Source organism: Ictidomys tridecemlineatus, chromosome 4, assembly GCF_052094955.1.
Source record: "Ictidomys tridecemlineatus isolate mIctTri1 chromosome 4, mIctTri1.hap1, whole genome shotgun sequence".
NCBI classification, from domain to species: Eukaryota; Metazoa; Chordata; class Mammalia; order Rodentia; family Sciuridae; genus Ictidomys; species Ictidomys tridecemlineatus.
In genome coordinates, this window is record NC_135480.1 from 174,925,078 (window position 1) to 174,976,622 (window position 51,545).

General features: G+C 43.1%; 2 protein-coding genes across 2 annotated transcripts; both read left to right on the forward strand.

Annotated features, from left to right (window-relative positions):
• The first annotated feature begins 3,645 nt into the window (after positions 1–3,645).
• Positions 3,646–24,578, forward strand: Glipr2 (GLI pathogenesis related 2). The gene is made up of 5 exons (XM_005326270.5): positions 3,646–3,964; positions 13,808–13,916; positions 14,268–14,371; positions 16,197–16,274; positions 23,072–24,578. Exons 1-5 carry the CDS (start codon positions 3,952–3,954, stop codon positions 23,230–23,232), a joined length of 465 nt encoding a protein of 154 aa, XP_005326327.1. The 5' UTR covers positions 3,646–3,951; the 3' UTR covers positions 23,233–24,578.
• Positions 24,579–26,541: 1,963 nt separating this feature from the next.
• On the forward strand, positions 26,542–29,871 carry Ccin (calicin). The gene has a single exon (XM_005326271.3). The coding sequence runs from the start codon at positions 28,043–28,045 to the stop codon at positions 29,807–29,809; it is 1,767 nt and encodes a 588-aa protein (XP_005326328.1). The 5' UTR covers positions 26,542–28,042; the 3' UTR covers positions 29,810–29,871.
• Positions 29,872–51,545: the final 21,674 nt, after the last annotated feature.

Here is a 51,545-nt window from a genome sequence, read left to right on the forward strand (position 1 = left end):
AATAAAACATCTTTTTAAAGACTTAAATAAAACAACTCCAGGGAGAAAAAAAAAGAAAGAGGATTTATACTACCTTATTTCAAAATTTGGTGTAGGGGCTGGAGTTGTAGCTCTGTGGAAGAGCGCTTACCTAGCATGTGTGAGGCACTGGGCTCGATTCTCAGCACCACATATAAATAAATAAATTAAAGGTCCATCGACAACTAAAAAAATTTTTTTTTAAATTTGTTATAAAGCTATTGTAATCTAGACAGTGTGGTACTGGTATAAGAATACACATGTAGATTAAGGAACAGAATAGAGAGCCTACAGATAGATAGCCACCTGGAAAAGAAAAATCTTTTGAAGAAATGATACTAGAATAGTCAATGCCAAATAGAAAAGAAAAAAAGAAGAAAGGAAAGAGAACCACAACCAGCTTCACACTATGCCACAATAAAATAAGAATAAAAGAGCTTGAATTAAATGTAAAAACTAAAAGTCAAACTTCCTGAAGAAAACAGGAAATTTTTCATGATTTTTTTCCGGGGCAGGGGGGCGGCGGTGCTGGTGATGGAACCCAAGACCTTTAACATGCTAGGCAAGTTCTGTACTGCTGAGCTACATCCCTAGCTCAATTTTCATGATTTTGGAATAGGAAAGGAGTTCTGTTTTTGTTTTTGTTTTTGTTGCTAGGAAATGAACTCAGGGGTTTCCCCAGGCTCAGCATATGCTGTACCCCTGAGCTATATCAGCCCAGAAGTTATTTTCTCTTATTCTGTTTTCTTTTGTAGTCAGTGTTTCTACTGGGGATTGAACCCAGGGGTGCTCTACCACTGAACTACATCCCCAGACTTGTTAATGTTTTAAAAATTTGACATAGGATCTCATTAAGTTGCCCAGGATGGCCTCAAACTTGACAATCCTCCTGCCTCAGCCTCCTGAGTAGCTGGGATTATGGGAGAGTGCCACCATGCTGGGCCAGGCATTCTTAAATAAGACATGAACACAACAAAAATTCATAAATTGGGTGACTCGCTCTTCTTTGTGTCTGACCTTATTGTTTGTTGCTTATCTCTGTCTGCTCACTGGGGCAGTACCTCCCCTCTAACCAGCCCCTGGCTCTTGGTAGGGGCCAGCTAGGCCATGCCCTCACTTCATTCAGCACTGTGCCTGCTGCTAAGGTCAGCTCAAAGAGCCCACAGCATCCCACCCCACAGACTCCAGAGATACCACTGAGTTAAGAATTTGATCCTGTCTTCTCACCTCCATGACTCACCTCTGAACAGTGAGTGAGTAAGTGACTGAGGCCTGGTGGTCCCAGATGGGCTACCCCTCTGCGTGTAGTAAGTGGCTCCTCTAGTCTCAGCGGTCTCTACTCTTGACCTTGAAGTTTGGGGAATACCTAAACGGCTTTCTAGAGATTCTGGAGGCCATTTTGACACAGGTGAGTTCTCAGGGAGAGAGAAAAAGAGACTCAGTAGATGGAGACCCTTAGATAAACGAAACCTGCAGCTGTGCTTGTAACACATCAACAAGGACAAAAACATAATCAATTTAATGTCACCAGATTCAAAGACTTACTCAATGTGCCCACAAATGATTTGTGGCTAGACTGCTTAACCAAAAAGAAACACCCCGAGCCCCAAATATCAAAAGATTATTGTTATGCTTTAGATCTGCAGTGTCCCCCAAAAGCTCTTGTGTGAGAGAATGCCAGAAAGTTTAGAGCAGAAATGATCGGGTATAGAGGTCTAACCAAATCAGCGTATTAATCCCCTGATAAGGATTAACAGTGGTGACTGTAGGCGTGTTGGGTATGGCTGAAGGAAGTGGGTCATTAGGGGTGTGCCTTTTATATTTTGTGAACTCAGCTTAATTTCTTTCTGCTTCCTGTTCCATGTCTTGAGCTGCTTTCCTCCACCACACTCTTCCACCTTACCCTGAGCCCTGAGGAATAAAGCTGTCTTATACAGACTGAGACCTCTGAAATTGTGAGCCCCCAAGTAAACTTTTCCTCCTTTAGTTTTTCTAGTCAGGTCTTTTGGTCACAGCAGTGAAAAAGCTAACTAAAACAGTTATCATGGGATTTGATTTTCAAAAAAGCTTGCCTTGGAAGGTGCATGTTTCTTCCTGTGAAAATCATGTATGTAATCAATGAGTTCAACACTGTGTGTCACTTGCCTTCTCTAAGCCAGGGATGCCCACATTCTGCTTTTGGGATGTGTATACCTTGCTCTCCTTAAATAAATCTTGGCTTGTATCTTGCTATTGATCTATCCTGGAATTCTTTTCAACAAGAAAAGTCAAGAACCTGCCCAGGCTGAGTTGAGGTCCCATTCTCTTTGGAGGGACCTCATTGGACCCCTGACCAATGACCTTCTGATGATTTCAATGGGGATTTGTTGGCAAATGGAAGAGGGAATTAAACATATCAAATGATTATTGTTATGCTTTAGATCTGCAGTGTCCCCCAAAAGCTCATGTGTCAGAGAATGCAAGAAAGTTTAGAGCAGAAATGATTGGGTATAGAGGTCTAACCAAATTAGTGTATTAATCCCCTGATACGGATTAACAGTGGTGACTGTAGGCATGTCCACCTAGCACCAGAAGTCTCTTTTAACTCAGTGGGCACTAGTTAGACCCACACTAACATGAAAGTACAAAAGGGCATTTGCCTGGCATAGAATAGAGGGGGCAGTACCAACCCTATTATCCTACTGGACATTTGTTAGCCCTTGGTATTACAAATTCTGCCCTTATAATCAGCAGGTCTGTTCATGTCAATACCCATTTACTCGGGGGGGGGGGGGGGGGGGTGGGGGGGGGGTCGGGGAGGTCTTGAAGTTAGTATCCTACAGGAGAGTTTCCAGAGCCCCTTCCCATGAAGGAGTCACTGCGGGAGTCTGGCTCAGGTGACTCAGGATACACCTTCAGAATGCCCCCCAAGCTCTTCTCACATAAGGGTGGGGCCTCAACAGTGACCAACTCTCCCCAATACCGGTGTGTACTATGGCTAAGACCAGGAAAGGTGAAAGCCTCTGTAACTGAAAAGACTGGCAGACCTTGAGGAGTGGGTTGAACTGCAGTGGGTAGAGACAGGCAGCAGCCCTTCTCTACCCATTGCAGTTGCAGGGAGGAAACAGCCTGAGGAAACGGCAAAGATGTGGGAAATGCAAGCTTATGTTTTGGAAGTATCACGAAATCAAGTTTGAAGGGAGCGTGGTACAAAGCTAGAGAAGTAAAGAGGCAAGTCTGAATGAAGCCAGACTTCAGAGGTGGGGAATTTGGCTGGATCTGACAGGCAGGGAGGGTCAAATGAGTAGGTTAGACCGGTCTGCAGGAGCCTCCCTGGGGCAGCTCATGCAGGAGGGTCTGGGAGTGCCAAATTCCTACCTGGACTTACGAGGTAAGTATGTCCTGGATACGAGGTAAGTATGTCCTGGAGAGAGGAGCTCTGGAGCCCAGAGTCCCTGGGGAAGGGAAGGAGCACACTGGGGGCCTGTCGGGGACAGATTGAGGTGGGGAGGGTACCGACCCCTGGTGGCGCTGGCCCGAACCGTCCCCGGAACCTTGCTAGAGAGCACCGCGGTCCTCGCAGCGTGTCAGACTCGGAGGAGTTCCCCGGAACCACGTGGCAGGCGCGCGCGGCCCTCTTCCATCCCCAGAGATGGAACCGCTAGGGACCGCGACCCAGGAGGCCCGAGGTCTGGTCCGCACCCGGAGAGCCCCGTGCAGTGGCGGAATTCCCTTCGCTAGAGGAGTTCTCGGGGAGTCCCGCGGGTGGCCCCAGGCGCCTCCGCCTGCAGCTGTCATTACCTTATAAGGCGGAGGCCGGGCGGCTCCGGGGGAGGGACTGCGGCCGCTCGGCCCACTCCTGGCTGGTGGAGCTGCTGGGGCCCGCCACTAAGTGCCGCCAGCGCAGCCGCAGCCGCAGCCGCAGCGGGAGCGGAGGAGCTCGCAGAGCCGACCATGGGCAAGTCAGGTAAGCCGCGGTGCTGGCTGGACTCCGGAGTCCCAGACTCCTGGACCCTCGCCCTGGTCTCCGCCACCCTGGTCTCGGGGAGCGGAACCGCTGCCTCTGCTCCAGAGATGCAGCTCTGGCTGCGATGCGGGACCCCTGGGTGCGGGATGCAGGGCGCACGGGGCAAAACGTCCAGCGGCGCAGCCGGGACAGTTTCCGGGGCAACCAGAAAGCCAAAGTGACGGTGAGACCACCGGGAGAGAGGGAAGGAAGGCGAGACCGAGGGAGGGTCCCCCTGGCTGCAGGCCAGACATTGCGTCAGGGAGGTTTTCTAGGCGCTGATGGGATTTGCGCTCTGCGTCCGGCCAAGGCGTGGCTTTTGCTTTGTTTCAGGAGAAGGACCAAGTTACAGTTGGAAAAAGCCACTAACTGAAAGCATCTCTCGCTGCAAATCACCCTGTTCTGTTCAATCCTCCTAAGGACAACTCTGAGCATCCTTTTCATTCTTTCGGGGCTCCTCCTCTTCTGAGTGCCTCTCTATGCCAGGCCAGGTGCCAGGCACAGTCTGACTCCTTTTTTATCTCCAACCTGTTGCTGCCTGTCCTCACCACTGATTTTCATGGTGACCTTTCTGAAATGCAAGTCTCCCTCTGTCCTCCCAAACACTGTCTGTCCCATCCGTCATCTGCAGATTAAAAGAGCACTTTCTTCAGCCCTGCCTCAGGCCCTCTGGGCCTTGGTCACCATCCCTTGCCTACACCCTGCACTGCAGCGGAGGCTGGCACACTGGTGCCTTTCCCTGGAACTCTGAATGACCCTGGCCCAACCTGATCCCCAGCCTGACAGTCCTCCTCATCCTTCTAAGCTCAACTCCCGGGGTGGAAGCCCATCCCTGATCCCCCACGGAGGGAAGACTAACTCTGTGTGGGCCTGGGAGGAATGTTTAGCCATAGACCAACTCCCCACTGACTCCTCACTTCTGGTGGCTAGGAATAGTTTGTGTTTATCTATCTCACCATAGTTTCCACCCAACAGGAAGTTCTTTTTTTTTTTTTTTTTTGGTACCAGGGATTGAACCCAGATCACTTAACCACTGAGCCACAACCTCAACCCTTTTTATGTTTTATTCTGAGAGAGGGTCTCAATAAATTTCTTAGGGCCTCTTGTGATCCTCCTACCTCTGCCTCCTAGCTGCTGAGATTACAGGCGTGCCCCACCTCACACAGCCCCTCAAGAACAGCTAATGGATAGAGTTCAGAAGTCCTGCTTCACTGAGGTTGTCAGCCTCAGATAAGTAATGTTTTGTACTTTCGTGGGTCTGTCCTCATGAGATGCCAGCATGGGGAGTAAGTGACTTTTTCTGGCTTTGGTCCTAACCCACTTTACCTCCAGCTCTCCTGGCAGGTCTGACTTCAGTTCTGGCCTGAAAATCACTTGCTCGGGGAGCTGGGATTGTAGCTTAGCGCCAGCATACTTGCCTGGCATGTGTGAGGCACTGGGTTCGATTCTCAGCACCACATATAAATAAATAAAGGTCTATCAACAACTAAAAAAATAATAATAACTTGCTCTGTGATATTGAGCAAAGCTCTTCACCTCTCTGTGTTTCAGTTTCCCCATCTGTACAATATGATCCCCAAGGTGCTTCCTATATGGGAAGGTGAAGAGGTTGTCATGTAGTTAAAAGAACAGGATGATAGGTAATGATGGGGCAAACTATGGCAGATGCTAGAGAGCATTCTGATCTCTACTTGGGAAATCAATTTATTTCTCTATAGATTTAGGAGAAAATCCACAAATTCTCTAAAGCCATATTTTAACCAGCTATATTTTATCCAAAACAGCTTTCCAGAACAACTGATAACCAGCTGTGTTCCCATTCTTCTTTTTTAATCTCTTCCTCTCGCACTTCTCTTCTCACCATCTGTGAGCTCTGTACCAATTTGTAAACCCAGTGCTGTCTATCAATGGGCCATCCTCAGGAGTGTTCATTTGGATTGTGAAATGAACCAGTAGATCTGGTTGAAGGAAAGGCAGGCACCACAGTGCTCCAGGAAAAAGTGGGAAGTGATCCAAGCCGCAGGACATGCAAGTGAAGAGCCGTGAAAGTTCAGGAGAGGGGGATATCTCGACATGGGGCTCATTGAAGGCTTTTAGAAGAGGTGAATCAATCCTACAGGGTCTCGGGAATTGGGCTTTATCTTATGGGACCTGGAGTGCCATTAAATGTCCCTGGACTAGAGCTTGCCAGGGCAGAGGGCAGATCAGAAGGGGAGAAGAGAGGTGGGGGGTGGGAGGACTGCTATAGTTACAGACAGGAATGACACAGGCCTCTAGGGCAGAGGTGTGGATTGGAAAGGAGAAGGGACCTGAGTCAGAGTCATGAGTTTTGGTGCAAGATGGCAGTGGTGCCATCTGGACTGAAGAAGGGCAGGCAGGTTTCAAAGGAAGATGACTTCACACTCAGGAGGGGGCCAGGGGAAGGAGGCAGGTTACAGCTGAGTCAGGTGCCATCCCTCCCCTGCCATATACCCAGGAATCCTAGTCTTTCCAGAATCCTAACCCAGCCCTGCTCTCATAGCCCAATGGATTTTATTTGTCCCTCTGCATAATACTGTGGACCCCTCTTCTAATGGACTCTAGGAGGAAGTGACTTTTCTAGGTGACCAATTCCAACAAACCTTCATCATAAGCTCACCTTGAAGTTCTCGGCCACTAGCTGGGACTACTGTCTGCTTCCTCAGAGCAGGAACATGTGTCCATATAGGAACATACATGGCTCCAAAAAAACCACTTAAGAAATCAGTCTCTCCCTTTTCTGGGCCTCAGTTTCCTCATCACTGCATGTGAGCTAGGCTCTTTTTCATCCTTAACCTCAGATGAGCCCAGAACTGCTTGGGGTAATGGCCAACCCTGTGAAGTTATCACAACTGACAAAGCTCCAAGCCTGGAAACTGCAGGGCTCACTGTTGGAAGACCCCCGCTCCTACTCCCAGGCCTGGTCTCCCTGCTAGGCCTTGGTATATAGCAAGTGTTGGGAACAGAGGAAGGCAGTGGCCTTGGGCTCAGTGGAAGCCTCTTGTCCCTAGCAATAGCAATTACCAATCATTAAGCTCCAACTGCATGCCAGACTGGGAGCTAGGTATTTTATATGTTGTCAACCTTTACAATAGCACTGTTACCATCAGCTCATTTTACAGACTTACAGAGCTTGAGTACCTTGCCCAAACTCATGCCTTGACCACTAAGCAAGAGAGCAAACTGGGATTTGAAAGCAGAGCTCTGACTTCTCAGCTGTGCACTTTCTTTTATGCCGCACTGACCACATGCTCCAACCCCAACTCCTCCTCAGCTGGACTGGCTGTTAGTGACTTCCACACACACTTCAAGAATTTCAGTGTCTGTGGACACACATCAGAGCAGAGGGCCCTTAGGGACCTAGTCCAGGAATTTTCTACTGAGGCCCTTAGGTCTTTGCAGGGAGAGGTTATGTGGGCCACTAAGCCCTAGTAGTTTCACTTCTTTTGTTAATTTTCTTGATGGTTTCATTCAAAGAAAGGGTTTTCTTGCTCTGAAGGCATTTTTGAAAGCCACAGCTGTCATCCTTCTTTTGCACACAGTAGTGGAGCTGGGGCCCAGGGGACAGGGGCTTGCCTCTAGGCAAGCCTGGCGGGTGTAGAAAGGGTTACAGCTTGAGCAGCCTGAGCAAGTGCTGTCCCCTACTTTGGTTCCTTCTGTCCTTAAACAACTGTGTCTCCTGGTAATCTATTGGAGAGAGGCAGTCTAGAGGGGGTTAATGCTGCAGAAAATGTATTTCCTATTCCCAGAAGCAACTGAGCAACTGTTCATTACTTATTCCTGCATTAGGAAAAGAGGCAGCCAACCATAAACCGGATTTTTACATTTGTAAATAAGGAAAGAAATCCTGTCCTAGTACCTTCACTGTGCTGGTGTGAGAACCTCACTCATTTGTTTACTCACTCATTTATTCAAAAAATACCTGGGCTTGAAGGTATGGAAATATGCCTGCAAGGATTTTGTTTTTTGTTTTGTTTTGGTACCAGGGATAAAACCAGGGGCACTTAACCACTGAGCCACATCCCCAGTCTTTTAACTTTTTTTATTTTGAGACAGGGCCTCTCTGAGTTGCTTAGGGCCTCACTAAGTTGCTGAGGCTGGCTTTGAAATCACCATCCTCCTGCCTCAGTCCTCCCAGTCACTGAAATTTCGGGCATGCACCTCTGCACCTGGTGTTTTGTTTCATCTTTTGAGATAGGGTCTCACTATGTTGTCCAGGCTGGTCTCAAATTAGGCTCTAGCAACCTAACCTCAGCCTCCTGGTAGCTAAGACCACAAGCACCACAAGGAGCCACCATCCTGTCCACTTACAAGTCAACTGAACTACTAGTAGCCCTCTCCCTTTAAAATAGGAAAGGAATCAGATGAGGCAGGTTCTCCCAAAGCCCAAGGTTAAAGGGTTTCACCTAATAGTAACAAGTCTTATTGACATTTAATAACTGTTCATTATGTTCCAGAACCATTCTAGCGCATCTCATAGATTAATGCACTTAACTTTCACAACAACCCTGTGAGGCAACTACTGGTATCCCCATTTTATGTATGGGGAATGCTACATAGAAGGATCAGCAGCATGGGCCAGATCACACAGCTAGGTAAAGGCTGAGCCTGGATTGGCCTCTTGAACTGCCGGGTACCCAGGCTTCCAAAGCAGGAACTACCTTTTTTTTTTTTTTAATCTACTTTTTACTTTCTTCCTGGTAGACAGGCAAAACCTGCTTTGCCCCAAAGGTGGAATCAGGTTGTTTTCCAGCCTCTTGCTAAGGGGACAGAAGGGGCCTGTTCACAGTTCCTGCCCTGGCCCCTCATTATCATGACCTCCTTCAAGAAGAGTCTGGAGAGGCAGAGGAAAGAGCCGTAGTGGACTCAGGGAGGCTTCAGGGAGAAGAGGGATGAAAGCTTTCAGCTGGGTGGTTGAGGCACAGACAGCCTTGCGGCCTCACAGGGCCCACAGCAGCCCCATCTAGGACGCCTATACCCTGCGCCCCAGCAAAAGATGGGCCCTACCCTTTCCTTGGCCCCAGGGAGCCACTGCAGCTTCCAGCAGTCCTAGTCATTTCTCCACAGCCCCTGACTTGCTGGGGCCCCTTGGGCCTTGACACAGAGGTGGTTCTTGAGAAATCGTAGCTCTTTTCCTTCCTCTTCTCTCCCTTCGTGGATCTGAAGGCAGCTGCCAACCTGAAGTCTCTTTTCTTTCTACTGCTCTCAGCTGTCCCCACTGAGCCTGGTCCGTCTCCTAGGTGACCCCTCAGTCATTCCCTTTGTCTGGTGATTCTTAGGCTGTGGGGTGGGAGGTCAGGATGGCACTTGCATGAGATACTGTTTCCTTCCTGGTGGACCTCTTCCTACCCCCGGGCTTGTGGAATTGGGGCAGATTATGTCCCTTCTCAAGCCTCGGTTCCTAGTCATAAAAATGAGTAAGATAAAGGAAGCTCCCACAAAGGGGGTAAGAAGTTTAAGAGGGTCACACACAGGCCCACCCCCAGAAAACAGCAGGCCAGCAAGCAGGAGAAAGCCAGGTACAGCGCAGATGGGCCACCCAGGGATGGGTAGGGTGTTTTTTTGTTTGTTTGTTTTAACTTTTTGCCTCAGAGTCCAGCCCAGGAAGGAGAGGCTGGGGACTTTGGGGGAATCAACCCATCTTCCAGGAACCCATGGTTTCTGGCCACCACACCACCTTATTTGGCTTTTTTGTAGCCCATGGTCAACAAGACCCCCCCCACCTGCTTCCCATGAGTTACTCTGGCTCCTGCCATTTCCCCATGAGGTGGTCTTTGGAAACCTCTGTGATCCTTCCCCCTATATGGCAGGTGAACATGCTAAACCTGAGCCATATAACACACAATGTACCATCCTGGCCATTTTTAGATTTACAATCAGTAGTGTTAAGGTGTGAAGCAGCTCCAAAGCTGTGTGAGCTTTCTGAGCCTCAGTTTACCTTCCTACAAAATGAAGACAGAACCTTTGCCCTTCCCCCATCATGGGATGATTGGGGGCTCTCCCTGCCTAACCCAGTGATGGGTGGGTTTTTCTTTGACTTTTTCCCTTATGTTTATCTTTGTTGTTGGGTTCTTCTGCAAACGTGGGGTGTGTCTCTTGCTGGGTGTGGTCGACACTGATAACTTTCCTCCTTGGAACCACGCCCTGCCCAGAGGAGCCACCTGGGCTAGGACTGGCTGTGAACTGGCTGTGGTCTGAGGGGACTTCTGGGTGGTATGGGGGAGGTATGCTCCCAGCCAGGGGAGGAGAGAGAGGGCTTCCCTGCGGACTGCAGGAAAGACCTGACCTCTTGCAGAGAACCCTGGCCCAGGGATCTGGGGACCTGTGCCAGGCATGGCTTCTAGGCACTGAGCTTGAGTTGGGCACAGGAACTTCACTTTTGTTTATTTAACTTCCCTCATTCTAGCAGGGCAGTGACTTAGTTTTCAGCAGTCTTGCATATCCCTCTTCCCCAAGGAGCCTGTGGAGCCTACAGCACTATGGGGTCCTGTGCAAACTGACCCCAGCACTCGGGCTGCTTTAAACTGGCTTCCCCTGAGCCATCCACCCACCTCCCCCATCTCTCCCTCTTCCCTAGAGCTATAGGATATGCCTGGGTCCCTTCCACTCTGCCCCTCTGTGTCCTTGGCCTTCTCATCTCATGATTCCTGATCTAGAATACCTCCTCCAAGGAGCCTTCCCTGATGCATCTGTGGTCACCACTGCACATTCCACTGAGCCTTGGGCATCTCTCATGGTGCCCACTAGACCCCCTGCGGCCTTCCTGGAACATGGAAACTGGCGAGGGCTTTAGGGTGCGTCAGCCTGTCACTCAGATGGGAACCCTTCATCACCTTGACTATGTGCACCCAGGCATGCTCTTGCCTGTACATATATACTTGTTTTGATCTGTTTCCTTAGAGATGCTCAGGAACTCCTAGAAGTCTCGCCTCCCCTTACCATTGAGTCTCCACTCAGGGCCTGAATCCCTCTTGCAACAGGTGGGAACTGGACTAGCGAGAAACAGCCCATCTCCCAGGAACCCATGGTTTCTGGCCACCACACCACCCTACTGGCTTTTTCTTAGCTTATGGTCAATAAGACCTCCACTGGGTTTCCATGAGTTGCTCTGGCTCCTGCCATTTTCCCATGAGATGGTCTTTGGAAACCTCGTGACTCCTTATCCCAAATACCTCATGAATATGCCAAACCTGAAACAGGTACAGTATACCATCTTGACCGTTTTTAGACATAGTCTATAGTGAAACAGTTTCAAACCTTTTTCTTTCTTTTTGGTAACAGGGATTGAACCCAGGGGCACTTAACCACTGAGCCACATCCCCAGCCCCTTTTATGTTTTATTTAGAGAGCAGGTCTCACTATTTCTGCTTAGGGCCTCACTATGTCGCTGAGACTGGCGTGGAACTTGTGATCCTCCTGTCTCAGCCTCCCAAGCTACTGGGATTACAGGCAGGAGCTACCATGCCTGGCTTCCAAGACTTTATCTTGTAGAGCCAAAACTCTAATACTCCTTAACACCACCTCCCTTTTTCCTCATAAGACCTGAAATCTTAGCTTATCCTATCAACAAAGGTGTGGTCTGCCCCTTGGCCACAGAGACCTGAGGCCACAGGTAGCACTGCCTGCTCCTCACCCCATGCTTCCCAGGTCTCGCCATCTCTGCCTGTCAACCAAAACCTGGCAGATCTGGGCTTCAAAGCCCTTTCCCATAACTCCTGCCCCACCCTGTGTGGCTGGGCATCCCAAGGAGTCTCAGAGTTCTCAAGGTGGGTCCACTTCCTCTTTAATTGATCAGGAAACCTTTGGACACCACCAGGCCAGCTAGCCAAAGTTCCCTGAAGCAAACCCTGGGGCCCTTTCCCCTCTGGTCCCCTTGGAGACTCATGGGATTTGCCTTCGAGGCCAGAAAACAGGGGATCTGCTGTGGTAAGAGGAGGAGAGCTGCTCTCAGGCCACCTTCTCAGCCTTGAGTGAAAAAGCAGCATTGAGAAAGGTGACCTGAAGGAGTGTGGCACTTCCTTCACACTCTGGTTTACACCCTTCCTGCCACCACCCGCAGCCAGCCCTCAAAGAACACAGCGGTTCCTGGCCAGAAGAGACTAGCCCAGGGTAAGGGCCCTCTGAGGCCCTCACTCATAACCCACCCCACTCACCCCCATTTCCACAGAGGGAGCCCCTAGGTTCTAAGGCCAGTGCTCAGTGGCTTCCTGATCTTACCCTGGCTACCTCCTGCCAGACTTCCTGGGGGCCTCAAATCAGAAGTCACCTCCTTCCTGATTCCCCAGACCCTTTCAAGTTGCTCTTCTCCAAATTCCTCTCACACCTGTGGTCACTTGCCTTGTGGCATTTACCATACTGCTATTACACAGCAGTCTTCCTTCTGCGCATGAGCTTTTTGAGGATAGGACAGGGCTGACTTGCTGGCCCCCTAGCACACGATGAGGGACTGGGCACATAGGTGCTCAGAGCAAATAAACAGATAAGTGGATTAGGGTTGAATGGATGGTGGATGATGATGCTGGCTGGCTAGAGGATGGATGGGTGTTAATAGAGGATGTGTGGGAAGGAGGGATTGATGATCTGGGTAGGTGGTAGTTGGTAGACAGAAGATGTTGGATGGATGATGGTTTCCATTTCAGATCCAGATTTGTTTAGCTTCTTTCAATCATTGAGCTTGCTTGCGTTTGGCTTCACCAACTTAATTCCCCCCCTTACTTCAACCCCTCTTCTGAGTTTACGACCTAGTTGGGCATAAGCACCACCTCTTCCCTCACTGCAATCTTGGCCCCCTCTGGTCACATCCTCCCCACCATCACCACTACTTTCTTTCCTTTTTTAAATGAAATCTTACTTATTTAGCAATTAGTGTGTGTGTGTGTGTGTGTGGTGCTGGGGATTGAACCCAGAGCCTTGTGCATGTGAGACAAGCACTCTACCGGCTGAGCTATATCCCCAGTCCAACCACTACTTTCTTTACTATACTCTCCCCTTACTCCACTTCTGCAATGCTGTCTTCCTTCATCCTCTTCTCTTTAACCCTCTGTTTTATTTTTATCAGCCTAGTGTGGGCCAGACCACTTCTTTTTGGGAGGAGGAGGCAGTACTGGGGATTGAACTCAGGGACACTCAACCTCTGAGCCACATCCCCAACCGTATTTTGTATTTTACGGAGAGACAGGGTCTCACTGACCTGCTTAGCATCTCGCTAAATTTCTGAGGCTGGCTTTAAACTCACAGTCTTCCTGCCTCAGCCTCCAGAGCTGCTGGGATTACAGGTGTGCCCACTGTACCTGGCCAGCCAGACCACTTCTGTCTGGGCTCCAAATTCTAGCCCTCTCCAGACCCCACCACTCACTGTAGGTCCAGTATGAGGGATCCAATCTCTTTCAGACATTTTCTTCCAGAAGTCCTGTGGTTGTCTGTCCAGCACCCCCAACATCTGCTCAGATCTCTTGTCCACCCCACTCAGGGTCTTTCAGAAACACAAATCAAATCATTCTGAGACTTCCTGTTCCTTGATAAAGACCAAAATCCAAACATGGTCTGCAGGCCCCACGAAATCCATGGGGTTTTCACATGCAGAGGTGTGGAAGGTGGTATCAGGGATGGAAGCAGGATAAGCAGCAATGTAGAACAGAGTTGTGTGGCTGGGGTGCCAGGTAGAGGAAGGGGACAACATTCTGTCCATGAGGCCTTAAGTTTGAGTTGGGCATTGCTCTGAAGTATACCTTATACTTTTGGTGGTCTTTGCTATGCATTGAGCCTTTCATTGTGCCATAATTTCAGCTTCCAAACAGTTTAATAATGAGGTCCTGAAGGCCCACAATGAGTACCGACAGAAGCATGGCGTCCCCCCACTGAAGCTCTGCAAGAAGCTCAACCAAGAGGCTCAACAGTGAGTCCCCAGCACCCCAGGGGCTTTGGTCCTTCATGGGGCTGCTGCAGTTACAGAGGAACCCTGGGTGGTTGGAGGGACGTGGGTTTGGGGATCAAATACAACCAAGCTTGAATACCTCTCTGCCACTAACTAGGCAGATCCCTTTGCTCTGCTGAGCCTTGGTTTGCTCCTCTGTAAAATGGGACCACTGGGAGGCCAGAAGCAATGCAGGTGTGATGCTCCCAGTTTCCTCCCAGAGCCTGGGCAGGGAAGGAAGCTCAGCCACACCAACCTGGGGCTCAGATGCTAGGGCTTCCCTGGGTGGCACCCACTCTGAGGAAGCACTGTGGACTCCGTGGACTCCGGCAGGTATTCTGAGGCCCTGGCCAGCACGAGGATCCTCAAGCACAGCCCAGAATCCAGTCGAGGCCAGTGTGGGGAGAACCTTGCTTGGGCATCCTACGATCAGACAGGTGGGTGGTTTTCTCCGCTCCCCTCTCCTCTGCCCCAGCTGGGACTGGACTGGGTGGGTCCAACTGGCCCCAGTGCCCTCAGTCCCTGAAAGAGAAAGGAAATCCAGAGCTCCCTGAATCACAGCTTCCAGCTGACTTCAGTTCACCACAAGGTCTCTGATGGCCGGCTCAGGGCCAGGCCAGTGCTGGGTGCCAGGGACACAGAGATGAGTCAGACTGATGGCCCTCCCTTTGGAAGTTCCCAGGCTGAGGAGCAGGAATGGGGGAGGCAGAGGCTTCTGGACAAAGTCTCTGTCTGATTTTATGAGCACCAGCTACCGAAAAATTTTACTTTCTTCACATTTTTCTAAATGTTGTTATTGTTGTTGCTTTTTTAATATGCTGGTATATTTCTTTTATAATCAGAGGAAAGTAATAGATCTTTTTCCACTTTGGAAACAAACATAATGGAAAAGACAATTTCTTTATCCATTTGGGCCTGGAATGATTCTACCACACTGACCAAACATTCTTGAACTTTCTGGCTCCTATAGCCCTGAAATGGGGTTTTAGGGAAAATATCACAGCGATTTCACTCCCTGAAGCTTTCTCCAGCAGGAGAATTCTTCCCCGGCCTCACATTCCTGGAGTTCCCAGGGGGAGCACCCTGAGTCCTCTTGGTTTTCCCCAGACAGCCTGAGCCAGCGCCCCCTCTGGCAGAGCTATGTGCATGATGAAGGCAGCGCCCCTCTGAGATCTCACCCTCAGCTTGCAGGCTCCTCTAGGCACAGGCTGTGGCCTTGATGAGTCAGGAAGGAGGATGTAGGATGGAAAGAGCCTCCTACAGCAGTCAGGAGATGTGGTTCATCCAAGGCCTTGTGCTGAACCCCTGGGACATCTTGACCAAATCACTACCCTCTCTGGCCCCAGTTTTCCCCATGGCTCTAGAGAGGTGGTTGGGTAGGTGATCTCTAAGACAATGAATGGCTCTCCACCCTGGCTGCACATTGGAATCTTTTGCAGAGTTTTTAAAAATACCAGTGCCTGGATCTCTCCAGAGGCTGATACAACCTGTCTGAAGAAAGACCCAGGCCTTGTTTGTTCTTTTAAATTTTTTTGATTCCCAGGTGACGCTAATGCCTAGTCCTGGAAATCGGCAGCAGCAGCTGCAGGTTGCTTGTTAAAAATGCAGACTCATAGGCCCTCCTTGCTCTACTGAAACCAGAGTCTTCATTTTACAAGATCCCCAGGTGATTCACCCCCACCTTAAAGCTTGAGACTTACTACCCTGAGGTCAAAGCTTCTAGCTCTAGCCCTGAGATCATCAGCTCTCAGGGAAACACTTCCTCCTCTCGCCACCTGTAGGGCCAGGGAACGCTCCAGGAGAGGGTCCTCCTGACCACAGTGGAGATTCCTGGCCTACTAGCCCAGATGCCTTTCTTCTGTGGTTATTTTAGAAGCCAGACACAGGGTGGGGTGAGGAAAGTCTCCCAGAAACTCAGAGCATCACTAGAAGGCCCTTGGTGTGCACTGTGTTCAACTTTCTTATTGTAGAGGCCCAGAGAGGGGACAGCCTCACCCAGAATTACACAACTAGTCCCTGGCAGGGCAGCAACACCAGTGCAGGCCCCCCGGGCCCATCCTTAGTCCCAGAGCAGGGCTCTTCCCGCTCCACACGCAAGAGCCCTTGGGAGTCTTCCAGGAGCATCCCAGATGTTTCCCCTCACTGTTGCTTTATGAGAAATTTTATTATGGGATGGAGGTTTAGTGTTTATGAAAGAAGATGGAGGGAATAAAAACGGGTGGATTTTGTTGGTGAATTTACAACAGTGCCTTCTGCACACAGGAAAGGAGGTGGCTGATAGATGGTACAGTGAAATCAAGAGCTACAACTTCCAACAGCCTGGCTTCACCTCGGGAACTGGTAAGTGGCACCAGCGGCCTGGGCAGGTTGCAGGGTATCTGTCTGTGAAGAGGAACTAACCTTCGGAAGATCAATTCTTTTCCTCTGTGTTACCTTCATGTTTTTCTGGTTTGACCTTGTCCAGAAGTCAAAGTTCTCCTTTCTGAGAGCACCCAGCTGCTGACTCCTGCTTCCAGCTCAAAGTTCTCCACATTCCTGCCGAGTGTCACAATGAGCTAGGATTTCAAAAGCTGCTGAGAGCCCCATTCCTGATTTGGTACCTCAACTCTTGTACTGGTCACCTTGCTTCCAGTCCTGCTCCCTCCAATCCATCCTGTTCTTCAGCAGCCAAATTTCTAAAGTTAGCTTGAGACTTACTACCTTAAAGCTTGAGACTTTGAGATCTGGCTCGCAGCCAGATTTCAAAAGTGCTCTCTTCATCAAACTGCAGTGGCTCTCAGGAAGAAGGCCAGGCTGGTCTTAATTCCTCCTCCCTTCACACCCCACCTCCCTCCTGCATGTTATCTAAGCCTGGTGTCCCCCCTGGCCTTTCCTTCACCTCACCGCCACTCTACTGAGCTCAGGTGAACTTGGGATGCAGGAAAGCTCCTTCTAGTCTTAGCTCTGGTACTATTTGTTGCATGAACTTAGGTCAGTTCTTTTTCTTCCCTGTCTAAGGGCAAAGGACACCATGGTAGCTCAAGGGACACAGAGCTGGTGATTCAGATGCAGGGGGAGCCTTCCGTGGGGACATCCCTTTTCTCATAGACTTCCTCCAGGGCGAGCGGTAAACATTTATCTTATTGAACTCCTAGACAGTTGCTCTTGCTCTGGGGTTCCTCTCACCCCTTTGTTGGCCTCACCAGACTTCTTGTCTTTCTCCAAAACTGGCTTGGACTCCACTGGGGCCCAGGATGAGGTAGGATCCTCTGGGTAGAAGGCATCAGGGAAACTGAAAAGGGGACCCTCTACCTGCCCCTCCCCCACCCAGTCCCACTCAAGAGCCGAGCCACTTTTGACCTCTCCCCACTCTGGAAGGTTTCTTCAGAAGCAGGAAGTGACATGTTTCAGAGCCAGTCACCATTTCCTGTGGCTTACTGCTTACTCTCTTTTGGGCAGGCGTTCTTGCAACTGTGTGGGTAGAACTCTGGGGCATTTCTCCTTCCAGTTAGCTCTGCAGACTTAGTGAGAATTGATGTTGCCACAGAGTGATAGGGAAGGAGCAGTGATTAAGGGTGTGTGAGCAGAACCTTGCCTTCTTTCAATAAAGATCAGTGTCCAGAGACGCTTCTGCAATTTCATAGCTTCTGGAATTGCTTTTCCCTTGAACCAGATTCTTGAGCAACTGAACATGTGTCAGAGCAAGTTCTTGCGCTGTTCGCGTGGGTGCACACCCCTTGATGGTTAGGACATGCTTATGCACTGCTGCCACGTGCCTCGCGGTACTATTCAAGAGTAGGGCTTTTTTTTTTAGTCATGGAGATTGAACCCAGTGGGGCTTAATCACTGAACCACATCTCCTGCCTTTTTTTTTTTTTTTTTTGTATTTTATTTAGAGACAGGTTCTTGCTGAGTTGCTTAGGGCCTTGCTAAGTTGCCAAGGCTGGCTTTGAACTCACCATCCTCCTGCCTCAGCCTCCCAACTCACTGAGATTACAGGTGTCTGCCACTGCCTGTTTTGTAGAGGAGGAAACTGAGGCCTACAAAGGGCAAGAGACTTTTTCATGTCTTTTGTCCTTGATCTAATGCCTCCTCCATGGCTCTTGTTCCAGGTAGAAATCTCACAAGAGTCAGAATGGGGAATGAGTTTGAACTCCCATGATCACCCCCATGATCCCTGGCCATCTGGCCCACACTTCACCCCCACATCTCTCACCCTGAAGAGGAAAAAAAAAAAAAAACAAACTGGTTCCTGGGCCATACCAAGTACCAGTGGACAATGCCTCAGGGCAGACAGAGCCTGAACCTAAGACAAGAGTAGGACTTTGAGTGGTATTATAATCCGGGCTTGCAAGACCCTTGAACATTTTCAGGTCCACCCTGCTTCAGCCTAATGCTGTGCTATTGTTCAGGGTTCCCTGGCCTGAGTCCATGTTGTAGGTGAAGGACCTTCAAAATACTCTGTAACCAATCCCTACCCTCAGCCCAGCCACAGCCAACATCCTGTAATGAAAGGCACTGATCCATGCTGTGTGCTGCATGGAAAGAAGCATTTATTATCATTATTTTGCTCTATTCTGTCTAAGTGAGATTGGCTTGCTTATTTATTTTATATTAGTCTGATGATATAGAATTTGATCCACATAAGTCCTGACCCTCAGCACTTTCCTTCCAAGCGGCAACCAAGTGACCAGTTCTTGTGTATGGTTTTGGAGTTATTCTGAGCTTATGCCAGCATGTGTGTATATTTATTCTCTTTTTTTCCCTTTTTACACTTTGGTGTCAGAGTGTGTGATTTCTTTTGCACTTGTTAGAGATTGTTTCATATCAGTATAAAGAGAGCTTCCTCATTCTTTCTTATCATTGAACATTATTCCTTTCCAAGAATATACTGTAATTTTTCAATGTGTTTTTTTGAAGGCATATCCTAGGAAGTTTTCATGCTTGATAACAAGGAGAATGTGATCCTTTTTTTTTTTTTTTTGCAGGGGTGGGGAGGGCAAAAAAAAAAAAAAGAAAAAGGAACTGTTGTTAGAATTGGAAACCAGTGTGTATATGATGGTTGTTAAGGAAGTTGTGTCCTTTAATTGATCTCTAAATGCCCTAACTTAATTATTTCTGCACAGATAGAAACTTCCCCAGTAAGAGGAAAGATTGCTTAGTCTCATCTGTTTGGAAAAAGCTACCACTGGCATGCATGCTGCTGATGTGAGCTTTGTGTCTGATCATTTTCTTGGCGACCAGAGGATAAATGGCAGCCTCTTCTTTCTCTGGAGAGAGAGTGAGGCAATGGCCAATGGCCAAAGCATGTGGCCAGTTTCTCTCAAGAAGGCTTGTGTGAAAAAGGTCTTGAGCACTGGCAGAGGCAGCTCAAATAAGCAGTAACTCCTGGCAAAGCTGCTGAATGCCTGGAGCTGTGGTCAGCAGTGTAAGGACCAAAGGTGAATGGGCAAGAAGGGTTTCTCCTCTATTCAGAAAGGAAAACCAGAGTTTATTAAGTGGAAGTCAATCCAAATATAGGGACAAGTGGTAAAGATGTGTAATTGTGGTTAGGGCTTATTTTCTTTTAAATTCTCACTTTGATTGTATCATCTTGATATTGTAGGTTAGTATTTATGTTTGGTATTCTCATAAAGAATTTAGTAACCTCAAATCCTTTGTGGATACAGACAAAAAATAAATTACACTAAATTTACTTATTTTTATTTTAAATTTTCTTGGTACTAGGGATTGAACGCAGGGGCACTTAACTACTGAGCCACAACCCTAGCCTTTTTTAGTTTTTATTTTGAGACAGGGTCTCCCTAAGTTGTTCAGGGCCTCCCTAAGTTGCTGAGACTAGCCTTAAACTTTCAATCCTCCTGCCTCAGCTCCCGAGTCACTGGGCACCATTGCACCCCTCCTAAAATTAAAAATTACAAAAATGAGCTCAACTGTAGGGGGAAAAACAGAATTTAATCAATGAATGTTGTTTTTAGTCCTTACCATATATAAGATGCAATGGGAGACACCAACTTTGTTTCATGCTGAAAGATTAGAATAGAGTATGAATACCAATTTCTCTCTCTCTTGCTTCTTTTTCTTTTCCAATTTTATAGCAAAATATTATAATATGAAATTTGCCATTTTAACCATTTTTTAATATTTTTTTAGTGATGAACACAACATTCTTATTTATTTTTATGTGGTGCTGAGGATCAAACCCAGTGCCTCACACATGCGAGGCAAGTGCTCCACCACTGAGCCACAACCCCACACCCATTTTAACCATTTTTAAGTGCATAGTTCAGTGGCATTAAGTACATTCACATTGTTGTGTAAACATCTCCACCATCCATCTCCAGAGCCTTTTCACAAACAGAAACCTTGTATCCCTTAAAATTTATTTTTTAGTTTTCGGTGGACACAACATCTTTGTTTGTATGGGTGCTGAGGATCGAACCCAGGCCGCACGCATGCCAGGCGAGTGCGCTACCACTTGAGCCACATCCCCAGCCCTTTCTTTCAGTCTTTATAAATCTAACTTTTCTAGTGCTCATGTAAATGGAATCATAAAATAGTTGACCTTTTTTGTGTTTGGTTTATTTTGCTTAGCATGATGTTCTCACAGTTCGCATTCCCAGAATTCTCTTTTTTGAGGGGCGGGGTGGGGGTATTGAACCTGGGGCTCTTAACCACTGAGCCACATCCCCTTTTTTAAATTTATATGTTCTTTTGAGACAGGGTCTTGCTAAGTTGCTTAGGGCCTAAGTTGCTGAGGCTGGCCTTGAACTTTTAGTCCTCCTGCCCTAGTTTCCCCAAGTTGCTGAGATTACAGGCAAGTGCTACCACTCCTTGCTCAGAATTCCCTTTAAAGTTGAATAATGTACCACATTTTATTTATCCATTCATTTGTCTATGGACACTTGGGTGTGTTATTTGGGGCCAATTGTTAAACCTTTTTGGATATATAAATATCTGAATCCTCACTTTCAGTACTTCAGGATGTATACCTCAAGATGAAATTACTGAGTCCTGAGGTAAATTTGTGCTTAATTTTGAGGGAACTGCTGTGCTGTCTTCCTTAGCAGCTATACCATTTTACATTCCCATCCGCCATACTTAGGGTTTCAATTTCTCCTCATCACCCTTTGTTATTTTCTATTATTTTTGTATGTTTTTATAATAGCCATCCTAATGGGATGAAGTGGTTGCCCTCTTTCCTTCTTAACAAACCTATGTAAAGTTTAGCTGCTCTGGTCCTGTTTTTCCTCCTTCTTCCCTCCCTCTCTCTCTTCCTTTGTTCATCAGTTACTGAATATTTACTATATGCCTCATCCAGTGCTAAACATTGGGGAGAAGGTAGTTAATCAAACAGATGTGCAGCCTGCCCTCACATAGCTTGATGAAGTGCAAACCATAGATTTAGGAGGAAATATAATCTCTTCCGGGTTGCTTTAGAAAATGATGGCCATTCTGCAACATGGAAGTAAACTCCCCTTTGATCCTTATGAGTGGGAAACACTAAAGATGGGAGGGACAATCACCTGACCTCTGCTCCCAAGAGATGAGAAGAATGTAGGATCATTGGGCAAAGAATTCATTACAGCATCAATACTTTGACCTCAAAGGAGAGGAGAGTTGAAAACTAAGCTATGGGAGCAGCTTTGAGAGGCTCTATGAGTGAAGGGCAGGCAGGCTGTGAAGTAGGAGACTGGTGCTAAGAAGTTTCAGCAAGCCTCAGAAGTGTCTGCAGGGTGGAGCAGTAGTCTGAAAGGGAACTGGGCTGTTTCGCTCAGAGTACAGGGTCTCGATGAGGCTCTAACTTGTCAAGCTCTTAGTTCAAAATATAGAATGCTGGCATTTCCATTGAAAGTAGAACCTCAAAATTCCAGGATGATTTTTTCCATGTGACTTTTATTCATTTATTCTGTCATTCATTTATTCATCAAGATTGTATTTCACACTTTTCATGTGCTATGCTATGCCAAGATACTAGGTATATCTTGGTGAATAAAAGAAGTTGTTCTTTGTCCTATGTGGGGCTCATAATGTGGTAAAGGAGCCAAGCAAAAATCAAATAATCAAATTTATCACTGCAAATGATCATAATGCTGTCAAGGGGAAAAACAGGATATGGTAAGAATATCTTGGGAGAGGACGAATGGTAAATAAAAGGGAGATTGTGAAAGACTTCTTTGAACAAGTGAAAGTTAGCCTGGGACCTAAGGGACAAGAAGCTGTTGGTCATCAGAATAACATTTCACAGTGGCCAGTGTGCATAAGCATCTCTGGTAGGAATAACCTGGTGTGTTCAAGGAAGGAAAGGCCACCAGGCCAAAGCATTTGTTTTCATTCAAGGTGTAATGGAAGTGATTGAAAAACTTTTATGCAGGGAAACTAAATAGTTGTGATTTCATGGCTCAAAACAATCATTCCAGCTACTTAAGTGAAAAACAATTTGGAGGGGGCCAAGGTGGCATCAACTATTTAGGGAGACCCTGCCTCAAAATTAAAGCATAAATAAATAAAAAGGGAAGGAGATATAGATCAATGGTAAAGTGACCCTGGGGTTTAATACCTCATATCTGCCAAAAAAGTTTTTTTTAGATAATGTGTAGAGAGAAAAAGGGAGCCCAGGATTGAGCCCTGGAAGATTCAGGCTCTCCAACATTACAAGGGAGATAGAAGAGGAGGAGGAGTCAGTGAGACAGGAAGAATGCCCAGAGCCTGAGGCATCATGGGACCTAAAAGGGCCAGTGCTTTGTAAAGGGGGGCCGGCTTTAGTAAACTTACCGAGATACCAAGTAAGATGACCAAAAGTGATTCCTAGAGAATAACATGGAAATCGTTGCACTAAGAGTACAGTTTAGGGATAAGGTTAGAGGCAGGTGCCAGATAGGGTGGCATCTTAATTGTGGGGTCCACTGGCCATTGTCATGATCTCTGGGAGACTCCTGGAAAGTGTTGAGATGGCTGTATGGCTGACTGAAAGAATCTGCTTTAAAAAAAATCTGGCAGTTGATGTGTTTTTCCCTCCTTCCTCTGATTGATAAACTACAAGGATCAAGGAATCTGCTCCTAGCAAGATAGTGCAGAAATTCAAGAATCCCTTGCCACATCCTCTCAAAGCTCTGCTAACTCATCTGTTGTCCTCTCTCCCTGCCTGTTCCCTACAGGACACTTCACAGCCATGGTATGGAAGAATACAAAGAAGATGGGCGTGGGAAAGGCATCTGCAAGTGATGGGTCCTCCTTTGTGGTGGCCAGATACTTCCCAGCAGGGAATGTTGTCAACCAGGGCTTCTTTGAAGAAAATGTCCTGCCTCCAAAGAAGTAACTTGTCAAATATAATGGGAAGGTGGGAGACTTAAGACCACGGATATGAAGTGCCTAAAACAACAAGAACCCAGCTGTGTGTCTGTCCCTGTGGATGTATGTGCTTGTGTATGTGATGCCCCTGAGCATCTCCTATACACACTCTTGGATATACAGCTCTGTCTGAGCTCATTCTTATTAAAGGAATAAGCATCTGAAGCATTTACCTGGACAGTTACCCAGACCACAACTCTTTGGGCATAAATTTTTTAAAAATACTTGGTAATTTTTTAAGCAGACTTCTTTTGTACCTTTCTTACTTTTAATATCCCCCCCTGGACATTTTATATTCCAAATATTTGTGATCTTGAGAAGTGAAGTTTGTTTTATGTAACTGTCACACATTGTAATCTACTTTTGGTAGATATTTAAGAGTATTAAACCTTCCTTTAAATGTGACAAAACACACATAAAGCAGTTTGCATCAGAAGCATGGTGCAGCCCGGGGCTCTGTTTCACAGAATCATTGAGATTTTCAGTTGGAAGACATGAGGTCATCCTGCTTGCCTCCTGGAATTCTCTAATGGAATTGCCAAAGAACAAATGGAGAAAAAGCTTTACTTCCTTGCATTTTTCTACCTTTAAATAGCAAAGTACCACTGCCTTATGTCCTCCCCCAACCCCTTTTCTTGAACTTTTCTGCATTTCAGAGTTCCATACTTACCCCTGATCTCTCTGGAGTCAGATTAGGTCTAGCCTATCCCTCCCCTACTCCTCCTAGATGTCCCCAGCCTGTTCTGGAAGAAAGCCCCTCTCACACTGTCTAGGCTCTTTGCCAAATGGCCTTGGGTGGATGAAGTCATTGGTGTGGGGGTGAAAGTGAGCTCACTCAGGGTCCCTAGAGGAAACCCTGCAGCTTCTACCCTGCCCCCCACAGGGTGGGAGCCCAGGCCTATTCCTGGCAGCTGTGACTGCAGCTGTGTTGCTGCTCCCTCCTGGAATGTGTGACAAGCCCAAATGTTCCAGGGAGGTGCCCAAGGCAGGGGGCTTAGAAACGCTAATTTAGTGCTATGTTTTGCCTCAAACTATAGAAAGCTCCCCTGAATAGCAGTTTTATAAGGACCACATGGTGGGACCAACCCAGAAGCCCCAGCTGAGTGTCCTTGAAACCATGGCATCTCCATCTGTCAAGATAGCTGGGGCCCAGTGAGGGGGTTGCTGGCTTAAAGACAGGAGTCTGGGCAGGCCAGTCTTTGAAATACTTTCCTAAAGGCCTATGTTGCACTGTGAACGTGGTCTCACGCTGTGCCCCTTGTTGCATCCAGGAATATTGACTAATAAGACAATAAAATCTTCTCTTTTGTGTGATATTTTCTTCCAATGTAATTCATGCCCGATGCTTATTTTGTGGTCTAGGCCATTCATGACTGTGAATCCCTGTCTTGAGTAACTCAAGTCCCAGGATATCCCCAATTCCTCTGCTTGTACACTATGTAATGCTTAAGCTGATCAAATTTTGAACCATGTGACCCACAGCTGGTTGGACTAGAGTGGACACCTGATCCAAGGGCAGTCAGTCCCTAGGCTGACCATGGACTGAGGATTTATTCTAAGACACATGGAGAGAATTTCCCAATGGAATTAAAAAAATAAGGATGCCCTGGGTTCAAAATAGGACTGTGGCAAACCAAAGCCATATGCAGCCAGGTTATGAGTGGGAAAAATGGAAGTGAAAAAGACAGTTGTTAAGAGAATAAAAGAAGGGGATATTGGTCCTATGCTTTCCAGTTCCAGGCCAATTCTGTAACTTTGAAATATGCCCCTCATTATCTTCAGGGTTTTGCAATGAACCGATATATAAACTGATGACCCCCCCAATTCAAATATTAGGGTCCCCTCTCCTAGGAAATCTCCATGAACAGAAAATGCTGAGCTATGCAGGAAGCTGAACATTGGTGGGACAAAGAGATCTGGCCGCATCGGTAAACTGCCAGTCAATGAACTTCCTGGTGACTCCTAGGGACCAAACATACATACATGGCCAGGTGGTAGAAGCTGGCATGCAGCCAGTCTATAAGTTAGGGTCTGTTTCCACTGTAGGAGAGATTATAGAAAACCTGCTTTTCAGGACTCAAGAAAAGACAGTCAGCAAAGCTGGCAGAAAAGGTGGGCACTGACACTTCTTTAATGGATTTCTTTTTCTTTTTTTTTCTTTCTTTCTGTTTGTTTTTACTTTTGAGTCAGGGTCTTGCTATGTTATCAGGTCGGCCCAAAACTCCTGAACTCATGAGATCCTCTGCCTCGGCCTCCTGAATAGGTGGGACTAAAGGTATGCAACTTCATGCACAGCTCTTTGATAGGTTTCCTGAAGATGATAAGCTCCACAGTCCAGCAGAAGCCAAGCACAAGCAAGACAGCCCATTCTCTGCAACCAGAGAGCAAAGAAAGGCGGCAGGGCCTGAATCTAAGCCCTATCTGTGAAATGAGTTGAACAAGCCCTTTCCTCTCTCTGGGCCTCAGTTTGTCCATCCAGAGAAGGTCTGGCACATAGCACATAGTCTGGCACATAGCTATCTCTCAGGTCTCCATGACACCCACTGCCCCAGGTTCACTTTCTGGCTTGAAGCATCTTATGAGAGAGCTCTTTTCTGCTCTGGTGCTCTGGGATCTAAAACAAAAGCAAAGGATCACTACCACCTCCTCCACTGAAATGTCCTCAAGTCTAAAGCCTGTAAAGCAGCAGGCCTGGCGCGCCCCACTGCTCCTGGGTAGAGATGCCCCAGGCAGCAAGGTCTACCAGCCTGGATGCCAATGGGAGCAAGAAGATGTCAGCATCAGCCACCAAATGGCAGCTGCTTCTCAGATCAGAGCTGGAAAAGCATTTAGGAAAAAAATCCTCCAATGGGGGAGACAGAAGTTCTGAGCCTTGTGCAGTCACCATACTCCAAGAGTCTGTCTCTCTGGCAAGGTAACAAAGAGTATTAAAGAGTAAGTTTTAAAAAACAAGTTCAATTACCAAATCCCCAAATATGGAAAAGGAATGAAGTGAAAGGAGGGTGACAATAAACAAAAATGAGACTCTTACTAAGGCACAAAGGGAAAAGCTGGAGAGGCTCACGTTCCCAAGGGGGACACTAAATCTCCCTGCGAGGGACACTGGGAGTGAGACCTGGGGTACAGAGTGGAGAAGACCAGGGACCAAACAGTCCCGTCCTCTCTACACCCTTTTGCCAATGCCAGGGCAAGGTGCAAGGGCTTGGATGTCGAGGGCCTCCCTAAAAGCCCCTAAAGCCTGATCAGAATGGGTCCAATGAGCTTTTCTGCCCCACTGCAGGGGGGAGCGGGTAGGCGGCCCTTACCCTGTCCTTAACCAGGCAACAGCCCCCCAGACAATCCCAGGAATTTTCCAGAGCATTCCCACCCTAGCCACCGGCAGGGAGTGCCGGAGGGATTCAGAGCTTCTCTGCGGAACGCCCCCCACCCCCTGAGGTTCCGAGGGACCCTGCGCCTCCCTAGCTGACGCTGAGTGACTCTGAGACGGCCCCCGCTGGGGTTCAGTGCCCCTATCCGAAAAGTGGAAAGAGATGCGTATCTGCTAGACCGTGAGCCCCCATCCAGCCGTTTGAATTCCAGAGTCACCTCTGGTGGCGGCACGTGGAAGCCCCGCGGACAGCGGCACCCGGTTGCTGGTTTCCTTGGGCGGCGCCCAGCGCGGAGGGGACGTGCTCTGGTGGCTGGAGGTGACCCTGCAGCACCACCCTGCGGCCACAGTATCCTCCAGACGCCCTTTCAGGGAGCTTATGGGAAATCATCGCCTCCCTGACAACCAGAACCATCACTACCACAGCGCCCTGCCAACTGCATTTAGTGAAAGTTTACATTCTAGTTATTTTCTTATTTAAATTATAATCTTTGAAGCGGGTACTGTTATTCCCATTGCACAGATAAGGAAACTGAGGTCTGTGTCACTTGTCCATCCACCCCCTTGATAGAGCTGACCCGCCACAATCCCCGAAATTTTACTAGACACTTAGAAATGTGGGTGAAGGGTGCAGTTTTCTGCTGAAATAATCAGGGCTCTTCGGGTCCTCCCATCCCTGGGGTGTGGCTAGCTCCTGCACACCTGCCTCAGTGAGTGACCCTCACCGCTCCATTTTGAAGAAGGGTGTTCATGGCCATAAAGGTCAGAAGCCAAAGGACAAAGATGCTCAGATGCTTTGGAGCTTTGGCAGAGAAGGGGACTCTTAATCCTGAGAATCAGAGACTGTGGAAAGCTGAATGATTAGGGACTTCCCGACAAGGTGGAAAGAATTCTAAGTTATGGGCAGCTTGGGTTCCAGGCCATGGTCTGTTTCCAACTGCCTCTGTTACCTTGAATAAGTACTTTCTCTTCTCTGGGTCTCACTTTCCCTTCTGTGAAATAGAATTCTTCTAAATGATCTGATAATCTTTTCCCTTCCTCCATCTCCCCTACACACTGCCACACCCAAACTGGCTCTGACATCCCAAAAGCAGCCTTGGACTGAGATTTGAAAGTCCCAAGTAGGCATTCCTGAGCTCTGGGCTTAGATTCTAGGTCCTGGTAGGTTATCTGGCCTTGACAAGTTGTAATCATCAGAAGGTAGAAAGGCCCTATGCCTCTGAGAAAGGGCCTCAGGAGGCCTGCATTGTGATGACCTCGTCTGCTCTGTGACATCATCCTCTCTCCCACCCCCAACTCCTCTCTGCTCAACTGGTCTGCAAACAAACATCGATCTGAATCCCAAAGGCCTGAGAAAGTCTGTTCTCCAGTACCTGCTGCTGATCTTCTGCCTCAGCCAGCAAGAATCATCATGAAATTGGAATTCACAGAGAAAAACTACAACAGCTTTGTGCTGCAGAACCTGAACAAACAAAGGAAACGCAAAGAGTACTGGGACATGGCCCTCACCGTGGACCACCATGTCTTCTTTGCACATCGGAATGTACTGGCAGCTGTCTCTCCATTGGTGAAGAACCTCATCTCCAGCAATGACATGAAAACCACCGATGAACTCTTCATCACCATTGACCCCAACTACCTGAGTCCAGCCACAGTGGACCAGCTCCTGGACTACTTCTACAGTGGCAAGGTGGTGATCTCAGAACAGAACGTGGAGGAGCTGCTTCGGGGAGCCCAGTATTTCAACACACCACGCCTTCGGATCCACTGCAATGACTTCCTTATTAAGTCTATCCGCCGTGCCAATTGCTTGCGCTACCTCTTCTTAGCCGAGTTGTTTGAGCTCAAAGAGGTGTCAGACTTGGCCTACTCTGGCATTCGTGACAACTTCCACTACTGGGCCAGTCCTGAGGGCTCCATGAACTTCATGCGCTGCCCGCCTGTCATCTTTGGCCGCCTACTCCGTGATGAAAACCTTCATGTGCTCAATGAGGACCAGGCTCTCAGTGCACTTGTCAATTGGGTGTACTTCCGGAAAGAGGAGCGGGAGAAATATTTCAAGAAGTTCTTCAATTATATCAATCTCAATGCTGTCTCCAACAAGACACTGATGTTTGCCAGCAACAAGCTGATGGGCATGGAGAATAGCTCAGCCCATGTGACCCTGATTGAGAGTGTCCTGATGGATCGAAAGCAGGAGCGGCCATGCAGCCTGCTGAGCTACCAGCGGAAAGGGGCCCTGCTTGATTCTGTGGTCATCCTTGGTGGTCAGAAGGCCCATGGCAAGTTCAATGATGGAGTGTTTGCCTATATCATCCAGGAGAACCTGTGGTTGAAACTCTCAGAGATGCCCTACCGGGCAGCAGCACTAAGTGCCACTTCTGCTGGTCGCTATATCTACATCTCTGGTGGCACCACTGAGCAGATTTCAGGGCTGAAGACAGCCTGGCGGTATGACATGGATGACAATTCCTGGACCAAGTTGCCTGATTTGCCCATTGGGCTTGTCTTTCATACCATGGTGACCTGTGGGGGGACAGTATACTCAGTGGGTGGAAGCATTGCTCCAAGGCGGTACGTCTCCAACATCTATCGTTATGATGAGCGCAAGGAATGTTGGTGCCTGGCAGGGAAAATGAGCATCCCTATGGATGGCACAGCTGTGATTACCAAGGGTGACCGGAACCTGTACATTGTCACTGGGCGGTGCTTGGTGAAAGGCTACATCTCCCGGGTTGGCGTAGTAGATTGCTTTGACACCACCACTGGGGACGTGGTTCAGTGTATTACCTTCCCCATTGAGTTCAACCACCGGCCTCTGCTCTCTTTCCATCAGGACAATATCCTTTGTGTGCACAGCCACCGGCAGAGTGTAGAAATCAACCTGCAGAAGATAAAGGCCAACAAGACGACCACCTCGGTGCCTCTCTTGCCCAACAACTGTCCCTTGGATGTATCCCATGCTATATGCTCCATTGGAGACAACAAGGTGTTTGTATGTGGGGGTGTCACCACAGCCAGTGATGTCCAGACAAAGGACTACACCATCAATCCAAACGCATACTTGCTGGACCAAAAGACAGGCGAGTGGAAGACCCTGGCCTCACCACCAGAGGCACTGGACTGTCCCGCCTGCTGTCTAGCCAAACTACCTTGCAAGATTCTTCAAAGGATTTAAACAACTTTTTAAGTGGGAGAATAAGTAAATGCATTATTATTCACAATTTAATGAGAGAGAAAGAGAGGAAGGTGGCCTTTTGGTTCCTTCTTAGCGATCCAGTCTATGCTTGGCCCTGAAGGAAGAGCTCTTGGGCTAAGGTCACTCCGAATGGGTGGAAATCCAGGGCTGGTGTGTCATTGGAGGTATCCAACAGAGGCTGGAATGAAGTCTCTGATGGGTGAAACTGAGAGTCTCCTGGGCTCCCAGTGGGTGAAATTCAGGGTTATTCTGACACTGAATAGCCAAACAGAGGCCAGAAAAAGAATCAGGGAAAATAGGTGCAACTGAGGCACCTCCCAAACACTGGTCAAAGTAATGTCTAGAAAACCCTCTATTCTGCACCCCTGTGGTCGCCTCTGAGGCATCTGCTAGACTGACAGGTAAAGCTTTTCTCAGAGTTTGAAGAGTTGGGATCCTTCAACACTCCCCTCTACCCTTGCAGGAAGGCAGAGGGGGCCCCATCCCAGGTCTGGGTCCAGAAGGAAGAAGGTGGTATGTATAGGAAGGATAGAAAAAGGAGGCAGAAGTAACAGGAGGCAGAGGCAGGGTTAATTGGCTGTTGTGTTTGACCATGCAGCTACAGTAGTTTGTGTGTCATTTGTGGGGAAGTTGAGGATTACTTACAAGTTTTTCTAGGAAGTAAGGTTCATTGAGAACTTTCTCCAGGAATATATGAGGTGTGAGGGACTGAGCATGGAAGAGAAGCTAATAATGGGAGAAGAAAGAAAGCTATATCGCTAGTGAAGAGGAGTTTGGGAATGAAGCAAATGACAGGGTAAAAGAGGCAAGATGGTGTAATAGGGATAGGGACTATAGGGCCAGGTGACCTGGTTTGAAAACCAATTTCATTACTTCCTGGGTGATCCTAGGCAAGTTATTTAACATTTCTATACCTCTGTTTCATTCTCTATAAAAGGGAGATAATAAGAGTGTCTATCCCATAGTGTAGATGTAAATGTTAAGAGAATGCAAGCAAATTCCCAAGAAAGCCCTTAGCATATACTAAAGTGCTACAGAAGTACTTTTTTAAAAGATAAAAAAGGATGGGGGTGAGGGAAATGAGGCAAGGGTTCAAATTCTTCAGCCCTTATATTAAGTAAATCCCCCATGAAATTCTCTTTGAGACTTCCTTTTTGAAAGCCTTCATGAACTTTCCTCAATTTTAATTGTTTTTCTTTCATTCATTTGTATATTCACATATAATACTCAATGACATAGAAAAACTGATCAACTTCTTGAAAACTATATATAAACCAAATATGATCCTCATTCATTCACTCATTCATGAATTTACTTACTCATCCATTCATTTATTAATTCAAATGCATGCACACATCATTCACTGAGGTTCCTCTGTGCTAGGTCCCTGTTCCAGATGTTGGGGACAGAGACAATCCATGTGCCAGGGAAGGGAGTGCCTATACCAGTGCCATGCAGCAGGAATGTAGTGTGAGCCACATATGTAACTTAAGTTTTCCTGGTAGACACATTAAACAGGTGAAAAGAAGCTGGTGAAATTAATTTTAATACACATTTTCTTTAACCAAATATATTAAAAGTATTATCATTTAGATATGGAGTCAATGTAAAAATTTAATGAGATATTCAATGAACTCTTCTTTCATAATGAGTCTTTGGAATCCAGCATGAGTTTTTACGTTATAGCACAGCTTAGTTCAGGTTACTCACATTTAACATCCCCATGAGATTGGTGGCTATTGTATTAGACCATGCAGGACACTTTAGACATTCTCAGGGTTCAAATCTGCTCACTTCCCTTTTTCTTTTCAATCCATCCTCCACAACCTACTCAGTATCACCTTACTGAGCTCTCTCGGGTGGTCACTCTTCTATTCCCTGATAGGGCTTACTTTCCTCCTTCTAGTCAAGACCTTGGACTTCATAACTGACCTCTCCCCTCCCCTGGGACTTCTCCCATATTTTGCACTTCTTCAACCTTGGGCAGCCACCACTCTCTCTCATTGCCCAGCTGGAAGAATGAAGTCTTACAGATTCATGGACTAACTCAACTGCTCTACTCCCCAGGTTTACTAAACCCACGGTCATCTCTTGCTGATTCCTTATTACCTCTCCTCACAGCTCATTATCCAACCCCCTCTGGTGATCTGGATCTCCACTCTTCTTTCCTCATTTTCAGTCCTCATATAACTGAGCTCTATAAACATTCTCACATCCACCAAAAGGGAGCTTCTGTTCCCTTTTTTCACCTCAAAGGAAGTTGTACTTCCATGATTCAAAGTTGATCCTTCTACCTGTCTCAGTTCTATCACTTCTCAACTTCTCAAGCTCCTTAGTTTCCCTCTCTCTATATCTTTCTCCTAGCTTCTTCTCTTTGTTCCCTTAATATTCTCAAATTTCTTCTACACCAAAAACAAACCCTCCTCAGCTCTGAAGTTCACCTTGCTATCTATCCATATTTTTCCTAGTTGAACTTCCTAAATGTCATATCTCATTTCCAAATCATCTCAGCCTAGCCCACTTAGTTTCACTTCTGTCCTTTTTGTCCTTTATTGGTTGTATTTCTTTCCTTGAAGAACTGGTGACATCGATCACTCCCACCTGCACCAGAATCATTAGGGTATTTGTTCTAAAGTGGGAGTTCTTTGGCATGGTGGGATTATAAAGTGGTATGGTGACCAGTGTGTGATAACCTCCGTCCTTTCTTGCCAAGCCCCTCTCACACTAATATTAGACCACAAGGCTGAATCAGTCAGACCTTACTGCCTGGAGGAGCTGCCATGGCTGAAGTAGAATTAGAATCACATTCCTGGCTTTTACTGCTAGTAAGGCTTTGGCAATTCATGGCAGACAGAAATGATGGCCTTGAAGGATAAGATCTTTGAATTACAACCCAGGTCTTCACCAAAGGAAAGTCAGACATTCATAATTTTAAGGAAATTAGTTTTGAGAGTCTTAGCTTCCTTCCAAAGATCAATCTACCTGAGAATACACTACAATAGAGGTTTCTTTCTATTTCTTTTCCTTTCAAAATTAACTTTCTTTCACTTTACACACACACACACACACACAAACACACACACACACACACATACACACATACACTAGCAAGTAAGGGAGCTTTACTCTTTTCAAATATTTCTAAGACACACTGCCCAGGATGCCAAATAAGGGTGGAAATGTGTCAATGAATGCTCCTTTCATTATGATACCAATTACCCAAAGAAGAGTTCCCTATCTTTTCCTGTACTACCTATACAACATTTCTATTAAGGTGAGAAGTTTGGTGTTAAAAACTGGAATATTTTGATCCAAATTGGATTGTTCAGAAATGCAATAATAATTGGACTGGGATGTACCTCAGTGGCAAAGTGCTTACCTCACATACCTGAAGCCCTGGGTTTGATCCCCAGTCCCCCCCCCAAAAAAAACCCCTCAACCAGAAATGCAATAATGCCAAGGATTAGCAACATATTTTTAAAAGCTTTATGAAGAAATAATTCACGTACCATACAATTCACTCATTTTAAGTATGCAATATGCTGACTTTTAGTAAACTCATTCACAGAGTTGTGTAGTCATTATCAAGATCAATTTTGGGGTAACTGCCATTACCCCCCAAAAGAAATCCTGCACCCCTGGCTGTCATCTTCTATCCTCCTCATCTTTTTGGTCTTGTGCAACTATTCATCTATTTTCCATCACTATGAATTTGCCTATTTTGGACATTTCATAGAAATGTAATTAGATATTTTATCTGGCTTTTTCCACTTAGAATTATGTTTTTAAGGTTCATCCACTATAAGGATATGTCATATTTTGTTTATCCATGCTGTAGCTGATAGAAATTTGTATTACTTCCTTTTTTGGCAATTATGAATAATGTTGCTCTAAACTTTTTGTTGTTCTTTTTAGGTATACCTGACAGTAGAGTATATTTTGACATATTTTACATACATGGAGTATGTATGATTTATTCTAATTAGGATCTCATTCTAATGATGTAGAGTTTCACTGGTGGTGTATGATAAACTTTAATGTGTAATTTTTTCATGTGAATATAATTTCTATTGGAAATTATATTACCTAGGAGCAAAATTGCTGGATTGTTTTAATGGTATTTTTAAACTGCTAGTCTTGTTTTTCAAAGCAGTTGCATCATTTACATTCCTACCAGCAATGTGTGAGGGCTCCAATCTCTCCACATTCTTGCCAACATTTAATTGCCTGAGTCTAGCCACTCTAAGGGTGTGAAGTGGCATCTCATTGTGGTTTTGATTTGCATTTCCCTGATGACTAATAATTATGAATATCTTTTCATGGGGTTACTTGATGACAATCATTTAATAATATTGCTTCTTCTGCTCAACTGTCTTTTTTTCCCTTTTTGTTTACTTGGGGGCAGTACTAGAAATTGAAATAAGGGGCACTTGACCACTGAGTCACATCCCCACCCTATTTTGTATTTTATTTAGAGAACAAGGTCTCACTGAGTTACTTAACATCTTACTTTTGCTGAAGCTAGCTTTGAATTCTCAATCCTCCTGTCTCAGCCTCCTGAGCCATTGGCATTACAGGCGTTTGCCACTGCACCTGGCTGCTCAACTGTTACCAGAGAAAGCATTACTCCTGAGGAAGAATTCTGTAAGGATAAAGCAAAGACAGCATGCCTCATAATCAGCAAAGCATTTCAGAACATAGAATCATGGCTAGTCTCTGTGCCTTCCCTACCTGTTGATCTCCTTAAAATATTCCAGATTTGTTAAAAGTATATTAGAAAACATCTGCTACCACACATGTCCTCTTTACATTTTCACCATTCTTGGTCATGAGAAAGTCTTTCATGTCTAGTTGCATGTTCTGCATCCTAAAAAGAGGCCATAAAAGTTCCATGCTGGGCTAGGATTGTGGCTCAGTGGTAGAGTGCTTTCCTAGCATGATTGAGGCACTGGCTTCAATTCTCAGCACCACATATAAACAAAATAAAGTCCATTGACAACTAAAAAAAAATATTAAAAAAAGTTCCACATTACTTGCAAAAGATTAGTGTTACATCTTTGAATAAAAGGAAATATTCTATGTGTCACTTATTATGCTTATTCAGAGTTGCAAGAAACATTTAAACCTGTTTTCATGAATGTGTGGAGGATCAAATCCAGGTCTCCCACATACTAGAAAGCACTGTAAGACTGAGCTACAACCCCAGTCCTAACCCTTTTAAAATTATGAATATAAAACACACATATTACAAATTAACAAATTATTGTAAATATTCATGTAGTCACTATTCTGTTCAAGATATATAGAATCGCCACTACCCTCTATAAACTGTCTATATGGTCCTCTTCCTGATTAAAACTGCTGATTTTCCATCTGACATTTACGATGTGCTCCTTGCATTTCTATGCAGTTTTACCATCTAATGGCACTTCTAACAATATAGTTTAGTTTGGCTTATTCTGGAGTTTACATAAGAGAACTGTATAATAGAGATTATTTTGTAACTGGCTTCTTTCACCCAAAATTATGCTTTAGTCATCTATCCATGTTCTCACAAATAAGCGGTGTTCTTTCCATTCTACTTCTGCACCATATTCTGTCATAAAAATATATCATTTATGTATCCATTCTCCTACAAGTGGATATTTGTGTTATTTCCAGCTTGGGAAATTACAAATAATGTTATTCTTGAGAAGGCATCTTAGTGGACACATTTCAAGTTTATCTAGGTTGTACACATAGGAGTAGAATTACTGTCTTTGTTGTTAGAGAATGCCACACTATTTTACAAAGTGTTGTACCAATTTATTATCATCAGTAGTATATTGAAAATTCCTGTTGTTATCATGCTTTCCAATCTTGGTATTTTCAGACTTATAAATCATATCCAATATGATATGAAGTAGTAGTTCAGTGGAGTTTTTATTTGCATTCTCCTGATTGCTAATTAAGGCAAGCCCTTTATCACGCTTATTAGTTGTTTGGATTCTTATGTGAAGTCTTTGCTTCTTATTTCTATTTGGTTTGTTGAGAGTCACAGCCGAAAGGGGCCCCAGCAAACTTCCAGCTGCCAGCAAACTTCCAGCTGCCAGCTGATGATTGGCTCACAGTGGCCCCAGCAAACTTCTAGCTGCCAACTGATTGGCTCCTCTGCGGTGATGCTTATTGGGCTGTTTCCCTGCCCTTTCAGACCACGGAGCTGCTCATTGGGGGACTTTTTTGGCTCCGCCCATGCAACCCAGCCAATCAGCCTCAAGAGCAGGAGGAGTGGGGGAGGTTGAGAGGCTTGTGGGAAGCCTGTGGTGGTAGTTGGGCTCTGAGGGTTTTTCCTGAGGAGGTATGTGGTGTGGTGTGTGTGGTTCTAAAAATAAAGTTCATTTCTTTTGACAAGTGGCTCCTGAATTGTGCCCAGCCAGACTGCGACATTGGTTGTCTATTTTTCTCTTATTGGTTTGTAGGAATTCTTAAAATATTCTGGATATGAAGCCTTTAGCAGTTATACATCCATCTCTGTGGCTTACTTTTCACTCCCAGTAGCATATTTTGGTTTTAATCTGATTGCTCTTTTTTTGTACTCTTTGATGTTTGAAGAAATCTTTCTCTATCCTGAGGTCATGGAGTATTTGTTACCTTCTAAAGGCATTGTTGTTTTGTCTTTCATATTTAGGTTCATAATCTGCATGAAACTGTTTTTTGAGTATGGTATTAAGTAGGACCCACTTTCATTTTTACCATATGGATTTTTGATTGTTGCAGTACTCAATTCTCTGCACAGCTACTTTGTTATAAATCACATGGGACTGGTGGATGTGTTTATCAGCTCTCTCATTCCATCTGTCTGACATATACCAATATCATAATCTCCTTAACAACAGCTTTATCATATCCTATACAGGTTAGAATTAGGTGTTGCTGGGCACAGTATTGCAAGCCTGTAATCCCAGCAACTCAGTGACTGAGGCAAGAGGATCCCAAGTTCCAGGCTGGCCTCAGCAAATTAGAATTACGTTGTTTATGTCTGCAAAAATCCTGTTGTGATTTTAGCTATCATTTGTTGAATTTATGTATCCATTTAGGGGAAAATGATGTTTATAATTTAATTCAAATACCCTTTCAGCATCTAAAAAAAATGAATTTTTTCTTTTAATCCATTAATAAGACATGTTACTCTTTATTAATTTTTCTAGTATAAAACCATCCTTTCATTCCTATGATAAATCTAACTTTGTTATGAACTATTATATATTTTCATATACAATACTGTAAGTATTTTACATAGTTACTAAATTTAATAATTATATAATTTCTATTGTATATTACTGGGTTCCATTTTGCTACGTATTCATTCAGGTTATCATTTTATTTGTAAATTATCATACGGTAAAATTGATATTTTGTACATAGTTCTATGATTTTTAAAACATTGTATAGGTTCATGCAACTACTACCACAGTAAAGATACAGAACAGGTCCATAGCCTCCAGAAACTGGCTTTGTGCTTTCTCTAGAATTGCCTTCTCCCTATCCCAATCTTTTTTTTTTTTAGAGAGAGAGAGAGAATTTTTTTAATATTTATTTTTTAGTTTTTGGCAGACACAACATCTTTGTATGTGGTGCTGAGGATCGAACCCAGGCTGCACATATGCCAGGCAAGCGTGCTACTGCTTGAGCCACATCCCCAGCCCCTACCCCAATCTTGACAACCATTGATGTGTTGTTCTTTATCACCATGGATTTGTTTTTTTGAGAATGTCATGTAAATGCAGTTCACAGAATATGACCATTTTAGACTGGCTTCTTTCATTCCATACAATGCCTTTGAGATTCATCCAAATAGCTGTTTTGTATCAACACTTCATTTTTCTTATTGCTGGGTAATATTCCATTGTTTAAATGAGGAGTGACTCAGTACTGTCCACTGAAGGACATCTGAGTTGTTTCCAGTTTGAGGCACTTATGAAGACAATACTTTAAGCATTCACTTATAGGTTTCATGTGAATATAAGTTTTACTCCTCTAGAATAAAAACCCAGGAGTGAGTTACATATATATATGTTTAACTTTACAAGAAACTGTCAGGCTGTTTTTCAGAATAGCTATATTATTTCCATATTCTCACCAGCAGTGTTCCACTTATTCTACATCCTTGTCGGCACTTAGTATTATTTAGTATTTAGTATTTTTATCTATTCTAACAGGTGGGTAGTGGTAGCTTATTGTGATTTAATTTTTTATTACTAATAATGTCAAACATCTTTCCATTCTGTTTTTTGCCATCCTATGTCTCCTCTTTGGTGGTTTCCCATTTAAATCTGTTGCTCATTTAAATACACACACACACACACTCACACGGTTAAGTTTTGAGAGTTTTTTCTGTATTCTGGGTAGAAATGCTTTGTCAGATATGTGATTTACAAGTATTTTCTTCTAATATGTAATTAGTCTTACTCTTTTTTTATTCTTTATTTTTTAGTTGTTTTATTTATTTGTTTTTATGTGGTGCTAAGGATTGAACCCAATGCCTCATATGTGCTAGGCAAGGGCTCTACCACTGAGCTACAATCCCAGACCCAATTAGTCTTACTTTCTTAACAGTGTCTTTCCCAGAGCAAGAAGCTTTAAAGTTTAGTGGAGTTCAAATTATTAAAGTAATATCTTATCTAAAAACCCTTTTCCTTATCTCAGGTCATGAAAATATCTCCCTAACTTTTCTTCTAAAAATTTAGGTTGTTTTATTTTAATCTAGCATCCATTTTGAGTTTTTATAACATTTAGTTGAGGGGGTTTTGTTTTGTTTTATTTGGTACTGTATAGGAGATTGAACCCTCGGGTGCTCTACCACTGGACTACATCCCCAGCCCTTTTTATTTTTTATTTTGAGACACGTTCTTGCTGAGTTACTGAGGATCTAACTTATTTGCTGAGGTTGGTCTTGAAATCACAATCCTCCTGCCTCAGCCTCTCAAGTCACTGGAATTACAAGCATGTGCCACCATGCCCAGGTAAACAATTTTTCAGCATTTTGTGAGACTACTCTTTCTTCATTGAATTTATTTTGCACCTTGGTTAATAATCAATTGGCCATGCCTATAATCCCAGCAGTTCAGGAGGCTGAAGCAGGAAAATCACAAATTCAAAACTAGCCTCAGCAATTAACGAGGCTCTAAGCAACTTAGTGAGACATTGTCTCAAAATAAAAAATTAAAAAGGGTTGGCTCAATTGTTAAGTGCCCCTGGGTTCAATCCCTAGCACTCAAAAAAAATTAATTGGCCATATCTGTGTGGGTCTATTTCTGGACTGTCTACTTTGTTTCTTTGATCTGTGTGTCCATTCCTTAACCAGTATCACAGTGTCTTAGTGACATTTTTAAATGGGACAATATAATCCTTTCAACTTCATTATTCTTTTTCAAAATTGGTGAGCTATTCTACTTTGTCTTTCCATATAAATTTTAGAATCAGCTTGTATGTAAGAACTAAAAAATCCTTCTGATTTATCAGATTGAGTTAAATGTTAGATTAGTTTGTTAATCCGTTAACATTTTAACTCTAAATTTTTCAAATCCATGAACATACCATGTCTCTTCATTTATTTAAATCTGACTTTAAAATCAGATTTTTATTATCCTCTCCATATAGATATTATACATTGTATTAAATTTACCTAAGTATTTATTTTGCTGGAGCTAATGTAAACAGTATTTTTCAAACTTTAGTTTCTAATAATACATTGCTAGTATACAGAAATATGATAAATTTTTATGTTGCCACATACTTTACAACTTTGACAAACTCAACTATTAATTTTTAGAAGTCTTTTGGGTAGATTCCTTAAGATTTTCAATACAGACAACAATGTCATCTGCAAATAGGGACAATTTTATTTCTTTCTTCTAATCTGTGTGCCTTTTCTTTTTCTTATCTCATTGCACTGGGTAGGCATGTTGAATCTGAGTGATAAGAGGAGATGTCCTTAACTTGTTTCTCATCTTAGGGGTACAGCATTTAATCTTTTACTATTATGATGTTAGATTTTTCACAGATACCCTTTAACAGGTGAGGAAGTTCTGTTTTATTTCTAGTTTTGCTGAGATTTTATCATAAATGGATGCTGAATTTTGTCAATTTTTTTCTGAATTGACATAATTATGTAGTTTTCCCTCATTAGACTGTGAGTGTTTAGATTACATTGATTGATTTTTTTTTTCAAATATTGAACTAACCTTGAATCCTGGGTAAAACCCTATTTGGTCATGGCATACTGTTCTACATTGCTGGATTCAATTTGCCAATATATGTTGTTAAGTATTTTAAAGTCTATATTTTTAAAGGTATATTGGTCTTCTTTTCTTTTCTTTCTTTTTTTTTTTTTTGGTATTGTCTAGTTTTGGTATCCAAGTAACTCTTGCCTTATAAAATAAGTTGGCAAGTGCTCTATTCTCTTGTCCATTTTTTCTGAAGATATTGAGTAAAACCAGTGCTATTTAAATATGTGGTACTACTGGCCAGCAAAACCATTAGGTCCTAGAGATTTCCTTTTCCTTTTCCTTTCTTCTCCCCTTCATCTTCTTTCTCCTCCTCCTTTGCTACCTCCTTCTTCAGGTTTTTAACTACAAATTCATTTTTTTAAATAGTTACAGAACTATTCAGAGTACCTGTTTCATCTCTGGTGAGTTTTAGTAGGTTGTAGTTGTCAAGGAATTCCACCATTTCACTCAAGTTGTCAAATTTATGTGTATAGAATTGTTTATAGTATTCTCTTATTAACCTTTCAATTTGCAAGGTCTTTCATTGGTGATATTGGTAATTTGTGTCTTTTTTCTCATCAGTCTTGCTATTTCTTAACATTATTAATTTTTTTCAAAATTAATTTTCATTAATATTCTCTATTTCTCTTTTCAATTTGATTCATTTATGCTCATGTCTTCATCATTTCTTCCCTTCTGTTTATTTACGGCTTATTTTGCATTTCTTTCTTTTTCTTGTTTCTTAAGGTGGAAGCTTAGATTATTTACTTAAGATATTTGTTTTTTCTAATTAACTATTTAAATGCTATAAATTTAAATCTAGGAATATATATATATATTTGTAGTACTAGGGATTGAACTCAGGGCTTCACATATGCTAGACAAGCACACTACCACTGAGTTACACTCCCAGACCTTTTTTATTTTATTTTGAGACAGGCTTTGTCTAGATTGTCCATGGCCTCTAACTTACAATCCTTTCTTGGTCTTCCCAAGTAGCTAAGATTATGGTCATGTATCATCATGCCTGGCTCATGGATTATTTAGAAATGTGTTTATTTCCAAATTGAAATTTCTCTAATTTATTTCTGTTCTTGATATCTATTTTAATTCCATTACAGTCAGAGAACATACTTTGTATTTTTTTCTAATTCTTTTAAATTTATTAAGGTTTCTTTTATGACCTAGGATATGGACTATTTTGTACATGTTCAAAGTACCCTTCAAAAAAATGTATATTCAGTTGTTGTTAGGTAGAGTGTTCTGTGTCAATTAGATCCAATTAGTTGACAGTACTGTCCATTATCATATCCTCACTGGTTTTCTTCCTAATAGCTCTGTTGATTTCTATGTAAGACAAGTTGAAATCTCCAATCATAATTTTAGATTTGCATATTTCTCCTTTCAGTTCTGTTAGTTTTTGCTTCACATATTTTGAGGTCACTGTGGTTACTTTCTTTTTAAAAAGGTTGAGATATAATTCACCTTTATTTCACGAATTTAGAGTACAAGTCAATAGTTCTTGGCATTTTTTATCACAGTTGTGCAATCACCATCATAATCACTTTTAGAATGTTATCTTCATATAAAAAGAAATTTCATAATCTTTAGTAATTCCCTATTTCTCTTCCCTACCCACAAATCTCCCCATCCATGGCACTCAACAATCACCTGCTTTCAGTCTCTATATATCTGCCTATTATATAGACTTTAAAAATATTCCTCAGCTGGGCACAATGGCAGATGCCCCTGATCCCAGTTACTTGGGAGGCTGAGGCAGGGTCAGCCTCAGCAACTTAGTGAGACCCTGTCCCAAAATGGAAAAAAAAAAAAAGGACTAGAACATCCCCGGTTCAACCTCCAGTTCTGCCAAAGTAAGAAAAGAGGAAAAAAAAATCCTCATATCTAACTAATCATATATACTTTGACTAATAACTTCTCATCTCCCACTCCTTTCTAAACATCCAAATTTCTGGTACCACCATTCTATTTTCTATGTCTATAAGATCAAGTTTTTTAGACTTCCCACATGAGTGAAACATGTGGTATTTGTGTTTCTGTGCCTGGCTTATTTTACTTAACAATAATCTCCAGGTTCATCTATGTTGTCACAAACGACAGGATTTCATACTGCTAAAGAGTATTCCCTTGTGTGTGTGTGTGTGTGTGTGTGTGTGTGTGTGTGTATCACATTTTATTTATTAATACATCTGTTGATGGATACTTAGTTTGATTTCATATCTTGATTATTGTGAATACTACAATAAACATGAGAATTCAGATCTCTCTTCAACACATTGATCTAATTTCCTTTGGATAAATATCCACTAGCAGGATCACTGAATCATAGGGTAGTTCTATTCCGAGGACCTTCCATACTGTTTTTCATAATGGCTGTACTAATTTACATAAGGTCCCCTTTTCCCCATAAGCCTTTGTTATTCTTTTGATAACAGATATTCAAAGAAGGATGAAGTGATAACTCATTGTGATCTTGATCTGCAGGTCCTTAATTAATGATGTTGAATGTTCATATAACTGCTGGCCCTATCTTTTGGTATGTGTATGGTGATAATAGGATTGAATTCAGGGCCTCATACATGTAGGCAAGCTCTCTTATCAACTGAGCTACATCCCCAATCCTTTAAAAATATTATTTTGAGACAGGGTCTCACTACATTGCCTAAGCTGGCCTGGAACTTGTGATCCTCCTCCTCAGGATCCTGAGTAGCTGGGATTACAGTCCTGCACCACCATACCCAGCGTTCATGGTTTGTTTTTTTTTTGGAGGGGGGGAAATGTCTCTTTAGGTCTTTTGTCCATTTTTTTTTTATAAAGAGAGAGTGAGAGAGGAGAGAGAGTGATAGAGAGAATTTTTTTAATATTTATTTTTTAGTTCTCGGCGGACACAACATCCTTGTTGGTATGTGGTGCTGAGGATCGAACCCGGGCCGCTCGCATGCCAGGCGAGCGTGCTACCGCTTGAGCCACATCCCCAGCCCCTCTTTTGTCCATTTTTAAAATGGGTTGTTTTCTTGCTATTAACTATACCTCCATCCCTTTTTATTGTTTCAGTTCCTGCTAAGTTTTGGATACTAACCCTTTATCAGATATATTGTTTGCATATATTTTCTCCAATTCTGTATCTATGTCTTTATTTTATTGATTAGGTCCTTTGCTGTGCAGATGCTTTTTAGTTTGATGTAATTCCATTTGCCTGTTTTTGTTTTTTGAGATCATATCAAAAAAACTCATTGACCAGATAAATGTCCTGAAGCAGTTCCCCTTTTCCCTTCTGGTAGTTTCAGACCTGACATTCAAGGCTTTTATTTAGCAGTGCTGAGATAGTTAGCAGTGCAGGGCCTCAAGCTTCTACCACTGAGCTACATCCCCAGCACCCACCTTCTTTTTACATTCAAGTCTTTAATCTATTTTGATTTTTTTTATACGATGCGAGACAAGCGTCTAATTTCACTCTTGTACATGTGGATATCCAGTTTTCCTAACACCACTCACTGAAAAGAGAGTCCTTTCCTCAATGTGTGTGTGCTCTTAAAATCTTTGTTGAAAATCAGCTGATTGTAAATACATGCACTTATTTCTGTATTCTATTCTGTTCACTCTCTCTATGTGTCTGTTTTAACACCAGGACTATGCTGTTTTGGTTATTACAGTTTTGCAATATATTTTGAAGTCAGATATTGTGATGCTACAGCTTTGTTTTGTTTGTGGTACTTGAGATTGAATCCAGGGGTGCTTTATCAATGAGCTACACCTCCATCCCTTTTTATCGTTTGAGACAGGGTCTCAAGAGATTGAGAGACTGGCCTTGAACTTGTGATCCTCCTGCCTCAGTGTCCTGAGCTGGGATTACAAGTGTATACCACCATGCCTGGCAGAGTTTTATTCTTTTTGTTCAAGATTTGCTTTGGCTATTCAGAGTCTTCTGTGGTTTCATATAAATTTTAGAATTTTTTTTTCTATTTCCGTGAAGAACATCATTGGTATATTGAAAGGGACTATACTGAATCCATAGATTGATATGGATAGTATAACAATATTAATTCTTCCAGTCCATGAACACAGTATCTTTCCATTTATTTGGGTGTTCTTCAGTTTCTTGCAACACTTTTATAGTTCTTATTGTAGACATGGTTTACCTCTTTAATTTTTGCTTGGATTTTTTTGTAGCTATTGTGAATAGGATTATTTCTGAATTTCTTTTTCAGATAGTTTGTTTTTAGCATATAGAAATGCAGCTGACTTTTTGTATGTTGACTTTGTATCCTTCAATTTTACTGAATTTATTTATTAATTCCAACAGGTTTTTAGTGGATTTTTTCAAGTTTTCTGTTTGTATGATTGTGTTATCTGAAAAGTGACAATTTAACTCTGTTGTTTCCAGATACCCTTGGACTGGGGATGTAGCTCAGTGGTAGAGTGCTTGCCTAACATGTGAGACTCTTAAATTTGATCCCCAGTACTGATATCTGGTATGCCTTTCATTTTCTTCACTGTGGATACTTTCATACACATTTAGGACTGAAATGCCTTCTGACTCAGTCAACTATTTATGATTACATAGTGTCTGTCTTTATCCTTATAATTTTCCTTGCTTTGAATTTACTTTGAATTTATCTTTTTTCAACCTTTATTTTTAACATATGTATTTATATTTGAATCAGTTTTTTGTAGAAAAATATAGTTGGTTCATGCTTGTTATTAAACTGGTATGTTTAAAAGTTAAATTTAGGGGCTGGGGATGTGGCTCAGTGGAAAAGTGCTTGCCTAGCATGTGTGAGGCACTGGGTTCGATTCTCAGCACCACATAAACAAAAAAATAAAATAAAGATTTGTCAACAACTTAAAAAAATTTTAAGGTTAAATGTAATGTAATTATTGATATGTTCATATTTAAATATCATTTTATTGTTTTCCATTTTTTTCTTCTTTTCCATTCTTCCTCTTTCCTAACTTCCTTTGGGTTATTTAAATATTCTTTAATAATTCTTTTTTTTTTTCCTTCAGGGCTGGGGATCAAACCCAGGATCATTCCATGCTAGGCAAGTGTTCTGCCACTGAGTCACACTCTGAGCCCTACTATTTCATTTAAATTTATTGTCTTGATAAGATATATATAATCTTAGTGTTTTAGTCAGTTTTTTTGCTGCTGTGACTAAAAGGACCTGACTTAAACAAATGTAGAGGAGGAAAAGTCCATGTGAGGGCTCAGGGTTTCAGAAGTCTTAGTCCATAGAAGGCTGGCTCCTTTCTTCCTTCCGGGCTTAAGGTGAGGGAAGCAGTTCACATGATGATCAGAGGGCAGAGAGAGAGTCCACTCTCAAGATACAAAATATATACCCCATAGCCACACCCCCAATTAACCACTTCCTTCAGCCATACCCCACCTGCCTCCAGTTACCACTTAGTTAATCCTATCAGGAATCAATTCACTGATTAGGTCAAGGCTATACACCAATAATTTCTCCTCCAAATCTTGCATTGTCTCACACATGAGCTTTTGGGAGATACCACAACTAAACCATAACACTTAAATATATATTTGTATCTACATATATAGATGTATCTATATAGTATGTATCTTTCAGCAGATATAAGGCATATTTTAAATAATTCAAGAAGAGTAGTCTATTACCAAAATATTTTTCCATTTCTTTTGCTCTTTCTTTATTCCTGATGTCTCAGGTTTCATTTCAGTGTCATTTCCTTTCTCTGAAAAACTTCCCTAAAAGAACTTTGGCAGTTCTATTAAAGTATGTCAGCTGAACATCATCAATTTTCTTGTTCTTCCTAGAAAACATCTTTTCTTAATCTTCATTGCTGAAAGCTATTTTCACTGAATACAAAATTTTTGGTTGCTATTATTTTCTTCCAACACTCCAAAATGTTGTGCCACCTCCTCCTGCTTTCATGGTTCCTATTGAGAATTCAATATTCACTCAAAATCATTGTCGTTCTGTTGGTAGTATGTTATTGTTTTTGTTTTTCTGGTTTCTTTGAAAATGTTTTTCCTTTTGTATAGTTTTCAGCAGTTTTAATGTTGCCTTTTATCCTTTGGGGGGTTTACTGAGCTTTTTAAAAAACTGAACATATTACATACATGCTTTATTGCTTATAATTTAAGTTTTCTCTCTCCAGTCAGAATCAATATGACCCTACTGCATTATCAGATTTTTTCACTATATCTCATCAATATAATTCCCATAACAAACTATATTAATGTCTACACTTGACAAATGAAAAACTAAGATTAACAGAAGGGGTCACTCCGAGTTCAATTCCTTTGTTGGGATGAGTTCTGGTCTTGCATACCTGAGAGTCTTTTAATAGCATTGGAGTTAGACCACCTATTGTACAAAAACAGTTTCAGAGGTTCAGTCCATGGTCAGCCAAATCCATAGCTCTGGGCTCAAGGTAAAATATCATGGCAGAAAAAAGTTGCTGAGTTTATGACAGCAGGAAGCAAGAGAGCCTACTGGGTCTTTTGAATCTGTAGGTTTATGTCAAAGTTTTCAAAAGGTATTATTTCAAATATTTTCAGTTCTGCACTTTTTCTTCTCCTTTTGAAATCTAATGAAATAAATGCTGGACTTACTATTCCAAAGGTCCCTGTGACTCTTTGCAGTTTCTCTTGTTTTCCTTGCTGTTGTTCAGATAATTTTACTGATTATCTTCATGTTCATTGACTGTTTATGAACTTTAAAAAAATTTTTTTAAATTTTAACACTGCCATTTTTTTTTTCTATACTAGAGACTGAACCCATGGGCACTCTCACTGATCTAAACTCCCCACCTTCTTTCAACTTTTATTTTGATGCAGATCTCACTAAATTGTCCAGGCTGGCCTTGAATTTGTAAACTTGCAGTCCTGCTGCCTCAGCCTCCTGAGTAGCTGATACTATAGGATGTACTACTGTATCCAGCCATTTTTGTATTTTCCATTTCTAGTTTCTATTTGTTCCAAAGGTGCTTGCAACTATTTGTTGGAGCATTTTAAAAAATTTTTTTTTGTTGTTGTTGATGGAAAGGATTCTTTTATTATATTTATTTGTTTTTATGTGGTGCTGCTGAGGATCAAACCGAACGCTTTGCATGTGCCAGGCAAGCACTCTACCACTGAGCTATAGCCCCAGCTGCTTTAATGTCTTTGCCAGAACATTATGATATCTCAATCAACTCAGCTGTGACCTGTTGTCATTTTGAGATTTTCCTGGTTCTTCATATACCAAGTAATCGTGGATTTTACCCAAGACATTTATGCTACGAGGCTCTAGGTCTTGTTTAAATCCTATGAAAGGAGGACTGGGTTTGGTGACACTCCTATAATCCCAGTCACTCAGGAGGCTGAGGCAGGAAGATTGCAAGTTCAAGGCCAAGCTCAGCAACTTAGAGACCCTGTCTCAAAATAAAAATTAAAAAGGGGTAGGGATGTAGTTCAGTGGTGAAGTGCCTCTGGGTTCAATCCCCCACCTGTACCAAAAATTAAAAATAAATCCTATGATGAATACTGTTATTTTTGCATTAGTATGCTTTTGACCTAATTAGGTTCAGGCTGGTAGACCTACTCTGCCTTTTTTTTTTTTAATATTTTTTTTTAGTTTTAGGTGGACACAATATCTTTATTTTGTTTTTATGTGGTGCTGACAATCGAACCCAGTGCCTCACGCACGCTAGGCGAGAACTCTACCTCTTGAGCCACATCCCCAGCCCCCTAATCTGCCTTTTGTGGGCTATGGTTAGAATTACATTTAGTTTTGGGATCTATTCCATGTGTGCACCACCCAGTGGCCATTTTAGAATCTGGATGATGGTAATTTCAGCTCTCCCAAGTGTTTTTTTTTTTTTTTTTTTAAATGCTGTTTAAAAGCATAGTCACCTAAGTACAGCTCAGAGTTGTTTACAGTTTGTAAACAATACAAAGACAGAGAAAGTTATGGGGTCACTTACCCAACTTCCTTCTACTCCATGATCTCATACTATTCATTTCCCTGGGTTCTTCTTTTTGGTTCTCCAGCTAGAAAGCTTTACTTAAACCACTCTGCCATACACATTCATAGCTATGCTCAGTTCAGGTCAGATCAAACAACAGGAAGATAATAGAAAAAAAATGGTAAACTTGGGCTGGAAATATATCTCAGTTGGTAGAATGCTTGCCTTGTCTGAGTTTAATCCCCAGCACCAAAAAAAAAAAAAAAAAGGGTAAGATCATTGCCAGTCAGTGCTTCATAGTTTTGTCTTCTTCCCCAGTTCTGTTGCCACTGTTACTTTTTACAATTCTCAAATAGATCTCCATGAATTCTGTGTGGGTATTATAGGTCCATTCATTCAGTAGAAGAGACCACGAGTGTGCTTATGCCATCTTACCCCTTCTCATGATTTTTCCAACAATATTATGAGTCTATAATTTTCCTTTTTCTTTATTTTGTATTAAGATTAAGCTAATCCCATAAAATGAGTTGAAGAATGTATGCTCTTTTTTAAAAATTCTCTGAAGAACTTGTGAGGGCTGGAATTTTTACTAATAAAGCCAAATGGCATTCTTTGTGGGAAGGTTGTTATTAAACTGCTTTTACTAGTTATAGGAATATTCAATCCTATATCTCCTTGTATTATTTTAAGGTGTATTTTTCTAGGCATTTCTCTGCTTCTTTCAAATTTTCAGTTATTATCTGTATATCTTATGATCATTATAATGTCTCTTTTTTTTTAAGACACAGAGGTTTATTTAGGAACGCAGATGCACATTCAAGGAAGAATTAGAGGGCAATCTCAAAAGAGAGATGCCTTTGGGGTAAAGCAAGGAATACACACTCAAGGGAGAATGTGGGCTATTTTCAGAGCAAGAGACAATAATCCATTGTGTGGAGTGTTAATATTTATAGAGGGCTAGTGCTATGGGCTGGAATTGGAATAGAGATGTAGGCAAGGCTGAGCTACACAGTTTCATGCTAGTTTTTCCTTTGCATGCACATTTCCCTCATTTTACAAGGGTATAGACAAAAAGGACATATTAATCCATATTTAAATGTGCTTTCTACATTTCAGTGGCTGTGGGCACTTCCTTTAAGATTCTTCATCCTAAATTCCTATCTCATTACTCTTTCCCAGACTTTGATCCCCTAATCTTAAGGGTTGGGTAAGGGTGAAGATTTATCTTCTATGGGTGCTTCAGGGTGCCAAGGGGCGATGATCTCACCTAGTCAGGGATCAAAAGTCTTATCCTGACAATTCTAAAGGAGATGGGCACTGGTCTCAGTTGTGGGGATGGCTTGGAACTCTTGCATTGCCATTCTCAACATGGAAATGTAATCTGGAAGATATAGAGTTGTAGAGCTTTTAGAGGGGTTCCATCATTCCCTGGGTTCTGGTTGACCTTATAGTGGGCAAGGGCCAAAACACTGACTGCTTTTTTCTTAGACCTTTTACTTCTTTGGCTTTGGTTCCCAAGTTTAGGTTTTAAGCATCCAACAGGCCAGTTTCACCAGAGTGCCTTTGAAGATCCCCATACGGGCCACCAAGAGTTGTCATGGGAGATGTCTCCACAGAAGGGTCAGAGGAGTTCCCACAGAAAAGGACTCAGAACCAGCAGTATTCTTGGCAAGCATGATGGAAAAGAATTTCAGCAAATATCAGTCAAAGGCACCGTAGTTTATTTAGGAAAGTAGATACACACTCAAGGAAGAATGGGGGGAGCAATCTCAAAAGAGATCCCTTTGGATTAAAGCAAGGAATATGCACTCAAGGAAGAATGTGGCCTAACTCCAGAGGGAGAGACCTTTAAAGCCTTTAAAACATTCAGTTATGCTCCTGTTTTCATGCTTGATTTTAACTTTTTAGAAAACTTTATATCAATCTCACATAGATGTAAATCTTCATGACCTTGGATAGGCAATGGTATCTTAGACATGACACCAAAAGCAAAAATAACTTGAGAAAGAACAGCATAAAAAAAGCAAAAAGACAATTAAGGAAAGTAAAAAGAGTGGCACATGCCTGTAATCCCAGCTATTAGGAGGCTCAGGATTTAAAATTTGAGGCCAGACAAGGTAACTCAGAGAGACCCTGTCTCAAAAACAGGGCTGGGGATGTAATGCTTGAGGTCCTGGGTTCAATTCCCAGTAATACACACACACACGCGGAAAATATTTGACAAGCACATATAATTATTATAATAAGGCAAATAAACCAATTAAAAGGTAGGCAAAATAACTGAGTAGACATTTCTCAAAAGAATACATGAATGGTTAAAAGGTACATGAAAGGACACTTGATATAATTAGTCCTTGGTGAAATACAAATCAAAACCATGAAGAGCTATGATAAAAAAGACAAGACATGTTAGTGAGAATGTGGAAACCCTCATACAATGTTGGTGGGAATGTAAAATGGCATAGTCATTTTGAAAAACAGTATGAAGATTTCTCAAATGGTTAAACGAATTACTGTATGAGCCAGTAATTTCACTCCTAGGTATGTATATAAACTCATCAACCAAAAATTTGTACAAGATTTGGGGGATGTAGTTCAGTGGAAGAGCACTTGTCTAGCATGTATAAGGCCCCGAGTTCAACTCCTATCACCACAAAGCACAGGGGTGGGGGTGAACAAAATTGTTTCCAGCAGCATTATCCATAACAGCCAAAAAGTGGAAGTGACCCAAATGTCCATTCACTGAAATATGCATAAAGTATGATATATCCATTTAACAGAATATTATTCAGCCATAAAAGAGAATGAAGTATTGACACATGCTACAACATGGATGAACCTTGAAAACATTATCTAAGTGAAGGAAGCCAGTCACAGAGAGCTACATATCATATTTTATCTACATGAAATGTCTGGAATAGGCAGATCTATAAAGACAAAAAGTGGACTGTTTGTTTCCTAGGGCTGAGGGGTTTAAAGAAGTAACTGATAAAGGGTATAGACTTCTCGGTGTGATAAAAATGTTCTAAAATTGATCATGATTGCAGATCATTGATGGATGGCCAACTCAACGAATACATTTAAATGGGTAATTGGCAGGATATGTGAATTGTCTCTCAATAAAGTTGTTAAAAAGATACTGTGGCATCTGTCTTGGTCATTCTTTCTTTCTTGGATTATTCATCCTGGGGGATGCCAAATTCTGTGTTGTGAGACTCCAGGAGAGGACCGCCAACAGTCACATGAGCTTGAGAGTGGTAGACTACCCTGCCTCAGTCATGCTTTCAACAGCTGCAACTCTGGCCAACAGCTTGACTACAACCTCTGGAGAGATACTGAGTTGGAACCACCCAGCCATGCCCTCCCAGATTCCTGACCCATAGAAGTCATGTGAAATAATAAATGTTATTTTAAAGTAATAAGTTTTAAGAAAATTATTATACAGCAAAAGGTAATATGGGCCCATTCATCCATTCATCTCTTTAAGACAGAAATTTCTAATAAAACTTTATTGTTAC

What these genes read in the sequence shown, in the direction of transcription:
- Glipr2 (XM_005326270.5), top strand. An exon ending in CTCAACCAAGAGGCTCAACA is followed by an intron (nt 13,917 to 14,267) that starts GTGAGTCCCCAG and finishes GGACTCCGGCAG; the next exon opens with GTATTCTGAGGCCCTGGCCA. An exon ending in GGCATCCTACGATCAGACAG is followed by an intron (nt 14,372 to 16,196) that starts GTGGGTGGTTTT and finishes TTCTGCACACAG; the next exon opens with GAAAGGAGGTGGCTGATAGA.
- Ccin (XM_005326271.3), top strand. Translation starts at nt 28,043, where the DNA reads ATGAAATTGGAATTCACAGAGAAAAACTACAACAGCTTTGTGCTGCAG.